General features: G+C 43.5%; 4 long non-coding RNA genes across 5 annotated transcripts in view; 2 read left to right on the forward strand and 2 right to left on the reverse strand.

Annotated features, from left to right (window-relative positions):
* Positions 1-13,225: 13,225 nt before the first annotated feature.
* LOC108353024 (uncharacterized) lies at positions 13,226-24,315 on the reverse strand. Its single transcript, XR_005493950.2, has 3 exons — positions 22,660-24,315; positions 17,442-22,482; positions 13,226-17,260 (listed from the first exon to the last, which is right to left on the reverse strand). It is a non-coding gene; the product is annotated as an uncharacterized LOC108353024 (long non-coding RNA).
* Positions 24,316-24,350: 35 nt separating this feature from the next.
* LOC108353025 (uncharacterized) lies at positions 24,351-36,813 on the forward strand. 2 transcript variants are annotated; one of them, XR_005493948.2, is made up of 4 exons: positions 24,351-25,471; positions 26,252-26,407; positions 27,642-27,793; positions 36,317-36,813. It is a non-coding gene; the product is annotated as an uncharacterized LOC108353025 (long non-coding RNA). The 2 variants fall into 2 exon arrangements; XR_005493949.2 differs by having other exon boundaries at positions 24,353-25,345.
* Positions 36,814-42,445: 5,632 nt separating this feature from the next.
* On the forward strand, positions 42,446-44,345 carry LOC134482114 (uncharacterized). Its single transcript, XR_010058135.1, has 2 exons — positions 42,446-42,716; positions 42,883-44,345. It is a non-coding gene; the product is annotated as an uncharacterized LOC134482114 (long non-coding RNA).
* Positions 44,346-70,281: 25,936 nt separating this feature from the next.
* The window catches only part of LOC103693543 (uncharacterized), a 2,618-nt gene continuing 810 nt past the window's right edge, over positions 70,282-72,089 (reverse strand). The window contains exon 2 of the long non-coding RNA XR_596116.4: positions 70,282-71,270. This is a non-coding gene — a long non-coding RNA (uncharacterized LOC103693543). The remainder of the gene's footprint in view (positions 71,271-72,089) is intronic.

Here is a 72,089-nt window from a genome sequence, read left to right on the forward strand (position 1 = left end):
TCCCTAAGGTAAGTCTATAGATCTATTATACCTCCACAGACATGCAGCCAGCTGGTCAGAAGGACCAACAGCTTGAGAATGCTTGAACATGCAGCTGGATTTTAACATGAGGGTGAGCATATGGAGGGCGGTGCTCTGGTGTGAAGTGTGGCCGAACCCCAGATAATTGGTGTGCAAACTTGTTAGGGGCCATTCAGAGGGTAGTACTGGAAACTGAGCCAATGGTTCCTGACACCAAGAACCACTTGTCTGTCAGACAGTCCATCAGGAGAGGGCCCTGTTCCCATCAGATTTCAGCAAAGCTCAGAGATGACTGACTCTAACAGTAACCGTGCAGGAAAGAGGGCTGTGGCTCTGCTCTAAGCACCTCACTATTGATTAGGGATTTGAGCAGTGTAAATAGCCTACAGATCTGTCTTCTTCCGTGTAATTAAATCATTATTAGATGAATATTCAGCGGACTCCCAGGAAGGGACGATATTTATCAGCCTCATCAGTTCACAATTACAACCAGAAATCCATATTTCTGGGCTCTCTGAGAAATTGTGGAAAATAAAAATAACAAGGAACCCAGGAGCCGGAAGCCCTACAGACAGCCCAGGAAGAGACTGATTAATAGGAGGTGCGAGGGGCCATTGAGGCATGGAAAGGAAAGGACTGGTATTTTAGGGGACATATGCTATCAAAAGGCTCAAAGATCAAATAGCATTTCCCCGAACAGGGCAAATAGTTCTTAGTTCTTTGTTTTTGTCTCTTAAATAACCTGCAGCCTGAGCCTGCGTCTCCCTCTGGAAACCAGAAGGCGCCCCAGCCCCTCCAGCCATGCAGCTGGCAGTACATTCAGTAAGGGATGCTCCATTCAGTTTTCTTCATCACTCAACAAGAGACACGCATACCTTTCCCAGGATCCACCTCCACACGCATGCCCTTAGCCCTATTCTATCCTTGCCCGACCTGCCCTCCGGTGCCAGGCCGGTCTTCCACTGCCTCTCTACTACTCAGAATACCACTTCCGGAATTCCTTGTGACGCCAGGCCTTTCCCAAAAGCATTCTGTGTTTGTGGCTCACCCTTTGCATGAGCCACCCCATGTGGCTCGGAGGATGTCCTATTCAGTCACCTCATTCATTTCTTAGCATTGAAATCCCACCCCGAACCGTTCCTACCTGAAGTCAACCTTGTTCAGCCTTACCCAAGTTAACTTTGAGTGCACTCACTTGTGCATAGGTTACACACGGTACATAGGCACCGTGCTACATGCCGCAGGCACATGGCAAAGGAAAAGGTGTGCTTGATGATGTGTCTCTGCGAATTTGATGGGAGAGCCATGATCATGAGGCATGTAAGCAATGTCTAGGCATGTAAGCAAGAAAGGCTGAATGTTATGAAGGTGAAAAAATGGAAGGCCAAGGGGGAGAGTGAAAGGCACAGTTTAAGCAGAATGGTTAGCCTAGAAATGTTTCCCCATTCTGGGAGTGGTGGTATAGAGTAGTCAGAGTTATTCTGACGAACATCCCTGTGCTTGAAAATGCCAACCAAGTTTAAAGGAGCTCCCATCCAAGAGAGAGAGGACTGTAAAAATCCTAACAGCCACAAAGTAGCACTCCTATTTCCACATATTGAAGAACTTAGGTTAGAAGTCAGGACGTAATCACAGAAATAGATGAAAGGGACCAAGGAAACATAGTCATTTTCCTTTCCACGTAAGTGACAGCTATTTTTAAAGCAGAGGTGTTGTTTAGAAGAAAAAAAAACTCTACTGATCTTGGAGTATCACAGTCTCTCCTAGCAAGGAGCTGCCATCAGTAATTTCAGTCTCAAACACATCCTGATAGGTATAGGGTCTCAAAACACATGAACTGAACTGGAAATCAAAGAGAAGCCCGACCTTGGGCTTCCTGGGATCTGTGGTATATTAGTCAGTAAGGGCTGTCATAACAAAATAATACAGGCTGGTGGCTTAAAGCAAATAAAAATTATTCTCTTCTAGTTCCAAAGGCTGAATGGCCATGATTCCTGTCCAGCAGGCTTGCTTTACCCTGAAGGTTTTCTTCTTAGATTACAAATACCTAGCTTCCCTTTGTGTCTTCATGTAGCCTTTTCTGTGTGAAGTATTCCTAAGGTTTCTTTTTTCTTATAAGGACACTAGCCCCATTGGATTAGGACCTCATTTTATGATGGCATTTAAGCTTAATTACCTCTAAAGTCTCATATATGTGAGGCATGGGCTCTGCGACCACACTGTATCACATCCCAAAGCAAATTTTTAAATTTAATTTTATTTTTATTCTCTTTTACTTATTCCCTTTACATCCCCCTCACTGCCCTCCTCCCAGTCACCCTCTCCCATTATCCTTCCCCATCCCCCCTTCCTTTCTCCTCTAGGTGGGTGGGGGCCCCCTGGGTATCCTCCCACTCTAGCACTTCAAGTCTCTGTGAGGCTAGGCACTTCTTCTCCCACTGAGGCTACCCAGCTAGAAGAACAAATCCCACACACAGGCAACCGTTTTATGGACGGCTCCCTCTCCAGTTGTTCGGAATCCATGTGAAGCCCAAGCTGCACATCTGCTACATATGAGAGGGGAGGCCCAGATCTAGCCTGTGTATGTTCTTTGGTTGATGGTTCAGACTCTGAGAGCCCTAAGGGTCCAGGTTAGTTGATTTCAGTTGGTCTTCCTGTGGCGTTCCTATCCCCTCAAAAGTAAAATCTTGACATCTCAGCTGCCTCACCCCCTTACTTCCATTCTCAGGCACGGTCTTCCATGTCTCTGTCAATATTCTCTTCACTTCTCACACATCTACCAAGAGCTCGATTCTATTCTCATTGATTTTCATGGTGAGTACTATGGAAGCTACCCAACTACTCTTTGTAGCTCTGACTCAGGAACCCTTGGTATGGTGCAACATAACCTTTTGCTCCCACATCTTTTGTGGTTAAAATTAAATTAATTTTCATTTTAAGTTGTACAAATGGACTCCCTAACCCACAAACATAATAAATAAGAGTTCTCCCATTTCCCTCCACACTTGTCACTTACATATTCTTGCTCAGGGAATGCGCTCCAATTTGAATAGTATGTGACATCCACATCCACATAGTTTTCATATACTTTTGGAATTTTTTTAAATGAATGACACACGCCATTTCCATTTTTTTTATTGTTTTGTTACCAATTATCCCAAACTCAAGGCTTAATGTAGCACAGGGTCTCAGTAGATCAGGGTCTCCCAGGCTGTTTAACTCGGTCCTCTGCTTAAAGTATCTCACGTTTCTAAACAAGATAATTTCTGACCTTCGTTTTTTTGTCTGGAGGATTAGTTATGGATGATGCACTTCTAAGCTCACTCAGGCTATAAAACAGAGATGATTTCTTTTCAGGTATGTACTAATTCTAGCTGTTGGTGGGAGCCCGCCCGCCTTCATTCCCTAGAGGATGCCCACACTTTCTAGAGGTCATTGGCAGTTCCTTTGCAACGAGCTTCTTCAACATGGTTCTATGCCATTAAACCAATGAGAAGAACCTGGCGTTTCATTCTTCTAAGGCACAGTCTTTTCTAGTGCTACATAATCAGAGTGGCACCCCACCATCTCCCACATTCTATTGGTTTAAAGCAAGTCACAGTCTCTCTGATACTCAGGGAAGGAGGTTATATGGAAAGGGAACATGAATAAGTAGGAATTTGTATGTCTACCATAGGCCACTGTCTGGTCCCCAGTGATTTACACACACACACACACACACACACACACACACACACACACACACACACACACACCTCTGTTCATACACATCCCAAAAGCTCTCAAGAGTTTCATTCCGATAGCATCAATTCAAAGTCAAATAAATTGTAGCCATGTAGCCATGTTCAAATGCAGCTCCCTAGAACAATCTGTTAAGAAGCAACTCTGGGGTTCAAGTTATCTCCATTCATTGTCAACAAATTGTGTTGAAGGTATAAGTAATATGTCCTCCCATACCCACATCATCCAATGTAGGAACAGATATAACTGGGGGAAGGCCTAGGATAACCACTATAGACATTTTGATATAAAGGGAGGAAACAAAAATAGGTCATATCACCTCCCAAATCCAGACAAATGTTAGACGTTCCTTGATTCGGGACCCACGTGAAGACCAAGCTGTACATCTGCTACATATGAGCCAGGGTAGGGGTGGGGGTGAGCTAAGTCCACCCCGTGTATATTCTTTAGTTAGTGGTTCAGTCTCTGAGAGGCCAAGGGTCCACGTTAGTTGATTCTGTTGTCTTCCTGAGGAGTTCCTATCCCCTTCAGGGCCCACAATCCTTCCCCCAACTCTTCCGTAAGAGTCCCAAAGGTCTATCCACCATTTGGCTATGGATCTCTGCATCTGTCTGAGTTAATCTCCGGGTGAAGCCTCTCAGAGGTCAGCCATGCTAGACTCCTGTCTGAAAGCATAACAAACGTATTATTAATAGTGTCAGGGATTGGTGCCTGCCCATGGGCTGAGTCTCAAGTTGGGCCAGTTATGGGTTGGCCATTCCCTCAGGCTCTGTTCCATCCCCTGTAGGCAGGATAAATTTATGGTCAAAAGTTTTGTGGGTGGGTTGGTGTGGCTATTGCTCCACTGAGGTTCCTACCTGGCTACAGGAAGTGGCCTCTACAAGTTCCATATCCCCAATGCTGGGTCACAGCTAAGGTCACTGAACAACTGGAGCAGGGTCCATCCCAAAAGCTGTTGCCTGTCTGTAGAACTGTGGGCCCTTCTAGCCTGGCTGCCTTGTCTGGCTTTAGTGGGAGAGGATTTGCCAAGGTGGGAGGGGCGGAGTACCCAAAGGGAGCTCCACCCTCTCAGAGGAGAAGGATTATAGAGGGGTTGCAAGAGGGGCAGTGAATGGAATGTAAAGTGATTTTTTTTTAATTTTTCAAATGAATAGTTGAGGTCTTTTCATCTCCACCCACTTGTCTCTTTGGTCCACTCCCTGAGTCATCCTTCCTCTATCATGACAGGTAGCTGATGCCTGCAGCTGAGCAGTGCCATCAGCCGAATCCTGCCAAGGGGTTGACAGCCTACTTTCACTGCCTCTCTCTCTCTCTCTCTCTCTCTCTCTCTCTCTCTCTCTCTCTCTCTCTCTCTCTCTCTCCCTCTTTCTCTCTCTCCTTCTACCTCTCTCTCATGCGAGTAGTTGATCCTGCTAAAATAATTTTCTCAAGAACGTTATGTATTCCATAGCTCTCAGTACATTTATATCATAAAAACCCAATAACAAGCTCAACCCCCAAAAGCCACATTCACGTGCCTTTTTCAGGTGACTTATATCTTTAGATCCTGATCAGATGGCTAAGGGACAATATTCTCAAGCATTCCCAAAGGCCCCACAGCCTTAGGGACTCTACAAGGCACACTCATCATCTTTAAAGAAATTCATTTGTACAATTGAATGCTCCCACATTTTAATCTTTCTGACACTTTAATTAAAAATTACACGGCCGTGCATTCAAATTTTATTCTGCATCAGTTTTAATTTTAGTATTTTTTTCCAATTAGAGAAATTGAAAGTTTTTCAGATTAATCTACTTCTGGCTCCTCTTCATTTAACAATTTTTACCTTAATTTTTCTCCATCAAATTTCCCTGTAGGCAACTAGAAGAAATCCATAACACCTTCATCACGTTACTGGGAAATGTCCTTTGAGCTCTATAACCAAATCCATCACTTACAAACTCTGCTTTTTATATAGCAGGAGGAGACAACTTCACAGAGTTTTGCAACTACCAACAAGGATCCCCCTTTCTTCTGGTTTTGAAATAACATTTCTACCTCCTTCTGAGCCTTCATAAGTTGTGATATTAAAATTAAATTTCTAATATCAACCCCTCAAGGTAATTTAGATATGCTCTTTCTGCCCCATTTAGACATCTGCCATGTAAGTTCCTCCCCCATAATCAGATGCCAAAGGATGTATCTATTCTGTGTTGCGGCATAACTATCTCCGGCTGTGGTTTTAGCATGACACTCACTTATGTTCTTCCAGGAAGACGTGCTCTGGATAGACTCCTATAGGACTGATGAAGTAAGAGCCACAATTAGATACCTGTACAAGCAAGGAGCTGTGTCTTAGTTAAGGTTTCCACTGCTGTGACAAGACACCATGACCAAAGCAAGCTGGGGAGGAAAGAATTGATTCAGCTTACACTTCCGCAGTTCATCGCTGAAGGAAGTCAGGACAGGAACTCACACAGGGCAGGAACCTGCAGACAGGAGCTGATGCAGAGGCCATGGAGATGTGCTGCTTATTAGTTTGCTCCTCCTACTTTCCTATAGAACTCAGGACCACCAGCACAAGGATGGCATCATCCACAATAGGCTGGGCCCTCCCCCATCAATCACTAAATCAGAAAATGCCCTATAGCTGTATCAAATGCAGGCATTTTCTTTATTTAGGTTCCCTCCTCTCAATGACTCTAGCTTGTGTCAAGTTGACATAAAATTAGCCAGGACGAGCAGTGAGCAGAATTTTTGTCTCCTCTTCATGTGTGTGTGTGTGTGTGTGTGTGTGTGTGTGTGTGTGTGTGTGTGTGTATAGGTATACATGTAGAGGCCAGATAAAGGTATCAGGTATCTCTATTGTTCTCTGCCTTATTCCCTTGAGGTAGAGTCTCTCTCTCTCTCTCTCTCTCTCTCTCTCTCTCTCTCTCTCTATCTCTATCTCTATCTCTATCTCTATCTCTATCTCTATCTCTATCTGGAGTCATTCTATTTGGCTAAGCTGACAGCCAGTGAGCCCAGACATCTTCCTGTCTCTGCCTCCCACACTGCTGGAGTAACAGATAGCCATAAGACCACACCACACTTATTACAAGTCTTCATTGTTGTCTTAACCACTAAGCCACCTTCCCAAACCCTTGTTTGCTTCTTCTCACAGAAGAAACTACAAAAATTAACAAAGATTGACAAAACCAGAAAAGTGGCACTGTTAGACACTTCCAATAGAAGCATCTGGGAGGCCCCTCACCTCTACATAAGACAGATGGAGCTGTGCTTAGTAGAGTTTTGCCAGACTGCCCTCACAGGTGCATCTGGCTTTATCTCAAAATGTCAAAGGCTCTTAGGAAGCGTGTTCATTAGCTCGAAGACTGGCCTGCCTTGGAAGAAGTCCAGGAACTTTTCTATCCTCTCTTCAGCTACTCCCAGTTGTTCCACACCCCTGACTCTACTTCCAGAAATTAAGTCAATAGGACTACCGGCCACATAGAGACAAAAAGGAGAAAAACGAAGAAGACATATATATGTATGTGTATATGTATGTTTATGTATATGAAAATAAATATAAACACATATATACATAATCATATATGTGTTATGAGCTCCTGTGCAGTGTCACCTAGTCACTGCAGGCAACTGGTTCAGAACATGTCATCTCAAATTATTTCACTCTAGCATTTTGATTTGTTTAAATTTAAAAAAAATGAAAAAAAAAATACAGGAAAAAAATCATTATGCCCCCTACAGCTTCATAAGATAAAAGTGTGAATTGCCCTCTTGTAAAGAAAATTTTCATTGGTAAATGTACATGCACCAAGGAGAGGGCTACTCAGAGGCAGCTCTTATAATCCAGATATATATATCATAATAAAAAACATTAAATTCACCATACATTTTCTCCCCCCACCTCCACATTTTGTCTTGATCTCTCTCACTAGTCCTAACACCAAACCCATCTTCTTCCTTGTAGCTCATGGTGACATGTGAGCCTCTGTCACCTTGTCCTTTCATTGAATCTTATATTTTTGTTGAACTCCCATGAATGAGGATGTAATTAAATTGGTTTTTAATTTGTCTTATGTCAATTTCATTCATAAGTCATTCAAAGAGCTTAGCAGGATAGAAAGAAGCAATTTTCTGTCTCTACACAGGTGGGAATTTCAGGCTTTCTGCACCTTGTCAGTTCAGAGTGTGAGAGAACCAGGTAGTGTGAACAGAACAAAGAATACTAAATCTGAAGTATGGGTGGCACCTGTTAATTCGTATATTTTGCAAAACAATACTTTCCCTTATTTTTTTGTTTTAATACTTTCTCTTGTTTTAAAGTATGGAACTAGGACTACATAGCTTCAAAAATTATTGAGTTTTATTTTAAACAAGACTAGATAGAATGTTAATTAGTACTGGAGGTTTAGAATATAAATCTCAAGGTGTTGGTTTGGGCATGAATGGTGAATCATTAATAAAGTTATGGCTGGTGTATTGATCAGGGTTCTCTAAGGGAAAGAACCAATGGGGTGTGTGTGTGTGTGTGTGTGTGTGTGTGTGTGTGTGTGTGTGTGTGTGTGTGTTCAAATATAAATATACAGACTCACAAAGTTGGCTTATGTTAAAATTATAACAATAGCTGAGAGACCAAGAACTCGGTGCTAGCATAGTCCTTGAGGCTTAGTGGCTCGGCAGTTAGAACAGTCCCACGGAAGCTGTGTCTTACTGGAGAGTCCGACAATCTAAGACTTACTCAGTTCACAAGCAGTCTCAGCAGTCATATCTGGTGCTCAACCTTAAATGTTCCTAGAGAGCCCCTTAGTCCACAGTGAAAGTCTGAAAATACTGCTTCTGTCACAGTGGAGGATACAGCAGCAACCACAACACAATAAATCAACTCTACCAACAGCAAGGGTGATGCCAATTGGGCAAAAGACAAATGATCTTCTTCCTGGCGTGCCCTTTTCATCTGAACTGCTACCAGGAAATGCCACCCCAGCAGGGTGGACCTTCCCACATTGATTAAAGCAATCAGGACAGCTTCAGTCAAGGCTCCCTGCTAAGGCAATTCTAATTTTTTGGCAAGTTGACATTAAAATCAACTGTAATAGCTGGTCATTCAGAGTTGGTGACCAATGATAGTATTCCAAGCAACCGAAAACCCAGTGGAAAACTGAGTTAGAAAATAAAGGCTTAACAAGTAATCAAGTAAATACAAAAGTGGTCACCTTCAAGGGAGGGCCACAAATCTGGATTTAAATTTTGAACCACTAGATAAAACTTCCTTTGGCCAAAATCAAATCAGTCTGAGCAATAATGTGCATAAAGTAGTACTGAGTAAAAATGCAAAGAATAAAACAAATCTATGACTGGTTATAAATAAATTATTTGATGGATAAATAAATAAATAAATAGAACAAATAAATAAAAGACATACAAAGAGAAAAATATAACACACACACACACCACAGAGAGAGAGAGAGAGAGAGAGAGAGAGAGAGAGAGAGAGAAGAGAGCATGAGATATGGACCATACTTTCAGGGTGAGAGAAAAATACAGAGAGACAAGGAAAGAGATTTTATTTATAACTAGTACTGTGTCATTAAATGCTAGTTATAAATAAATAGTTGGATAAATTGGGGGAGAATGAAAGATTCTCCCAGGAAGAATCATTGTAAGTAATTTATGCTCATATCCCAGTATACAAAGAGATATAACTTCCATCCCAAATCAGCCTCAACTAGTGACCTTCTAAAGAGCACTGTGAAGAAGAATGAAAACAATAGCTGTATATAGTGAAATCTGGACATTATCTCAATCCAGTGATGAAAGTTTGCATCTACAGATAAGTTATGTTCGCAGCTGTAACCTTAATCATGCTATATGATGAAAAGTAATACATGACCTGTAGGGGTGGTTCCAATGCTAAGGTCCTGTTCCCCAAGTGGTTCTTGATCCATCAATAAAGATGCTAGCAGCCAATGAGCTGGGTGAAATAAGCTGGACTTCCGGGTCCCCACAGGCAAGCTAGCAGACACAAGGGAGAGAAGGGGAATTCCACCATGCTTTGGAGGGAGAAAAGGTGACCAACCATGTGATATATAGGGCAGAGCATCCATAGACTGTTTTCCTGGGGGGTGTGGGTGGGCGTGCAGGGGATTAGAAATGTGCTACAATTGAGTCATAAGGCAAATTGAAAATTATATTAGTGAATGTAGTAGTGTGTGTGTGTGTGTGTGTGTGTGTGTGTGTGTGTGTGTGTGTGTGTGTGTTTCATATGCAGATCCAAGGGAACCAGGGTGGGGCTGGCTGGCAGTGCGATTCACCTGGAGATTAAAGCCAGTTAGTAAAATTTACATGCAACAGTGACCAGGTCATTCCCCCCCAAAACTCCTAACTCCAATCTAAACATAACGAGAACATCATACAAATCTCTGTTGAGGAAAGTCTCCAAGATAAGTGACCAGTATCTACTTAAAGCTGCTAAGATCATCAAAAACAACAGTCTTAGAAACTGTCATAGGCATGCAAAGCCTGAGGAGACCTGATGAATAAACTTATGCGGTGTCCTTGGTGAGGGGGAAGGGTGGGTCTAGAACAGTACAAGGACAAGAGTAAAGTCTAAGAATTCCAATAAAGCATTGACTTTGAGGTCTAACTGTATGACACTGAGTGTTGTGATAAGGGATCTCAGAGAGCCCGAACTGTTATAAATTAAAATTTTGAAACTCTTACAAACTGAAGGTTTCATAGAATCTAATTTTTGTAGAATTGTGGTTTTATGCCTAGATACATCATGATGTGTCTGTTGAATGCCTGAGCTGTGACGGTCCCTCCCACCAGAGCTGCTATAAGCACTCACTGGGCTTCAGAGACAGTATGAAGAAAGAAGAGAAAACATCTCATCAGTTCTTTGTGCATTGACTGCACATTGAAATTATGATATTGGGGGTGTGTTAGGTTAAATAAAATTTATCATTAAAGTATCAGTACAGCTATAGATATATCTTAGTGGTACCATGCTTGCCTAACATGAGCAAGCCCCTATTCAATACTCAGCATTATATTTTAAATTAATTATTTTAATGTATTTGCTGAAAAACAAAATAAAATTAGGCTTGGAGCTCACAGTGTGTTTCTATTGATATCAGCAATCTAAAAGAACGGGCATGAAAACCTTAACAATAGTTATTCCTAGCAGCAAAATTCAAAACAATCTTTAGCTTTCCTCTTCTCTAATTGTGTTTAATAAATGTGTGTCATGCACAGTAAAGAAGTAATAAAAAAGCTAGACATAATATCACATATCTGTGACACCAGACCCAAGAAGCTGAAGCAGGAAGATTGCAAATCTGAGGCCAGCCTGGTCTACATGGTGAAACCCTGCTTCCCCACCCCCCCCCAAAAAAAGAGAAGCTAAGGATGTAGTTCAGTTGATAGACTGCTTGCCTCTCATGCACAAACCCCTACTTCCATCTCTAGCACCACGTAAACCAAGTGAGATGGCCTGTTCCTATCATTCCATCATAGAAAATCAAAAGTTCACAACCAACCCCAGCCTCACACAGAATTTGAAGTCAGGCCATGTAGGAGAAATGGGGGAAGGGAAAGGATTATGTAGGAGAGAGACAGACAGACAGAGAGGAAGAGAGAGGCAGAGAGACAGATACAGAGAGTGAGATAAAAGTAAAAAGATCAAAAAATTCCATGAGATGCCACACTAAATGATGGATGCGCAGAGTAGAAATGTTAAGCCACAAAATCCTTAAATTGAGCAATTATTTGGTCGTTCACTTAAATATACATATATTAAGTGTGCATGTTACAGGCACCAGCACAATTACAAACCAATTGTCTTTAATTACATCGTTCCAAGGGCCCACAGTTCACTCAGGAAGGACTGATAGATAAGTAGGATACTAGAATACAATGAAGTCAAAGATAAAATGGCGATTCCTAAAGTGTCAACACGGCTCTCCTTCCTGCTTTAAATGTGGCTAATTTTCTTGCTCCATCCAACCTCAGTCTGCTTCTCTGTCCATACAATGCCTGCAACTAATATGTATATGTCCATAACTAACAATAGTTTTACCCATTATTTTCAAGACATATACCTCTAACTGCCTTTAGGTCAAATGACCCTTGAGTAAACTAGACATGCCTGGGGATGCCTAAAGCATAGTATCCCTTCACTTCCCCTAGCCAAGCTCCTTTTCCTCCATTAGAAACTGTTGTTGAACAAGTTCCTTTGTAGCTCAGTTAAAAATTACATTTTTAAAATGTTTCATTTTTCAAATTTCTTAAGACTTGGAAAGCCTACATGGCTACCAACCCAACTTGATCGGCTGGCGTACCTCTCATCAGCCATGACACTCTATACAGATGCCAAGCTACCAAACCCAGGAAACGTGAGCTAGCCCTCCTCTGGCTCCCCGCCTTGCTTGCATTCTCTCCTCTGGACCGTCAACCTCATCAACACCCTCTCCTTATGGCTCTTCCATCTTCTCTCTGCAATCTTCCTTAACTTCCGGGCAAAATTCAGAGGCTCCCTAAACCTTCCTCTTCCATAGCTTCTTTGAACTTTGTAGCCTTCCAAAATAGATATTGTCTTCTTACTCTCCAGAGCCTGTAGTCTCTAGAATACACCATTCCTTCATAGAAGATAATATGTCTTATTCAACCTTGGTATCCCTAAGACCATACAGAACGTGACAAAAATTCATTTGCTGCGTTCCTGTGTTTCTTCACCTTCGTCATCCTGCCACTACATTTAACCACCAGCTAATGTGATCCAATCTTTTGACATGACACAACATTGTAATCTATGAAGTTATTCTAAAGAACCGAACAATCAGATTTTTTTAAATCTCATAATGTTTTTAGTAAGTTGATGATTTTCTGTTGGGCTGCATTTGAAGCCACCCTTGGCTGCATGTTGCCCATGGAACACGGTTTGGACATAGCCATGAGATTCTTTGAATGCTCAAGCAATCTTCCTCTCAATGTCTTTGTCATTAATATCCTTGCCCCAGATGACTTTCTCCATCACACCATCTGGCTTAATGACACCTCACTAGAGAGGTCTTTCTGCCAAATCTAAACAGGGTAGCACCCCCCCAACTATGCATCTTGCCCTTATCTTGTCTTATTCTTTCATGGAAAACATCATTAGCAGATAAATTATCTATTTGCCTGTATATTTCTTGTCTGTCTACTCACCAGAATATTAGCATCATAAAGCACAAGACTAGGCCTGAATTATTCAAAAAATGAAGTTCTGAATAAATAAATGATGTTCTTTATCGCAAAACATGACACTGACTCTCCAATTTCTCTTTCTCTTTATCTGTGGTTTTTTATAACAAGCCATAAATCTGAGACACTAAAAAAGAAAATTAAGATATGAACTCCAATAATGTGAAAATATAACAAGACTGAGTTGACAATAATCTTATAATTGGGGGCCAGGAGACAGTTTAGTTAGCCACACAATGTGTTCGAAGTGTATTTTTATTTTCTAATTCATTTATTCAACAAATATTCTTATCATGCTTATCATACATTTCTTTCTAGTAATTCTTACATTTGTAGCATCATTTATAATTTACAAAGCTTTTTGTGACACTTCACCATATCCTCATAAATAATACTTTGAAGTAAGCAGGTCTTCTGAGGAATGAGTTACCAGATTAAGGACCATTGGGTTGTGAAAATTTAGAGCTAAGGATGTACTCTATCATTTTATTGTTGATACAACTATGTGCAGAATCCTATTATCAATATATTCATTTCCCTTCAGAGAGCTATAATACACACAATGTCCATCAGTACCAGTACATTAATTCTCACTTCTGGGACTCTCAGCCTACTCTTAGCTTCTATGTTAATATGAATTTTTCATGGTAGACTGCACACACTTTGAAAATAGACACAATACCTTTGTTGCCTTTTTTGCTTACATTAGAGCTCTGCACACACAATGGATTTTCCATACTTACTGGTGTAGAGATAATTATTAATGTAAGAATTAACCTATTCACAGCCCAAGAGTTCATCCACAGATGAATGAATAAAGAAAATATAGTATCTATATGCAGTGGAGCCTTTTTCCACCACAGAAAGATAAAATTATGTCACATGCTAAAAACTGAACACAACTGGAAATAACTGTGCTATGCAAAATGTTCAAGTGGAACTCAGATATGATAGTGTTGAGTGTATAATTCAGAAAAGAATTCTGCAGCCCAGCACCTATGGGTTCTCAGTGTAAGTTCTATGTTCTCCCTGAGCATAAGAGTAACCACAAGATGCTGGAAATTATCACAATGCAAGTGTTACGTTAGCCAATTAAAGACAGTGGTACCTTGCCACCCTGTGTCTAGTTATCCCCTTGGGTTAGCCAGGCCTGTTTTGCACCAAGCTGGACTGGAGGGAGGGAAGCTCAGCTTAGCTGGGCACAGGCAGGTGTAGAGCAAGGTGAGTGTGCAGGCAATGGGAAAGAAAGGGTTATTTATGCCCCTAGAGAGGTGCCTAGGGACTCTGGGGCAAGGTTTGTGAGCCTATGTATCATTGGCCAGAGCAGGGATGTTGGAAGATGCTTCATCTACATAGTCAGGAACTATAGTGGGGGCAGAGGGCTTATAAGGTCAAACAAGGAGTGAAACCTAATAATTGTCAGGGTAATAAATTCCTGCTAGGGTTGATGGTGGGGGAGCTGGCTTTATGGCACCAGATTGGGAGAGGGGAGGCAGCCATCTCCTGCCTCCTCACGTTTGAAGCATCCAGGGTTGAAGCTTCCTCAACCATTTCTCGGTAACCCTGGGCCATTACGGTCCCACAGTGCCTTTGAATTTAATAACTGTTAGAGAATAACTATAAGGAAAGTATGCAATATATTCAGAGAAGGAAAATAGGGTGGGTAAGAATAAGGATTAAGGGGTTGGGGATTTAGCTCAGTGGTAGAGCACTTGCCTAGCAAGTACAAGGCCCTGGGTTCGGTCCCCAGCTCCGAAAAAAAGAAAAAAAAAGAATAAGGATTAAATATTACATTGATGTGGAAAATACACAAAACAATCACAGAGAGTGAGTCTGGGATATAATTAGGAGCCACATGTTGTTAAACCTGTGACTGGAAGGTTATAAGTTAGACGTGCCAAGAAGGAATAAAGAAGAGAGACAGAGAAGACACAGGAGTAAGAAAGGAGAATATGAGATGTGAGCGAAGAATGTAGTAAGAATATCTTACAGTAAACTGAGTGGATAAACACAAGAGAATAAGTCCTAAACCTAATTATGGGAATTAAATATGTGTTTTCAGTAAAACAATATGGAAAACGTGTAACGTACATCTCACAAAATTTAACTATTGTGATAGTAAGACAAATAACTATGTATTGTGAGTAGTACTAGCAATTTGGTGATGTTTCCCTACTGAAGTTTTACATCATTTCAGTCAGTAAACTCAAGTCGCTCCTGCCATGTGGCCAATGCTCCGCTTTTTCATGTCAGGATAATTTCTTGGTTACTTAGGTTCTAATTGATTGATCGGTTGATTTTAGGTTTCTATGATTCCAGGCTGGTTTTGCACTTGCTAAGAAACTAAGGCTTTCCTCATGTCCCAAGTGCTGGAATTACCAGCCTGTGCTACCATGCCCCATTTTCCTGCTCTTTTTGGCTATCACTATCCTCAGTAACTGCAGGGGTCTTGCCAGATGCTTGAGTGTGTCTATAAAGATGACAGGAACATTCCACACATGTTTCCCTGTGATTCACACTTCCGGTCCATGTTGATGGTGTGTGTTAACCTTCTTAGATTTCCTCCCAGTCTCAGAGTGTCTATCATGCTCTTGCTTCAGGCAAATAGGTTGGTTACCATTTCTCTGTTCTCTTCCTGTCCATTAGTTCTCTCCTGTGTGTGTAAGGTCTGATTCTGTAACGACTCTATTATTTCTTGATTCCACATCACTCATAATAGTCTTCTTTCCCTAGATGATTGAAATAATTAATAAGTCTGGAGGTAGTTCCACTAATTCCAGAGGTAAAATCAAAGACAGAAGTTTGGTGCTGATCTCAATGGTGAGCAGGACACCAGTAGTTGCTGATAGGAAGTAGTCCCTATAAGAGGCAAAGTGTTATAGTACCAGGTAACCACTGCCACAGAACAATGGTGGGAAGAAGAGAGAGTATTGTTACATTCTTGAATGACTTCAAAGTGCCATGCAGAATCGGGAGAAACAATAATGAATTCAGGGCATCACCTTCTCAACTCAAAATGGAGGTAAGAATTTGAAAAGTCTTTCATCTCCTCTAAATGAAACCCCCTTTGTCCTGTTAACCCCAGGGACTGATATTTCTAATAAACAAACCAAAAAAGTAATCCTGTTGGTAGCTGGCTCACAATCCCAATTTAACTTCAAATCCCTCAGGACATGCTTCTCTGTGCTCAGCTTCCCAAGACATGGTCTAAAGGATCATGGCTACTGCTCAAGATGATAGGAGACCTTAAAATAATCTGTAGGAATCTATTTTTAAAGGACATCTAGATAGGAGTGTTTAGGATGTCGAAGAGTTCTCATGAAGTTTCAATGGATTGCCCGTAAGGCAGGAAATGTGCTTTAGGGTGAGAGGAGTCCCTGCAGGTAGCTGGAGGGAGGGATTCATGAACCTTAACTACACTAGAAGCCTAAGGCTGCTGATAGTCTCTGGAATGTGGAAACCTCTGTCAGGGAAAACTAGGGCAATGAGTGGAGTCAGTGCAAGAGAGAATCTGTGGGCTGCAGTACAGGTGAGATTGTCCAACCCTGATAAAGCTTGACACCAAGTGACCCAGTCACTGCACATAATGTGGGCTCTAATGTCATTTCTGGGAGTCCCACTCTCACCTCCCCAGTCCTCCATTTTGAGACAGGAGAGTTTACTTTGTGCCATTACGGTTTGAAAGTATGTAACTTTTGTGTCTTAGAAGGGCTCACGGATAAGAGTATACTTGGGTCTCACAGGAGACTTCAGACTTAGACTCAGACTTTGGAGACAAGTTAAATAAAGTTTTCATTATGACATGACCAAAAGTTCTTAGCAGTCAGAGGCAAAATGTTCCTGTCCGAATTTGAAATATCCCTCTAGGCTCATGTGTTAAAGCTTCAGTTCCCTGACACTGGTGGTTGTAGGCTTACATATTTCAAAACCTACCTTAATTGTGGTTCTTTAATGCTTCAACCTCCCTTTTAGCCCACCACCCACAGAGGTAGGGGGAAAGAAAGGTTAATAGGAAACAGGGTTTGTGAACCTGTTTAAAAATAGTTCTTTGGGTCCATTCCAATCTTCATTGTCAGCAGTCCAGTGCGCTAGCAAAACACCAAGCATGAATTGGCAGTGGCAGTCCAGTTGACTCAGCAAACACCAAGCATGAATCAGTAGTAGGGGCTCAATACAGAAGAAACCACAAGGCTCCGCCAATCAGCCCACCAAGTCCATTGAAGTGGTAAGAAGCAGCCAGAATACCACAAGTTCTTTGGTGCATTTTTCTCTCTACAAAGTCATGACAAGCAAAGAAAGCAAGGCAAATCAATGCAAGAATGTCACCAGTGAATGCCAGCACCAGTGAAGACCAACAATGACCAGCAAAGAGTTGTAGGATGAACCCATGCAAAAGCATCATCCACTGTCTGTTGGGTTGGTTCTACTTCTACTTTTTCCAAACATTACGCACCTCTCAAGTGTCTGTTCCAACAAAACATTGCAGGCCCTTTCACCAGAAAAATACCACATGTCTGTTCTCAGCAAAATATCTTCTCACATGTCTGCTTCAGCAAAACATCCTCTCATAAGACAGTTTCTGGAAAAACATCACATGACACACCTGAGTCTCCTCCAAAACCAGTAATTCCCACTTCAGGTGGTGTCTGGGGAGATGGTAGCAATTTAGGAAGTAGGCCTAACTAGAAAAGGTAGACACTGGGTGGGTCCTGAGCAATGCTTAATTCCTGATCCCCTCCCTTCTTTCTGACTACCACAAGGTGAGTAAGTCTTACTGCATTTTGCTACTGCCTCAGTACCTGCCATGCCTCTAAGCCTCAAGACAGAGAAAATGAGGTTGGGCTTAACTCTCAAAATGGAGAGCTAAAATAAGTCTTTCCCCTCTGACATTTCCCATGACAGATACCCCATCACAACAATGAAAGTGTGACCAACATAAAAGGAAATAATAAGACAACCTACCAGATGGAATAAACTGTTTTTTCAAGCCATGCATCTGCTAAAGGATCAATGTCCAAAAGACTCCATAGAAAGAAAACGAATCATTGGATTTAAATGGCTAAGGAATATGAATAGTTATTTCTCAAAATAAGACATATTAATAGCAATAAGTGTGAGGGAAAGTACCAATATCACTAATCAATCACCCTGGAAGTACAAATTAAAACCAGAATCAGGGGCTGAAGAGATGGCTCAGTGGTTGAACGTTGACTGCCCCTACAGAGGATCCCAGCACCCACTTGGTGGCCCACAACTCTGTTGTCAGGATATCCAACTCCCTCTCCTGGCCTCTTCAGACAATGTCCACTCAGATAGTCGTGGAGCAAAACACTCATATATCTAAAATAAAATCAATAAGCTTTTTTTAAAAAAAATTACAATCGGCATATCAAACTGTCAGAGTGACTTTTATCTGAAAGAAGAAAGGCAAGCGTGGTGACGAGGCATAAGAGGCAGGCATTTGCACACTGCTGAGGGATGCTCATTAGTACAGCCATTGGGAAGGACTGTGTGGAGAGTCTTCAGCAAAACAACTAAAAATAGAATTATCCTGTGATCCAGAAATACCAGCTCTAGATGTTTACCCAAAGGACTTGGAAGCGGCGTGTTGAGGGTCTGCAGTGTGTCTGTTGCAGCCCCAGGGACTGTAGCCAAGTGATATGAGCCTGAACACCCACAGTCAGTCAACAGATAGTGAAATGAGGGATCCCGCACAAATGGGATACTCTCCAGTTCTTGAAATGAAATAGGTTTTGACGTTTACAGTAACATGGATGAAACTGGAGAAACAGCCAGGCACAGAAGGACAAACAGGGTCCTTCCTCGTGTGCCATCTAAAACAGGCAGACAGAGGAAGCAGAGCGTGGTGTGTGGGTATCAGAGGCTGGGATACAGGGAGAATAAAGATATGGTCATACGGGGTTGGGGATTTAGCTCAGCGGTAGAGCGCTTGCATAACAAGCGCAAGGCCCTGGGTTCGGTCCCCAGCTCCGAAAAAAAGAAAAAAAAAAAAGATATGGTCATCCTCGAGTGCCAAGCCTCAGCCAGACAGGAGAGACATTAGAGTGAGATAAATATGGTAAATAATGTGTACATTTGCTATCCTTACTACAAAAAGGATAAGCCCTTTGAGATGATAAATACGCTAATTACCTTGATTTAGATGTTGCATCGTGTTAATCATGAATCATCGTATCGCTTTGTAGCCTATAAATATATACAGCTGTAATTTGTCAGTTTATAATTAAAAATAACGTTCAAAAATTACACTTTGAACAGTTTCAAATCACCGGGGGAAAATATTTTGCTGCAGCATAAATGGGAAAGAGTGATCGTAAAATTGAATGTACAATATGAAGTTTCCAAACAATGTAAGAAAGTGCACTTAAAACCAAAGCCTACAAGGAAATCTACCAACTGCGTGGTTGTTTTCTCTGGACAGGGGGATCTTGGATCGTTTCCTTCGTGCATCTATGCAAGGTGCTTTGAGCAATGCTTCCTTTCCCCTCCCCCCAAAGTAGCTTTCTTCAATTTAGGGACATTATGCAGATGTTCTTTTAAAATGAGAAAGCAAAACGTCTAAAAATGTATCTTTCAAACAGTAGGTTATGATATTACGACATTATGACATTCGTACTGGCTCTGAAAGTGGTCTGTCATGAATATATGCCTCTGAACTGAATTTCTGTAAAGTATGCAGCCGTATGCTCTGATCCTGGACCAAGGAGTTCCTAACGTTTGTTAACTACTATAGAAAACAGAACTGGCCCCTTTTCTCAAGTTAACTCTTCAAACTTCCAGTGAAGCTCTCTGCTATTTTGGCTCAGAAACACAAGCTAAGTGGTTAATCTGCTTAGTGCACGACTCTTACTCAAAAGTAAAATAATGCTTATGTCCAAATCCTTCCAGAGCGTCAAGGAGAGAGGGTAGCAGGGTAGGCAGGGACCACAGCAAAGGGACAAAAGGCAACAAGCTGCGGGCCCTTCACCTCCCCTAGAAGCACATAGTCAGCATTATTGTCATAAGACACCAGAATGGGCCACTAGAAGCCCCTGTGACCAGACCTGAGTTAAAGCTAGTGGAGTAAGAAATGGCTACACAAATGACAAATAAAAATTGAGCAAGAACCATTAGTGAGCCAAAGCTTCGTCACACCAAATGTCCTCTGCAAGGCCCCACAATCAGCTCAAGTGTCAGGCAATCTGTTACAGCAAAATCACATTTTGTCCTGACTTTTAAAAATCACTAATCTGAAGTTCACACAGCCAAGCAATTCAGCACTGGGTCCCCTGTGGCCTTGAAAAACACTTCTGAAGCCTGCGATGCTATCGGTTTGCTTGAGTTGCTTCACAGAAACGTGAAGGCCATTTGCTCTAACACTAAGTCTGAACCCACAGATGTCAGTCAGGTGATGAAGCAGGAAGTCCTGGCCTCTCTGTCTTCATATCGTGCCTGGCTCTTTGGCTGCCTCCGACCTCTGAGCTGGATACCACTCTGTACTCCAGATAGATGGATATGTGTTTCCTCCATTCTGATTTCAGGCTTCCTGCACAACCGGAGCACATGAAGCCCCTCACTTTATAACACCGCTGAAGCAAAACCTTCGAGGCGGGTTGTTTATATGTGGCGATGACATCAACAACAGGAGAGATTCAACGGTTCCCAGTTTAAGTCACTAGTCAGTCCCCTTAGCCTGTAAACCTAAAGGCCACCATACTTCTACAAAGCACACACTCCCAAAAAGCCTACTTCTTCCATTGTTAAGACGAGCTGCCCAGTCTCTTATCATGAGAGAAGTGGAAGGAACCCAGCCTGTCTTGTTCTTAATCTATGACTCAATGTCATGTCAGCTATCCCAAATCCAGAAGATTATTCTTGGCCATGATTCCCTGAAAAAAAACAAACAACAACAAAAAAAAAAAAAACAAATAAACTCATTAATTCTCACAAATTCAAATAAACAGGTCATCTCTGCTAGGTTGTGAGGATTGAGGTGAGGTGAGTTCAAAGAAAAGCCTAGCGGGTGGCAGGAAGCAATTCATCCTGGGTGCCTGCCCTGCCCTTTAAAAGTGACCAGTGCAGCCAAGGAGTTACTTTGTCAACAGTTCTGAGATGTAAAGGGAATAGTTACAGGTGTTTTTATGGCAAAATAGAAAGCCGTGAGTAAATACCATGTCCACCCACTCAAGCGCAGGAGAACTACAAAGAGGTGATGAAGACGCCCTTTGAGGGATGAAATCATTGTAGGCTCTGTGAAACCTCACTGGTCTGGCCATTGTGCTTTCCCACCAAGATGGAGGGTTAGAAAAGGACTCAACTGAACAGGTTCAGACCTGTGCTCTAATCATGGCCCTTCAGAACCAATTGTAGAACTGGATACTTTCCACGTTCTGTTTCCCACCTACAAGCTGATGAGTTACATAAAAGACTATAAGGCTTCCAGTTTCAACATCCCTTGGGGTTTCGAGGACTTCCATCCTGGCTGGCACCGGGGAGCACTTGGGGACTGGTTTCAGAGAACCAGAGGCTCTGTGTCAGTGAGGATATAGCTCCCCAGCACAGAGGTTTAGACACTGTGCAAGCACTTTGGCTCTTTAAAGTAATTAATTCGTCCCTGGGCTGTCTCTTATAACTTTAATATTTACACTATGACAAAGTGAAAGTGCTCATTAGTGTTTAAGTCAAAGTAAAACCATCCTCTCCCCTCATTCCAATGAGCTTATTTTATATTAGTGAGAAAGAGCTGGAGACGTAGAGGCCCGTGGAGTATTCCAGACAAAGCGGGTACCAGAAGGAAATACATTTGAAAGGCATTAGTGTGGGGTCTAGTAAAAAATCTGTTCTTCACCTGACCTCTGCTGATGGGGGCCAGAGCTACATGGCTTCTGAGCTGCCTTCTCCCTAATTTAACCAGGGTTGTCCATCAACTCTATTGTTCAATCGGTTTTAATCCCTCCTGCAGTTTCAGGACTATTGGTCCCACAAAGGAGCACTTCCCCTCCCAAGTTCACATCACCTTCTACTTCACCGTGACTAGAATGTGCCATGGCTACAGCTGGAATCCACCCAGAGGCATCTGTCCTTTCGGTGGCCTGGTGTGAACTCTTGTCCAGAATCAGCTGGAGTTCTCAAAGCGGTGGGAGTACAGTTGGCAACAGGCCCTACCTACTGTGAGTGCCGAGCCTCACTGAAGAGCTCCGCGTACCCGGGTCTCTTTGTGTCTTCTAGTATTACTGGGGGAAAGTCTGGTCATGGATTCATTTTGTAAGAGCCTCTTGCTCCAGAAATAATTCCTCCTCCAAGGAGTGATTCTGTCTGTATTTCTGAGCTTTGGTGGCATTTGCGGCAGCAGCAGCAGTGGCAGCAGCAGCCTTGGCAAGGCCTGCAGCAGAAGCTGACATCCATACACTGACAGGATCCTGGTTGCTGCTCCACAGTTTCACCAAAAGAGCAGAAGGGCATCACTGCTGTTCCAGTCGGGAGCGTCTCTAACACTGAAAATAAAGCATAATTTGCTCTGAAAAAATTCCATATTTCATCACTGTAGGACAGAATTAGCCTTGCCCTTAGAGTTACCATATATGTGGCAAAATTACACACTCACACTCACACACACACACACACACACACACACACACACACACACACACTACCCAGAAAGAATTACATACCCATCACCCTGCCATGAGATCTGAGAGCTATTCATTAGTCATCCTTTGGAGTTCAGCCACTGAAAGCACAAGTTAAAATGCAAATTTGTCCCTTGGAGAATTGGCACATCAAACTTTGTGAACTGTTAATGCTCCAGAACGGCTGGAGTATCATCCTGAGAAGTTGAGTTGAAATTGACATGTCAACAAAGGAGGGCCGGCTTTCTATGCTGCGTGTCTCATTTATGAAGGAGAGCACATGAATCAGTAGTCCAAAAATACAAATATATTCCAACGCATTTGAGCTCACATGACTGATCTTAATGTGTTATTAATAGAAACGAGTGTGAGGGTTAGAATTTAACCTTTGAGATTAATGGTAAGAACGGAGGCTTTGTCCACTGGTGCAAGGGCAGACACAGAACTTTTGATGTTTCACAGGGGGTCGGATTAAGCAGCAGGAGCATGCTGGGGAAGGCAAAGACCCAGTTTTCACTTTGTCTCCACTACTTGCTAGGTGAATGGCCTTGTTCTAGCCACCTAATTTGAGGCTCAGATTCCTCATCTACAAAATTGAAATGTAGAGCCAGGCATGGTGGCACATACCTTTAATTCCAGGGCTTGGGAAGCAGAGGCAGGTAGATCTCTGTGAGTTCAAGGCCACCCAGGTCTACATAGTGAGTTCCTGGACAGCCAGGGGTATATTGTGAGACCCTGTCTTGAAAACAACAAAATTGAAATGTAGTAAGAAGACCAAATATAAAAGTCTTGTTCGACAGTCCCTATAAAGACTGTCCTTTCCCACTGCATCTATACCCAGAGAGGAGTAGGCTGCCAGAGCCAGTCAGAGACCCGCAGTGGCCTGCAACTACTCCTATTGTGGTCTTTGAATTCAAACCTTGGCCATTTCCTTGGTAGGAAAGTACAACCTTCATGTGCACCTAGAAGCCCGAGTACCTGACTGCCTTTGCAGTAAAACACATCTACTGACACAGACTAGGAGCTTCAGGGGACACAGTTTCTTTCCAGTCCATGCACCAGTGGTGGTGATCAATAGAGAGCCACACGCAAGTGGAGACCAATGAAATGCATGGACATTGTGACTGTGGAACGACAAATATTGAAAGACATTTCTAGACGATAGCGCCTCTTTCGCTGAGTCACCAACTCCTGGAGTCCACAAAAACAAAGTCGTGTTTTAAACACAAAGGAAGTTAGGCAGAGTAGTCAGATGATTCAATTCTGCTCATCGCCCAGTGTGACTCCGAAGGCGTCCAGAGCCTGGGAGGAAGCTTCTCTGTGACTCCCCCTCCCGTTAGGCAAGCTGGTGGAGCGCCTGAAGCAGGTTCCCAGAGACTGCTAGGGGACACACATGGCCTAAGAATACTAGGAAAACGAGGTGGGACTGGGCCCCTTGCTCCTAGGCACTTGGGGCCAGTGTCCGTTTAATGCCATGGTTCAGCCTTCCGACTTTATAACAAGGAGATTGATGAACACCCCACCCCACCCCCAGAAAGGTCTAGAATCTTGCCAGGAACCAAAGATTATAACACAGCATTGGAGCCAAAAATTGCTTATGCGAGAACTTGATGCGAATCAGATGACCGCTTCTCTTTTGGTGGAACTTGGGATGTCTTCGAGATCCTGCCTATGAGCCGAACAAGGGCAACAGCAACAGACACCCCAACGGGCCCATGAAACTAAGCTCACTTCCGTTTTACGACATTTCCGGACAGAGACTCAAGCCTTTCACTCCACCATGGGTCCTAGATCAGGACCTGTCTATGCCAGGAAAGAGGAAAATACCATTGTGGCCCAGTCGGCCTGCAGGTCACGAGACAAAACAGACAACCAGCTGTGCCCCGGGTTCCAGGAACTACAGAAAATCACAGACCTTGGAATACGAAGACCACCAGCAACAGGACTGGCAAAGGACTAGGCTTCGGGTTGTGTTTTACCCCGGCCTCTGGTTATGTGACTAGCTAAGAGGGAAACTAGGCACCAAGGCAAAGGTGAGGTGACCGGGCAAGTCTAAAGTTGTACTGAGTAGAGGCAAAGACTGCACAAGAATGAAAGAAAAAGACCAAGTAATGAGGGGCATGAGCTAATGTCCAACCCTGACTGAACAAATTATTTTCCCACACATGTATTCCGAAGACTGAAGAAACAGTATTACATACACTCTTTTGAGCGCTTTCTGACCAACATTTTTCTATTAAAGGTTATGCTTCTCGGGAGCCAGTATCAAAGCTTCTTGTGGCTTGTCAGTAAATTTAAGAGGCCAAATCTGTGTAAATTTAAATTACATAAAACCTCTCCCTCAATTGCCTGGTCTCAGAATAGCCCCTTTCACTGGGCATTATCATCAGGGAATATAAACGCCTTTATCATAGGAGCCCAGGCTTTTGAAATCTTGGCATAATCGAATTTCCTCCTCCCAAGGCATATCAAACAACATTGCAGAATGGAGTCTAATTTGCTTTTTAACCAAAAGGTTCTTTCCTCTGCTTATTTGAAGACTATTTCTATATAACAAATGCAGTGTTCTCTATGACCACCCCCCTGCCAGATGGCAGTGCCTGGAAGCCTACACGGTCACCCTAAGGGCAAAGATTGACGGAATTGTGAGGGAAAAAAACAGCAGGACACTCTGTGCATCGGGGAGACAGTGGGGACCGCATGAGCAGACACCTGAAAGCATCAAAAGGTGGGCATATACTTAACTAACGAAGTCCTGAACATGGGGGCAAGCGTCGCCCGCCCGTGAATTGGCCTTCTCTGTCTGTCAGCTGGTGTGAAAACCTGGGAATCTTTTGTTGACAGTGTCTGTAAGGTCAGTACTGGGACAGTATGGATTCTTGAATGAATGATGAATGAACATGTCAATCAGTGAATGAATATCCAGCAGAGGAGGAATCTGTTGTAGATCAATGCATTTGGGCTTTGGAATACCCCGGCCCCGCCCCCGGCCCCGCCCCCGTGTTGCTCTCTCTCTTCCCTGGGGAAGATAGCTGACAGCTAGAGAACAGGCTGGAGGATATTAGGACTTTAAGAGCCCATACATTTTAGAGAACATTTTACCATCTTGATTCCCTGGGCAGTTTGACTTGTCTACGCCTGTGACCCACAGTCTTTAGCGAGACCCAATTTTCTGTGTAGATGTTTTTTCCCCATTTGGAGAATGACTGCCACCTTGACTGTCATCCTTCTTTCTCTCCCCCTGCTCCAACAATAATATCCTTAAGGATTCAGACTGTGTCATGCGCCACTCTTCGTGTTTAGTTTGCTGAATATTGAAATGTCGGGTACAGATGAAAGAATGAATCAATTAATGAAATTAATGAGCACGTGTCAAGGCTTAAGGAAAAAGACATTAACTGCTTGGTTTAAGAACCAAAAATAAAGCAACATCATTCTCTGTGCCTAAGTCCCCAGGCCGGGCAGCTCCCATCCTTTTCTGCTATGAGCACACAGTGGTGCACAAGCACCTGCACGCCAAGCATAAACCTGCAGCTGCTGTGTGCCCTGCCTGCCTGCCACTTGCCATGCTCACGAGTTGCAATAAGTTCCACTCTTCACGTTGCATTATGCCTTCCTTGGGGGTGTTTTCTAGCTACCCTGAACCCCAAGCAGATGATTCAAGGCTGAGAATACATTCTGATGCCGACACAGACAATGGAACAGACAGACAAGGTCAGACGCAGGAAATGTGGTACTTGGAGCACCGTTAGCCCGGACTAGCATGAGCCTCTGGGGATTCTCTATGGAAGTAAGTGGATGGACTGCAGAAAAGACACATGGGTTCCCTTTCTGTTCTAAGCCTTTTTCTTCCCAACCTTTGAGGGGTTTTGAATATATAAGGAATTTAGCACGGGGTGTAGGGGATTCAGTGTCTTGGCCAAAGAATTTGCCTTGAGGCTCACAAGATCTTCCTAGTATATATGCTAAATTTTTATGATTTACATTTAGAAGCAGCTCGGTGAGGGGGCTCTTGGGCTCTGGTCTCCGGGCTCCAGGCTCCAGGCTCAGGTGGGCATCAGTTGATAACAAGAGATCTGAGGAGATCATGATAATCATTTTGTTCTACTTCATTGTTCTTAATGGGACTGTCTTAGAGCTAAGGCTGCATCTGATTCCGATCATGCACTGAAGAAGAGTCAGGGGCCCACTAGATGGCAGCAGATGGTAAGAAATGTGAACTGAGGCCGCCTCCTGGAGAGCTAGGCTTGCAGCCCTCCATTTTGCTTTGCATCTTTAATGAGATATGTGAGGAAAATGAGTCCCTTACATGCCAGTTACAGATGCCACAGCATATGGAGAGATACCGCATAGCAATCTTTCTCTGTTTATTAAACAGGAGGCAGCTAACGAGTCACTCGCTGCACCCTGCTGCCATTGTCCTTTAAGTTGCTGGATACTGTTGTTGACAAGGTAATAACAAGAGAAAGAGGGTTAAGCAGAATGACAGAGAGGTGTGGACTTCGAGATTACAAGGCGTCGTCAAGTTGAGGTACAGAGCAAATCACTAGCGAAGGGCGAGAGACCCTGGGTAGCTTTCTGCTACCACATGCCTCCCCTGGGGCGTCCGCTGCTCTCTCCTCTCCTTGGCAGACCTTGGGGGTTCATTTATCTAGAGCCTCTATTACCACTAGACAAGCTTGGTGGTCTGACCTTTCACCACAAACCCCAAATGGGAAAGGGAGCTCTGGGCATTTTAAAGAGCAAACTGCACTTGCTGTTGTAGCAGACTGAAAAGACATCGCATGACCGGAATGCGTTAGGATGCATCCACCTATGGGGGCCTGCTTTCTAAGCTGCCCAAAACAAAAGTAGGGGTCCACTCTTGCTGGCTGCAGACATAACACACCACGGTGTGTGGTGTGTCCCAGGTCTGAAGCTAATTTTGCTGTTTCATTTCTGTATTTCTGTAATTCTTTTTTCTTTCTTTCTTTTTTCCCCATTTACCGAGTACAACAATTTGCTATTGATTTCTTCTAACCCAGGTCTTCGGACGCCCTGGGTGGTTTCTGAGAACAGGTTACAAATCCAGACACCCCTCTTCTGCCTGTTAAGAAACTGGACTGTCCTCCATTAACCACAAGGCCCGCGGTTACCAGGACTTCTCAGAGTCATTCATTAAAATCTTCATATTGAGGTAAATAATTCGGTCACTTTGCAGACAGAAAAACGCAGGCATGGAACTGAGACACAGCTTCGTCTCTCCTGGTCAGCATCCCTTTCCTCTGTTTACCCCTCCATGGACACCAAGGTTCCCTGCCACTGTTTGCCAGTCCCCTTAGAACAGCTCCATATGCCAGAAACTCTGCCCATCTGTGTGACCTTAAACAGCCTGTATCCTGTCCATACCTCGTTTGTGATATTGTAGCTTGAGGTCCTGGAATTAGATGATGACTAAGCCCTCTTCCAGCTCTGCCATCTTTTAGCTTTACTTTCCCAAGCTTCTGTCAGCCCTCAAAGGATGGCACACGGGACACTGTTTCCAACCATGGGCCCACTCAGCAGGGCCCAGCGACATTTGTCTTCCTGTAGAGAAGAATTGTGGCAGCGTTGGACTCTTGTTGACATTCTTTGTCCTCTGAAGGAAACAAACCGGGAGGCTTCAGAAGTCATTGATACCGACAACAGGGCCTGGGGTGGTCACACCCCTGAGGAAGGAACCTGCAGAGCTGTCCCTGTGGGTGCTGGGAATGCCTAGTCCAAGACCAAGTCCAGGATGTTTTAATAACTATTTCTCAAATTTAAAAAAAAAAAAAGATCTTTTATATTGAGCATAGAGGTGTGGGGGGCAAATCACGTCTCCCAGGAGGGCTCTACTCTCGCCCATAATAGGGGATTGGTTTAGCTCAGCTGCTCCTACAAAGGGTTGAATACAGCAAGCAGCAGTGCAGGCAGCTCCCTGCAGCTCTATGTGAAAATGACTCACAGCGGTTATGAACATCAACCCTCCTTTGATGTGTTCCCAGACGTGAGGAACAGCCAGAAAGAGGAGGTAGGCTCTGGATGCCTGCTCTGTGGGATGGTGCACAGAGGCCTGAGCACATCTGGCACGATCCAGAAACTCCTGGAGAAATTCAGGCTGGGTAATTACCTACGACTTCCTAGGATAACACAGCTCTGTTTCATCATTATTCTCTCTGTGTCTGTCTGTCTGTCTGTCTGTCTGTCTGTCTCTCTCTCTCTCTCTCACACACACACACACAGAGACAGAGACTGAGAGACAGAGATAGAGAGACAGAGACAGAGACAGACAGAGACACAGAGAGAATTAGATTCTTCCAGAAACTGCAACCTGTTTCTATACCTTCACCTTTCCTGAGGGGATAACAATTCACATCCATGAATAAAAGTTGTTTTACTGATCACAAAATGAATGCGCCTCCTTACCCAGCATCTGTAACAATTGCTGTAAAGCCATAGACCCTGCCCCAGTCAGCCAAGCGGAAGGAGTTTCCTCTGTAATGGCCATCTCTACCAGCTCTTAGCCTTTCAAGTGGCTGCACAGTACCTTGTTCTCCTAATGGGCTCTCAATGGTGATTGACGACAATACCTCCCAGTCCTTCCCCATTGGCAGCTCATGAGACTGGGTCAATCACACTTATCTATAATGGAAGACAGAGCTGTGGCCACAGCAGCCCGGCATGTAGCAAATGGGTAGGTGATCCTCTCCCACTTCGTGTCTGTTTCTGGGGAGAACGAATGCAGGCAAGGGTTTCTCCATCTTAGGCCAGGTTCAATAGCATATCGTCTCTGGAAACTTGGGCAGTCTTTACAGTTATGGAAGCAAATAATACTACTATGTTCCAGGAGATGGTCCCAGCCACGCAATGTTGGCAGCACGAAGTAGATTCAGTGGGTATTTCTGAGAGGGACAAAGAAAGGGAGGAGGGGGAAGGGAAAGAAAAAGAGAGAGAACGAAATTTGAAGGAAAAGTGGCAGAAAGATGTCAGGGCAGCTAATATGTAAATTTGATCTAACGCGTTACGTGCGTGTATGAATATCGGGTGAAATGCATTTTTCAAAGAGCAATTGTCAAGGGGCATTTGGGGAGATAATTGATTTGATCCTGTGCTTTCTTATTTTCCTTTTCTGAAGTGATGTTTACATTGCAGCTAAGTGGGGCTTTGAGTGAAAACTTCTCAGGAATCCACCGAGATCTATGTGCCCTCTACATGGGAACAAAGCAAGCAGCTCCTTTTCAGGGAGTACTAGCCATGTGCCAGACACAATGCTCAGGGACTCACACACACCTTCCTCCCCGATGTTGCTTGCTTTCTGGGTCAATGTGTGGGAACTGGAGAAGATGCTGTGTCTCCACTACACAGCGAAACAAAGGCTCAGAAAGGCTGGAACTCCCCTGAGATTCAACAGCTCCAGTGTCAAAGAAGAACTTGGATTCCAGATTGTTAGATTCCAAAGTGTTGGCTCTAACCACTGTGCCATGAGCTACATCCTCATTATCAAGGGTTCATTACATGTAAGGCATGGAGGTTTAATAAGGCTTAGCAGAAAAGATTTCACAAAGCTCCTTAACTACACACTAGAACACAGACAGCTGTCTATGTATACCATTGTGGCTGTGGTTGGAGTCTTGTTGGCTTGGTATAACTTAGGGCATCTTCCCCTAAGACAACGAAAATGCCCTTGTTTTATCCATGCCCACTGTTCTTCTACCTCAACTGTCCTGCCCTGCACTCACTGCCTCTATTGCTAAGCTTTCTACAGAGGGACATCAGGGACTTGAACTTGAGCCGCATGAGTAATTCAACCTTTAATGAATGCACTGTTAGAGTTACTCGGCTCCTGAACCAGCCACCCTGCTGTTTCATTTTTAAATTTAGCAGATTCCTCTTGCCTGTTCCTCTGCCTTTTCAGGGGCACTGTGCAAGAGAGCTGAGGGGGTAGGGACTGAGACGATTTCCAGCTTGGAGGTCCAGAGAACCAAATAATAGGTTAACTGAAGGAATAAGGCAGCAGAAAACCCAGGGTATGAGTGTAAGTCCACTGCTTTCATGATTTCATGACCTCAGAAGGCAAGCAATGAGGTATCTAGCGGACACGGTGTGTTGAGGTGAAGCAGAAGTCAAGAAGCAAACATTGCACTGGTTGCAGATCTTGCCAAGAGCAGAACAGCTGCCAAGACAACTTCAGCCTTAGCTCACAGGTCCAAGATCTCAAAGGAAGAATAGCCTTCTGTAGGGAGCATCTCCTAGTGACATTGACCCATTTATAGTCCCTTCCCCCAACCCTCAAGAGGAGGGGTGGCTTGTTCCCATTAAGAGAATTTTCCCTTCAAAGTCAGGTTAATGTATCTTAAACCATTTAAGCCCCGAGGAAACACAAGCTACTTTGTGATGAACTAGACTCCTTTGCAAACCTAACAATATCCCTTATCTACAGGAGTCCGCATCCTACTTTATTTTAGCAGATTTGTGCTGGTCGCAGCCAGAGAGTATTAAGGTAGCAATTGTCGGTCAAAATCTCCCTAGGACCCTGAGAGACCGGGAGACCAGATGATCAGCTCTAAGTAGACACCCACCGCACCCCTGCCCTATCAGCACAGCACTGTCTAAACTCTGAGGCAACCTGGCCATTTTGCCAACCAGTTACTATTTCTTCCGGCAAAATCTAGATTAGAAAATAAATTGGCTTTGTTTCTGATTCTTTCTAAGCATAGATCCTAAAGTACCCGGCCATAAGTGAACAATAATCTTCAATTTCATCTCTCACAGGCGGCTTCCAATCCATCTTCCCAGCCAGCATCTGAGGAAGCTGCTTCTGAGTCCCCTTCAGTAATCCACACACATCCACCAGTTCACTCCGGCAATTCTTCATTCCCTATATCTCTGCTTTTAAACACTAGGGGGCAATGCTGGATCGGTCAAAACACCAGATGCTCCTCTGCGTTTTAGCCTTTATTATTTTGGGATACAAGCCTCTTGTTGGAAGGCAAAAACAGGACCCACCCTCAGAGCACAACCTCAAACAGACAGCATGGTCAGACTTTTTGTAATGCCTTTCTCATGGCTGGGATCATAGAAATAAAAGGCAGTGCAGGGCAAACAGATCCAGCCCTGGAGGTGACCTTCCCTGGGAGAAACAGACTGGGAGAGAGACCTCATCTAATCACGTCCGTGACCAGGAGCAATCTGTATCTTTGCTGCCATGTTTGTCTCCACCCATGCAGATGTAAGCCCTTCGGAGTGACATATTTAAATTCCGAGGAGCAGTGCAATATTTATCAGCAAATACTTGTTGGATGGAGGGGCGGACACAAATGTAGAAACCGGAATTTACCAGTTCCAGATTTGTTACCCTTTTCCAGCTGTCTGAACACCTAATGCTCAGTTGCTGAGTGTGCACTTTTGGAGATGACAGAGGATGCTCGGACTGTCAAGCTAAACCAGTGGCTGCTGTTGTGCAAACGTCATTTCAAGCAGAAAGTCGAGGTTCAGATAACACTGCCCCCAAAGTGCATGGGCCTCACTAGACTGGGAGTTAACACAAACAGACAGGGTTCAGTTAATAGCCAAATGTATAAAACCCTGTAGCCCCCTTATGTAGAAAACATAGCACCCATCACGTTTCTAAGTAATTAGTGGGAATTCCATGGCTTTCGGTGGGTCCCCACCATACTCAGTGTGCTCTTCTGGGCTTTTCTTCAGATGTCTGAGCTCTCAGGAGACGCCTCTCCAAGCTGCACTTGCTTCTACTTTCATTACAATGGATGCCCTGAACTCTGGGATCTACTCAGTCAGAGCACTGCTGAATTCTCAAGGAGAGAAAGTCATACCATTTGTAACTGGGATATGTTATAAAAGAAGTCCCCGTCTTCCTTGGCTCCCTTTGACTGTTTTCTGAAGACTGCAGACACTGTTAGGTCTCTGTGGTCTGAGTAAAAACTCTGAATGAGATTTAGAGCACTCTTCTTTTCTCAACATGAGACTCTCCCAGTCATCTGGCCAACTTCTCATGGTGGCAGCCAGTTGAATGCCTCCAAGTAAAAATGTTATGGGCACTGTGACAACCTCACATGCCTAGAACAGAAGAGGTCAATGTCTTCCCAGTATAAGACTAACTCTTCCTATCCTGAAATGATTGACAGGAGGAAGGAAATGTTTCTTCTGGGGAAATTTTGCACTTTCCCCTCTACTGGTCTCAGGTGTGGCCTAACCTTCAGAGCTCTGAGACGGCAAACATGGGGTTCATCTGTGTTATTAGATCTAATACCACCAGGGAGCACAAACACCCCAACTAAATTCACAAATGAAAACATGTCTCTCATTCTAACTAAAAGTCACCTTCTTAGGTTGCCTCAATGAAGCACCGTGTTGGTATGCCTACCCCAATGCTAAGATCACTTCTTGGTCTCCAAACAAGCAGGGAACACTTTCTAAGTTTAAATAAAGTCATTCTCAACAAAAGAAGAGTGCTCTAAATCTCATTGAGGGTCTTTACGCCAACCCCAGAGACCCAACAGTGCAGTCTTCATGGAACAGTTCTGTTAAAGGGAGTCAGGAAAGGGTGGGGAGTTCTTTCCTAATGTATGCCAGCTATACAAATTTCTGACTTAACCCTTCCCTTAGAGTCTACACTGAGGGCTTCAGAGTACAGGCCCCTAACTATAATCTTGAAAAACTATAAAAGTTGTTCTTTGATGTCTTCCCTGGAAACAAACTGAACAAAAAATTCTAAAATAGTCTTTTTCTATCCATGGAAGTCAAGGTGATCATATATTAAGCATGTCCTACACTATGACTTTGCCAGGATGCCTTGGTGTGGTTAAAGGAAAGGCCTTTAGGGTAACTTCTCTGTTCTCTACCTTTAAAAAAATGTATAGAAATTTACATATGAGAGAAGAGTGACAACTAACAGATGAGACTTAAAAGACAAGGGATGTCCCCAGGGTATCTTGGGGTCTGGATTTCCAAGTCTAAATCCCTGGTGGATTGTTTGCTTGAAGCCTTGATACCAAGGTTGAGCACAGGTAGTATACAAGCCATGTTTGGAAACTGGGTAGAAATGAGACTCACATTAGCCAGAGTGGCTGGGGTGAGGGTTGTGAACTAGCTGATAAATGTCTTCGGAACCTGACTAAGGATTCTGTTCCATGGAAAAATGGGTATAAGTCAGAAGCACATAGAGGAAATGTACCTGGAAAGTGTTTAGTAAGATTACTGTCAACATGGAGATATGTCAGGGACAGACGAAGGAAGATTAGCCAGATGGGTAATGTAAAACCTGAGGTGGGCATTCAGGTTCAAGTTCAAGAAAGAGCCTATAAGTGGGTGGGAGATACATGAGGGGTAAAGAGAAAGGAAAGGCAGTCTCTTCCTTACATCATACTTGTGAGCTGGAGGAGTCTCTTAAGTCCTATGCCCTAAGGTTTTCTCATTCAAAATTCATTCCCATTTATTTTTAGCACATCAGATTTGAGGTGCTGTTTCTTCTAAGACCATTTTTGTATTTCCGTAATCCAAAGGATTAATTTCCAAAGACAGAATTCTAGGCACCAATAGAGAAGATTTGGGAACCCAGAGTCTTCTTGGAAGCCCAAGTCATTACATTGTTGATTAATTATTATTTATGAAGTCCATCGCATAAATATTCAACCAACTACAACTAGTGTTCTTAACTAATTCATAATGTTTGAATAGTAAATCCACGTGGAGATCCTTTCCTTCTAAAAATTCTCTTTTCTCCTCTCTTCTGGCATTGGAATAAGGGAATTCAGATCCAGAGAGAATATGCCATCATGCCTTCTGTTCCCTTTCAGTCTTGACATCATCTTCATTTCATTCTATGAGGGCATCTCCCTCCCCAACTCCAGCACCAGTGACTACCTTCTCGAGGAATACTGAATGGTCCTGCCCAGGACCACCACACAACACACACACATGTATCTTCCCAACCAGCTCCACTGTGCCAAACACCAACAAGACCATTTAGCCAAGCCTTTAGACCAGTGGTCCTCAACCTTCCTAATGCCTCAACCCTCTAAAACAGTTCCTCATGCTGTGGTGAGCTGCCCCCACCATCATCAAATTATCTCATTGCTACTTCATAACTATAATTTCGCTACTGTTGTGAATTGCAATGTAAATATATGGTATGAGACACCCCCCCCCAACCAAAGGGGCAACAACCAACAGATTGAGAACCACTGCTCGAGAGGAACCCTGGCCCTCAGTGTGATCCTACCCACTCTGGTGCAATCACATCACAGCTTCACTGCCCACAACTCTCTCCGGTGCTACTCTAAAATCCCCCTGGTGTGGGAGTCTCCTTGCCATCTATTCATTGTCTTGCAGTCTTCTTTAAGTTGTTCATGAAAATTTTTTTCCAAAAGGACAGGTGGCCTGGGAAGAGAAAAGGAGAGATGAGGTAAAGGGGTAGCAGAGGCAGGAGAAGAGAAAAGCAATAACAAAAAAGTCCCTGACCTCAACTTCCAAAGTAAGATCTGCCCTAAAGATAGCCTAGTGTTTATCCTAAATTTAAATGTCCTAGCTCTGCAGTCTTTCATTGTGTACACAATGAAAAAGAAGTCATCACAAAACAACTCTGCTGTCCTCACTGTGGGAACGGCAGGGAAGCTGAGTCGCTCCCAGAATAGAATGACTATGCTTAGTCAGGAACTACAGAACTTTAACGGACAGGGTGATCTCTTGATGGGAGAATAGCTACAAAGGAAGGTGGGAAGACAGTCCTCTGGTGCTGGGTGGAACATGAGCTGTCAGGGAAAGTTCCAGACTTGTCTCCTCCACAGTGAGCTCATGACCAGCGGTATGGGCTGAGACAATGCCCTACCTGGATAGACACAGACTCAAGGAACACCCTTACCCACCCCTGCCCAATCTTGTATGCATTCACTGTTACACTGTGCCTTTTCCCCATGCCTCAAGTGAAATGCCGGCAGCAGATTATAAACTCCATGATGGTTAGAAATGCTAGGTGGCTTGGCTTCCACTGTATCCAAAGCATCCAGGAAAAAAGCTTATATTCAGATGTCTCTCGAGAAATGTTTGCTGAATAGATGGCTGATTGATTGGCTCATTACAAATGAGCAAGCCGCTTCCTCCCGATGTGGCTTCTAAAGAGCAACTTTCAGAACCAGAAATTTCCAGTAGGGCAACTGAAGCTGGATACATTTAGAAAAAAAAATGGCTGTTGCTACCTCCATTCACCCTTTTGTGCACCTTAGATTCCTGAAATCTAGAAACATGGACCCAAGGGATCGTGACCCACCAAGTGTCTTTCAAAAGAGATTATCTCCCTAGTTGTTTCCTTTCAGAGAATAAGCCTCGAGGGACTGATAAGCAAATGTACCATATGCTGAGAATACAAGCCTGGTGTAGTGAAAGGGGACCCAGGCCCTCTCTAAAGGAGCCTGTTGGATTGCTGCCTCTGAAAAGCCTGAGTGTGCTTTTCAATAGCACAGGCCCCAACCACCCCCAAGGACCTCTTTCTTTTATTGCTACTGCAATAAAGCAGCCACATGGCAGTTGTAGATAAGGTGGCCCAAGTGTATTGTGCATGCAAAGTAGGCTATGTGACACAGCTCGGAGAACTGCAAAGCCTCTCCCGTATTGGCTTCCTCCTGGTGGAAGGGTGTGTGTTTCCCAAAACTTCTCATTTTCTATTTCCTTTTCTTTACACCAGACGTCTCCTGCAGGACCAAACTCACAGAAGCATCCAACATGGCTGCCGTGACTAGGATGGAGGCCTCTCCGGAGACAGAATAAACACATTGATGGGAGTCACAGCTCCGTGTTCTTGTGTCTGCAAAGAGCTAATCAAAGGCCCGCCCCTTTCTACGATACCTCCTCGGCACAGAGCATGGCCATTTGTTTGTGGACAGAACGTTGTTCTCCAATGCCCTACCTATAAATATGTAAAGGCAAGAGACAAGACCATTACTTTAGGGCACTGCTGTGCACTGCTGTTGGACATCATTATGAAGGAAAGACTATAAGCCCCAAGCAGATAAAATGCACAAAAGCCAGAGAGTCTACCAACAAGACACAAGCATTTAGTGTTATCCTGAATTAGCCTCGTTTATTTATCGTCGTTCATTTGAAACCATGAAGCCCTTATGCCTTGTAAATCAATACGCTAAATGCTGTGGAAATACAAATTAAAAATGAGTACTTGTCAAATACGGACTACACTCAGCAGGTACCAGCGCCTCACTTTTATCCTTTTAAACCATGAGAGGTGAAAATTAAATCCTACTGAATTACATCAATTTTCCACCTGAAAATAAAAGCACGGTCCCCGATTCCCTGAAGGACAAATGAATTACACACATTCGAAATCAAGGCCAGCAATTAACATCTTAATCATGGGTCCTTGATAGCCTACCCACGATTCTAAAAGTCTGGAAAACTGTAAATATTTATATACATAGATGCAGTAGTTAGATTAAAGATGTATGATAAACGGATGAGTGTGTCACTGGATGGATGCATGGATGCATGGATGGTAGCACAGTAAAGTGGCTGAGTTCAAGTTCAGATTGAAAGCTAGATTTCTAGGTCTCCTCTTATTACCTCACTAGCCACATGACCTTGGGCACGTTACTTTGTGCTTTCCTTTTCTCAGCAAAGCTTTCATGGGAGAATTATTCCTAAAATTAAGTGAACTGTCCAGTGCCAACATATTTAGCATAAGGTTTGGTACACAGGAAACACATTATCAAGTACCTATGGTTGTGACGAGTGGGGATAATTACTACATTTTCCTGTAGTTGATTGGATTGAGCTTTTAGCAAGTCGTTTACAAAAATTAAGCCATTAAGCCTCTCTCTGGCCCTGGGAATATGGATCAGTCAATAATTTACTTTTCCGGCACATGTAAGGACCTGAGTTCATATCTCCCAAAAACATATAAGAAAGTAGAACACAGTAGTACACAGTTGTAGTCCTAGCACCAGAAGGTCAAGAGCAGGAGGATCACTCTGAACCTTCCTGGCCAGCTGAATTGCTGTTCCAAGTTCAGCCAAAGATTCTGTTTCAATAAAATAAGGTAGAAAGCAAGAGAGGAAGACATCCAACATCAACCTCTGCTCTCCATGGGTACCCACATGCACACATACACTTGCATACACACACATGCATGTACTACAAACACATACAAACAGAGAGAATCAAGTCGGTCTCTTGGAAACTTAAGCATTCTTCTGTATTGGCATCCCAACTAGTAAGAACTAAAGATCAATGGGAGTTTAGAGAAACACAATTGAAAAGACCTTCAAATTCCTTTTCAGAGGATGTTGCAAAGGATGCTGATAAATTATTAATAAGGACCTACTACATAGGAAAAAGCAAATAGGAAGGTAATTTTTGTTTGACCCTCATAAAACGAGCAAGCATGGACTTTGTGAGATATTAAAATACAATGCCTCCACTCATTAAGTGGGTAGGATAATGGAATAACTTAGAAACATACATCCAGAAATAAAATTAAGGCTGTTTGTGACTATATATATATATATATATATATATATATATATATATATATATGTGTGTGTGTGTATATATATATATATATGTGAATTAGTTCTATCAAAGTACCAGCATACTAGATGACCTGAAAAGATTCTGCTTCCAAAAAGGTAACAAAAGAAGTCTAGGTATGCCTGACCTTACAGCATCCTGAACATAAAAGACAGAAAGAGAGAGAGACAGATAGAGAGAAAAAGAAACACAGAAAGAGACACAGAGAATGTCAAGCTCAGCTCAAGGCTCCAGGCTGCCAAAAGACACTTGCACATCAGCCTAGCCTATTTCAGAAACCACCATGGCGATTCCTCGGTGTCAACTGCTGAGCTGGGAGCTGAGAGTGGGTAAAAACTGTCTTCTCTAGAATAAAGAGTGCAAAGTGAAATATAAAAAAATCCCATGCTAACAATGGCTATTACTGGCCAGCGGCCTCAGTCTCCAGCCCTGCTGACAGGCCGAGACCGAATTCTTTTCTTTTTTGCCACACACACTCATCACTTCCAAATTCCCATGGCTGGCTGGGGTGCACCCGTGCACACCACACTCCGCCAGGATGACATCCAATATCAACCTCTAGTCTCCATTTGTATCCACATGCACACACACGCACAACCCACGTGCACAGAAACAAGTGCATCCACACACACACACGAACATACTACATACACGCATCTCTTCTAAGGACGAGTATTTTCCAGGGCTTCATCCTCTGCCATGTTGGTGGCTTTCTCATATGGGTTTATCAGCACTGATGCTGTGCCCTCTGAAACCAGCTCTTCCAAGGTACAAGACAGCAAGATAAAAATGTGTTTTTATGGGTTGGGGATTTAGCTCAGTGGTAGAGCGCTTGCCTAGCAAGCGCAAGGCCCTGGGTTCGGTCCCCAGCTCCGAAAAAAAAAAAAAAAAAGGAGATGAGAAATTGGAAATAATTCTTTGTCGAATTTGGCGTTGGGGTCCGATTTCAAAGGCTTAGCTTTGCTGGACCAACTCCATAAGTTTTTAGCTATTTCTCCTGGGCTCACTTTCCTTCAAAACACTTAAAGTCAGGGAGGACACGTCATCAGAATTGCTGAATGAAAGATGGGGTACACGCTCTTAGGAGCGCTGATGCATTGTCTACCTCTAAGGAACTCCACTGACGCACACAAGAGGGAACGGTGACTCTGGGTCCGGTCTCCGATCTTCTTTCCACTGTCCAATGTTGAGTGTGTAGGATGGCAATCGGCTTTCTTCTTTTCCATGACAAGCTACCACAACCGTAAAGGAAAGTTTGAATGGAGAAGGACAATGCCATGGCGAGCCAATGTTGGCTGGCAAGAGCTGCACGGGGCCATGTTTCCGGGAATTGCTTTGTTGGAACAAAGTGAAAGTCATGTTGGAGCTGATAGAATCTTCCAGTTGGCTCTAACCATGTTATCTTCTACGGTAAGCCTTCCAACCTGCATCCCTGACCTAGGAAGGACAAACACTGGAGAAAAATGACGAGGAACATCAAAGTAATTAGGTGTTTGAGTATCCACAAGTCTCAGCATATGGGGTTGGAATAATTAATTTTTCATTCAAAACTGTGAACTGAATGTCTACTCTGGTCAAGGGAAGGAACACAGACCCCCATGGACTGTGGGGGTACACACATCGGTGGAGCCCACAGTGCAGCAGAGGAACCGGTCCAGACTCGTATGGGAACAAGAAGCTGAATCTTGGCAGTGACTTCGGGGAGTTGGGCCAGAGCGAAGCACAGACTGAATTGTGACATTTGGATCCCAGGCTGAGCTGCTGCTGGTGGGAACCAAGACAACATCCTGGCAGGATCAAACCTTGAGCTGCAACTAAATATGAAAATGTTTATTTAGTTGCATCCCAAGGTCCCAAGTCAGGGGCGGCGGCAGCAAGCAGTTACAACTCGAAGGAGTCTCAGCTCACCTCTGTGCTGTTTTCATTGGCAGCTGCTTCAGTCGTTGCCACACAGCTGGGTAAGTGAATTGCAGATGGACTATTGGCAGCCGAAATCTTTATAGACACAAATGAGACCGTGATTTTCCTTGACACCCATAGAAATGCCTCGCGCATTTCTCTAAATCTCTCATGTTTGCTTTAAAACAACCAGCGAAGCACAGACACTGCAGGGAAACAAATCATAGAAATAAATCCCAGCCGCCTGCACATTCCAAGCCCACAGCAGACGTAGGGAAGAATCGCTTTTTTACGGAAGGCCGTCTTGGGATGCTCGGCAGCTGAGGTCCTATGTCTGTCTGGAGGAACATAAATGCCATTCCTTTCTTCTGTCACCTCTGTTTCTGCTCTTTGATCCAGCAAGCCAATGACAGCAGAGAAACTAGGGACAGATTAGAAGCAGGGTGACAGCTGATAAAGGCCATCCCCAAACAGAAATCCATCACAGCCCATGTGGCTGTTACGAAACCTTTATGTGAGAAGTCTGAGGGTAGTGTGTAAAAGGATAAACCAAAGAGAGAGCTTTTCTTCATAACATTTACCCCATTTCCTCACCTGAAGAGTCTAGGAAGGTGGGGAGAATGGGTACGTTCTGAAGCAAAAGGCACAGTAAGGCCTAAAGTTCTGGTTACTAGAGAGCATCTACCCGGCTATCTTACATGGATACACCAGTGTCCCTAGAGACCCAGAGCAGAAGAGACCATCTAAAAGGGAGCTAGCAGGATGTGTGTACAAGGAGTAGGATCTGATTTCATTTGAACTCCTTTTGCCTCTTGAAAACCCTGCTCATCCCATATAAACTGAAATGACTGCAGTTCTCTGCTCTTAGGGCCTTTGCCTAAAGGTACAGAAGATAGCAACACATGTCTGACGTGGCTCCATTCAGAGCGTTCTCTTACAGGCCCAGAGTCCTACAGGCGAACTCATATACTCAAGCAGAAACGTCCCTTCCTCAGAGGACTCTTCTGTGTTGGACTTAACATTGCAAGTTCTGTGTCTTCCCTGGTGACTATGACTCAAACAAGGAGCTATGACCAGGTCATTAACCCACCGTGACAAGAGAGAAGAGTCAACGACGAAATCAACATCTCTGTTGAGCCTACAAATATCCACCAAATGAAGGAGTCCCTGCTTACCTATGTCCTTTCATTTCCATCTCTCCGCATCCCTACAGAGTAGCTAAAAAATCTGTTTACAAATGAGGAAACCAAAGCTTCAGGATGTAAATTGCCTGGTGTTGATGAGTTCCAAAGTAAGACTCAAGCCACAGATGGTGAGACCTGCAAAATCAGTTTCTTTTATAAAATGGTGGTCGTGGCCCCACCTAAGAAGTGAGCCTCGTGCTATTACAAGCAGCTTCTGTTTAGATAGATGTGGCCTTATTGCCAAAGACACCCACAAAGGTGAGCAGAAAACGTAGATACCCCAGATTTTAACCTGTTTGCCGATAAATCTTTCTTTAATCTCGGCCTTCGCTAGAGCAAGCAAGCAGCCATCTGGGCTCCTTAGGAGTCAGATACTGCAAACAAAAATCCTCCTTCGCCAGTAAATATCTGCCAAGCTGCTAATATTGACATAATCTATGTTTGGTGACAGCACTGCAAATGCAAATAAGTTTCTGTTTTAAATAATCTTAAAGCCCCATGCAGGAAATCAATCCTCAGACAACTAGAACAAAGTTGGTTCGTGTCATGGCCTGACATTTCAGGGAACCCAGGGGATGCCTCTCTCCTGGAAGCTTGGAAAGGGAGAAGAAAGTTATTGTCATTCCAGGAAGAAGGAACACCAGAAGCAGATCAAGACTATATAACACACCTTGGAATTTGCAAGTACTTTCCTGCAGGTACCAAGCACAGGCAGGGAAGGGCTTTAGCCTGGAGGAGGCAGCAAGCCAGGTATAAAGGACTACACAGAGGTTATCTGGAGGTGGAAGTGCTAGCTGGCACCCAGACCGGATCACTTCATTTCATAACTTCTCTCTCCTCTGGAAGAGCTTTCTAGATCCAAAAGCTGTCATGTCCTACTCGGGTCTCAGAATTAATTCAGGATTCCCTGCTTTGAGCTCTTCCTTGGTGCTCTTAGAACAGTGGGGCCACCTCTTTTGTAGGACCTAATTCTCCTATAACTATTTGTCTTTTTTTCTCCAGTTCCCTGAAAACAAAAGAACCCTAAGATTTTTTAATCCAAAAGCGCTCGCTCTCTCTTTCTCTCTCTCTCTCTCTCTCTCTCTCTCTCTCTCTCTCTCTCTCTCTCTCTCTCCCTCTCCCTCTCCCTCTCCCTCTCCCTCTCCCTCTCCCTCTCCCTCTCCCTCTCCCTCTCTTTTTTAACCTTTATATCTCCCAAATGCTATCTGGCCTGCAATAGGAGGATAGTCTGGGTTTATGGAGTTAACATCCTACCAGCCCACAACCTCACTAGCTTGCCACATGTCTCTCTGAGGAAGTGACTAATGTCAAACCACCTTTACAGCAGATAAGGATTCTCACAGAGAAAGAGGTGAGTCTCAGCAGGGCAGCCCAGGAAAGCACCAGCCTACTGCAAACTCACCCTCAGTGAAGCCATGCTTTGGAGATGTCCAGTCCTCTGCATGTTTCTCTTCAGTATGGGTAAGACCAGGCTCCTGGGCCTTTTACTCATTGGGAAGTGCATCTCTAGAACAATTCTCTGGGGACTTAATATGGTGAGCTGATGCTCAGCATGTCCCTGAACTCCATCCCCTTGGGGTGGAGGAATTTGTTTGCAACCTCTCTGACTTTAGCTTCTTCCCTTCAGGGACATCTTTGGATGTAATTTTGGAACCAGTTGCCAAAACTTTTACTGTCATAGCTGGGAATCCTGCCACCTTCTACTGCACTGTAACAGGAGGGGACTTGAAGAATTATCAAATGAGCTGGTACAAGAAGAGTGAAAATAATGCTTTGTTTTTAGTATACAAGCTAAATAACAATTCTACTGATGATCCAATGGGCAACTTCAAAGGGAAAATTAACATTTCAAAAAGTCAGTTTATACTTGACATTCAAAAGGCAACAATGAAAGATGCTGGGGTCTACTACTGTGGGTCAGATATCCACGGTGCTACAGTACTGCTTCTGATCCCTTCAAGAAAGGCTAGGGTCAAAGGAAGGTGGCAGACCCAATGAGAGACCATCTCAGGCTGAGCTTCACAGAACATCTGAGATGAGACCTCCTGATTACCTTAACAGTCACCTCCGATAAGAAAGGCTAGAACTGAGTTGGGGCAAGACCCACCCTTTGAAGTTTCTATATCAGTTGAGGAGAGAAGACAAGGTTGTGTGGAGAGACCAACAACACCTCAACCTTCTCAACCCATGGGGCCCTCATATTAAAACAATGAACAGATGAGCAGAACGTCTTCCATCGTGAGGGTTGTAACTCACTGCAATCTTTATGGTGGAAGCTTCTTGTGCAGAAGCTAGACAAAATGAAGATGGTTTTCTATTAGCATTTTAATCAAAGTTTCCAAGCTATTAGCAATGGTTTTAACTCTTACTCTGAAGACTGGGGAGAGACGTTGTCTGAAATGTTTTCATGACTGAGTCAGGTTAAAGGCTTCATATCTTAGCTAGAAAGGAGTCCTGAGGCCCCGCGGGCATAGGCAGAAAAGGGTAATACACAGGTTTCCTTCACACTGGTTATGAGAAGGATCTTGTAAACAAGTAATAGACCTGGTAATATGGGCTGGGTTGACCATGAATCAAGTGAATAAGATACTTGGATTAGCACCTAAGAAGGACTGAGTCCACAGAGCGTAAGGTCTGAAAGAACCCAGGAAACAGACTGGAGGGAAGATGCACCTTTAAAGATGCCACTATTCGGGAATGTATTCTAGCAGCCAGCGTTTCTTCTGCTCAGATAGCTCTTTGGATTCTTCTCCTCACACAAAGCTGACTTTAGCATATGTAGCAGAAATGTAGTAGAAACTAAAAGTCAGATCCTGAGGTGGCTTCCAGTCAACTCTCCTTCTACTGTCACCTTTACCACACACTATTTAAAGCCACTGATGTCATTCCTGGTATTAAGATAAGTCATGAGAATAAAAAAAGGGGGCAGGGATTTTTATCAATGCGCTTACAGTTTTTCTTTAGAAAGCCTATTTTCAGCAATTATAATTAAAGATTACGAAGTGGGAAGGGGGAAATAATTAAAGATTGCCAGAGTACAAAAATGCAAGGAATAAATATGAATAAATAATGATATGTGTGATAATGTCACTTCAAAGTCCATTATTTAGTACACCAATTTAAAATTGGAAATACAAAAATTCTTAAATATAGAGCACACGCTATACAGCAATGATTATTATTGACTTTATTATATGCAGGGCCCTAAGATTACATGAAATGCCCAATGTCTGTGAAAATTTTTTCATAGAATTTTCTAGGCTTGAAAAGAGTCAAAATTTGATTAAATGAAAAAGGGTTTTTCCCAGTAGGCATACAATTATCAATTATTATAAATTACCTCAAAATTGAAAGGCTTGACAACAACAAAAAGTTGTTTTGCTGTACCACACTCTGGGTGGGTTGGAAATAAGGGTGGCTTAGCTGGTTCCAGAATTCTCATCAGGGTGAAGCTGGGGTATTAGCCAAGACAGTAGGCATCCCAGGGCTTGATCAGGAAAAGATCTACTTTAAGCTCACCCACATGGGTACTGATATCCTATCTTAGTTACTTTTCTATTGCTGTGATAAGACACCAAGACCAAGACAACTTATAAAAAGAAGCATTTAATTTGGCTCATGATTTCAGAGGATTAGACTCCATAATGGTGGATCAAAAGAAAATCTGAGAGCTCACATCTTGATCCACAACCACAGGTAAGGTGGGGGGGGAGAAAGGAGGGAAGGGAGAAAGAGAGAGAGTGTGCATGTGTACATGCACTAGGAATCGCACAAGTCTTTTGAAAGCTTGAATTCTCTGGTAACATACTGAGGTCATATGTTACCTCATATGGGGACCAAATATTCAAATCTAAGAGCCCACAGGGGCCATTCACATCCAAAACATCACACAACAATCTTCAGCAAGTGTATCTCCATAGAGCTCTTCTCAACATGGCTAGGACTCTGAGGAAGAGTTGTATGAGGCAGAAGCCACAGCCCTTTTGCAAGCTATCTTGGAAATGGCATCTCACCATCATGTTAGTGGCAAGGAGTCAGTGAGTGAGGTACTGATGAGGAAGGATTACATGTGAGCATGAGTACCAGCAGCCCACCTTAGGAGCTGCCTACTGCACCGGATTGGCATAGAAAGTATGGAAAGAGAAGTAAGTCTAAAAGTTGGTTATAACCAACTTGTTTAAAGATCTCTTTGACTATGAAGCTAAAGGGATTTTATTTTTCTCTTACAGGACAACAGATTATTGCACATATAAAATACCTGAAGATACTGTTTCAAATATATGTTCTTCAGCTTAATGTAAAGATTCTATCTGCCTATGGGCAGGCACAGAATTAATTAGTTGGTTAATTAATAAATTATGTTTTTGAGACAAGTTACCTATATGTAGCCTTGTCTGGCCTTGAACTCATAGGGATGCTCCTTTCTTAGCTTCTCAAGTGCTGGAATTAGATATATAGATATAGATATAGATATAGATATAGATATAGATATAGATATAGATATAGATATAGATATAGATATAGATATAGATATAGATATAGATATAGATATAGATATAGATATAGATATAGATAGATACATAGATACATAGATACATAGATACATAGATACATAGATACATAGATACATAGATATAGATAGATTGATATGTAGTTATATAAATATATATATATTACTATGCTTGATGACTGAAGACTTGTTTTAAGACCTTATTTTGTGAGTAGACAAGGAGGAGCTGGGGGTTTGTTTGTTTGGGAAAGTGCCTGGAATTGAACCCAGGGTTTTGCTTCTTGTCTCTTGCCCTGACATCAGAGAATCCACTATTAGATGTCCCTTTATCTCTACGGCAATGGTTCTCACTCATTTCCATCTTAACATATGAATTTTCTGGGGACTTCTTTGAAAACATCAGTGTCTGAGATACATTTCCAGAGATTTAGATTTAACTCACATTGGATTTCTGGCTTCCCAAATAAGTCAATAACCCCTTGGTCCCTGACCTCTTCCTACCCTATAGAGTTGAAGACCACTGGTCTAAGCAAACCATTCGAGGTGTAGTCCAGACGGATAACATAAGTATCATTAGTTGTTTCTCCAAATGAGTCCTACATCTCACCCTATGTCTACTAAATCAGAATCAGAATCTGTATTTGAACAATGTCCTTGGGCAAGTTATATTTGCACTAAGGTTTAAGAAGCACTGGCCTAGGAGATTCGTTGTCCTAGTCTACTTTGTATGACTGTAACAAAATACCACAGACTGGACAATTTATGTAGAAAATAAATTTATTTACCATAGTTGTAGAGGCTGAGAAGCTCAAAAGCAAGGGGCTCACATCTAACAAGGGTCTTCATGCTGTTCCAGCCCATGGCAGCAGGCAGAAGGGTCAGGAGCAAGAGGGAAGCATGCTACACTAACTGTTTTGTCAGAAACCCACTCCTGTGAAAGCAAATAGCATTCATTATTTCCCGAAGGCAATACCCAAGTGCCTCTTAAAGGGCCCACCTCTTATTGTTGTTGCATTGAGGATCATGTTACTAAAGCAGCATGAACTTGGGGAAATAAATACATGTCAGTCATTCTTTTAGGGTTTCTATTACTGTGAAGAGACACCATGACCACAGCAAACTCTTACAAGGGAACACATTTAATTGGGGCTGGCTTTACCATTCAGAGGTTGAGTCCACTGTCACTGTCATCATGGTGGGAAGGAAGCATGATGGGATGCAGACAGACATGATGCTGGAGAGGAAGCTGAAACTTCTACGTCCAGATCATCAGAGAGCATGATAAGCATGAGACACACTATATCTGACTTGAGCTTCTGAGACTGCAAATCCCAACTCTAGTGACAGACTTCCTCCAACAAGGTCACACCTCCCAATGGTGCCAGTCCTTATAAACCGATGGTTCTATTTTCATTCAAACAACCATTATTACTGAAACATTCCACTGAGGTAGAAAAATATAAATAGGTTTTTTTTCCCATTGCCACGGAAGAGTCTTATTTGTAAAAATTTCCTGAAGTGATTCTGACGAACAGACAGGTGTGAGCCTTACTTGTAAACAGTTGCCCGTCCCCAAATCAGAAAACAGATGATTTACTATTAGATTTATTATTTTTTATTATTATTTAGATGATTTATTATTAGATAATAACTAATCTTACTGAGGTAATATACATGCTCACTGGAAGAGTATATGATGTAAGTTTTGTGTATGCCCGTTTCTCACTCATTCACAAACAAAAGGAGACATGAATAAATATTTATTGAGTCCATGCTTTGTACCACACCTTCACAAATTACCCAATGAAATCCAGGCTCAAGATCAAGACAGAAAAACAAACAAACAAAACATGAACCTTTAGTGCACTCTTACGTCTCATTTGAAACAAGAAGTAGTAGGAAATAAGAGAACAGAGTTCATTTATTCCCCTTACAGGATGGATGCAGATGTGCTTAGGTGGGAAGTATCATGATATAAGATGGGCATGGAGTAGGCAAGCAAGGCATAGCCTGGAGCCAAGGCAGAGACATCCTAGGAAACAAGCAACCACTATGTCCCCAGAGACTGAGAGAATCCATACACAAGAGAAAGAGAGAATGGGGGCAAGGGAAAGAAAGGAAGGATGAGGGGGGATTTAAAAGACAGAAAAGAATTCAAGGTGAAGACCTGGAGGAGTTCTAAGCTTACTAGGGGTAACTGGGAAGCCTTTTGAAAGACACCCAAAGCCTCATACTTGGGTGGGCAGGCCTGCTGAAGGTCTCACCTAATGTGCACATGAGCCAAATTCTGCAAAAATTCTGAAGCCAAGTGAACGACATGGAAATTGGCTATGATTTCCATATTTTCCATGCATTTCCCAACCCTTCCAATAAAGGCGACTGACATCAAACTAGTCTATATAATTGTTGCGTCCGTCCATTCTGCTGTCGGTGATTTTTATCCATGATGACGAGGGTTTGGTTGAACAGTGTTCAGAACGGTGAAAGGAAATCTCACTTTCTATAAAAAAAAAAAAAGAAGAAGAAGAAAAGAAAAGTCTGCATCAATTCCTAGTCACAGAGAGATCAATCAGTTCCTAGGAACTGGAATAGATAAGCCGCTTCCTCCAGACTCCCAAGCAGGGTCCTCTGCAGCTATGCTGTGTCCTTGGGAATAAGACTCAAGGGCAGACAGAAAGTGTCCTAAACCCAGACACCGTCCATTAACTGACTACAGAGCCAGGCGGGTCACCCAACACACCAGAGCCACCGTTATGAGTGAAGAGCAACAGCAAAAAGGGAAACAGGAACCATGTGTTGGTGTCTTCCTCTTCCTCAGAGGGGACTGAGGCTCCCAGCAGCCAGGAAAGAAGGAAAAAATGCTCCTACCGTACAACACGCGCCTTTTCCAAGGGCGTTGCCACCCTGAAGCAAGCACTGGTCGTGGCCTTTTTAAATGCCAAGGAGGTAGACATCTACAGCACAAATAACGAAATCAACTTGAACGAATTCAAGCTGTGACCTTCATTTGGAACAATTAAGTTTTTAAATGGGAAATTAAAATCATTGAATTTGAAAGCCTGAAGGAATCTAAAAGGTCACACAGGACATCTTCCATTCATATGCATGGTCATCAAATATTGATTGAGTAAAGATAACCCAGCGTCCATTCAAATATTTTCAATAACAATTTTATTCTAAAAATAAAAATAAAATTGCTCCGGGAAGTCAGAAAAAGGGAGGGATTTTTTTAATCTAGTTTTTAGTTACTTTGTTTATTTTCTTGAGATAATGTAATTACATCATTTCCCCCTTCCCTTTCCTCCCTCCAAACCCTCCCTCCCGTACGCTTCTTGTTCTCCTTCAAATTTTTGGCCTCTTTTTTCACTCATTGTTGTTACTTCTGTCTATGTATGCACATAGACATATATCCCTAAATACAACCTACTCGGCCTGCATAAAGTTATTCGTGTCTATGTTTTCAGGGTTGACAGTCTGGTATTGGATAACCAGTTGGTGTACTCCTCCCTGGAGAAGACTATTTCTCAGCTTCTCGGAATGCCTGGGTTACCTGTAGTTCTTTGTGTAGGGTCGAGGCCCTGTGGACTTCTTCCCATTCCCTTTGGCACATCTGTGAGCATCATCCTTGCTCAGTTCATGTTTAGACAGCCTATGGCTTTTTGACTAAACGATCCAGCCTCTAACACCAGAGTGACCTCTTCAATACAACTAAGATCATGTCCTGCCTGTCCTTAGAAACCCTCCCACAAGATCTGATGACTCGCAGGAAGAGCTGAAGCTCTTAAAGCCCTTAAGACCATCTGCAGTCTGACCCTTTCACTTCACTGTGCAGCTAGACTCACTCCATTCTTTCTCGTTGTCTGGGCTTCCGTCAATGCATCTTCTTGCCACTGTTAGCACATCCAGGCTGGTAAGGTCCCATCCCAGGGCTTTCCCACATACTGTTTCCTGAGGTTTTTCTCCCTCCTTGTTGTCTGACTCTGACTTCTCAGAGGCATCTTGAGAAGGTACTTCGTTAATTACATTCTGCCTATTTTCTCTAGTTTGTAAGCTCTGAGAGAATAATTTGATTTCCCTTTTTATTGGACCTGAAAATTACATAAATGTATCTGAGTGAAAAATGAGCATCTTTTGGAATTTGGCCCTCTTTTGCAGTCTCGAGGATGCAGTAAGGCCCTGCTTTGCTCGACTTTTATTCACTGAGTGATCTCAGAGATCCTGAGAGGGGATCAAAAGGACAAGAGCAGGGCCAATGGTCCTCCACAGGTCTAAGGTGTCCTTACAGGGATGCTGACTGGTGAGTAAATCCTTCCCAGAAAGTCTAGACGCTTTGATGAAATCATAGGAGCCGAATATGATTGGCTTTTCTTTTCAGTGACCCTCCCCCAACTGAAATAAACATGAACCTTTTGGTTATTTTTTTTTCCACTTGACTATTTTCAGAACCTCTATTAGTAAAATGGACAAGGCTGTAATTATAGAGAGGCATCGCTTCATCCCTCAAATATTTACTGAGCAAGCACAGTGCTCCTGATGCCACATCACACACTGAGCTGCAAAACAGCCAGAGCTGGGTCCCTGTCCTCGGGGTGAGAAGTGAAAATACAGCCTTAGTAACAGAGCAAGGAGCAACGGCTGGGAGAGCCTGGGTGGGGGAGCACCTGCCTAGACCCTCAGGCGAGAAGACGCATCTGACCCGCTGACCGACTGAAGCGTGGAAGTCGAGGGAGGGCGGACCCTGCCCAGTGAGGAGACAGGGTCAGATTGCACAGGGTCTTGGAGGCTTCTAGGGTTTTAGCTCTTCCCAGGGGTAATGAACGGTTACATAGAACGAGCTGATTTCACTCGGAGCCAGCCTCTCCGAGGTTACACATGTTTATAATGGGGGGGGGGGGTGCTACTTTCCTCCAGAAAGGTGTTCTTAACGGTTCCTTAAGACGGTTCAGGAAGGAAGATGACCATCCACAATAGTGACGCGTGTCACAGAAGCGTTCTTTGCTGTTAAGTAACTAAATATAACTAGTTTCTTTTTGTGGGAGCGGGGCAGCTCGTTGAGATTTCGTGGGGACTCTGGAACCGCAGGATGCAGCTAGTCCCCTGTCTAGAAAAGCTTAGAGGGTTTTCGTTTTGTTATTTTGCTTTATTTTCTTTTGTTTTTGAGATAGGGTCTCACGGGCGCAGTCCCAGCTGGTTGGAAACCACTACTGCTGGTACCTATTTAAGCCAGGGTTGGCATCACAGAACTTTTTTAATTTTCTCTAGTGACCCAACAACTAATGTCTCATGAGACTTCAGTAGCGAGTGCTAAATTCTCAAAGCATTGTGGGAAAATCAACCGACAAATTACTAGTGTTTATTCATGTCTGTGCATCTAGACTGAAGAACATTTAATGATGTTGAAAAGAGTTACACATGAGGGCAACAGCTCTATACAGGCCTCTAAATGAAGTATTCATTCTTTTTGAGATTCTACTCCATACAGGAACCGGCAAATGCTATTGGATATGTTATAAATACTCGAAACGGGTTTTTCTTTCTCTGTTTTTTTTTCTAACAGTTGTATTTTGCATTCTGTCTTGTGCAAATGTCTTGTGACACTAGGTATATAAGGAGAGCCAAACAGACACAACTCCGCCCTCATAGCTTTGTTTAAAATAAACCAGTCCCCAGACAAATACATGGGTAGTTATCATATCACACCACTTCACAGCTGTCGCCCCTGTTCCTCCTTCCCGGCTTCCCATGTGTAGCTTCTGAGACATCAGTCACCCTTGGCAGATCTCCCCGCCATAGGCCCCTCCTTGTCAATTCCCTTCAATGGCTTTTACTCCAGTATGGTTCTTCTAGAGTGCCTAGGGCTCCTACTGGACTCCTCTGATTCTTCCTGAGTGAGCTCATTCACTCTTGCAGCATTAAATTTCACAGATGTGTTCATGGCTCATGAACTTATATTTCCAATGTAAAACTCTCTTCCAACAACAGCACCACACAGGTACCTGCCTGCCTCGGATTACTTCAGGTGCTTTCTCTCATGCCATGACTGTTTAACTATTACCTTCACCTTCCCTCCCCCTCCCCAATTTATAAGCCCCGCTGGGCAGGCTGCCACGGTCTATCTTCGGTTTTCACTGTGCGTTACTGGTAAGCCCATAATATATGAGGATTGCGTTCACCGTCTAAACTGGATTTCTGCTTTAGGGAGCGCTTGCACCGGCACCGTGCATGAGGATGATTTAGTTAAAGAAACAACCCCCCATCCCTGTGTTTTTCTAAATGAACAATCTCAGATGAGAGAACACATTGGCACGGTGTGAGTGGTTGAGTTTAAAATGCTAAGCTAAGCTCGGACCATCCCTTGTAGGTACGGAAAGTGCCGAAAGTGCCGAAAGTGCTGCGAAGCTTTTATAAGCCACCTACGTTCCTGCGCCCCAGCTGGCGAGCTGACGAGCTGAGGTGTCACAGCAAACATGACTCATTTCTTACAGCAGTCAACTCAGATCTACCCTCTACTCCAAAGTGAAAAGGCAAAAGGAAACAACAGTAGGCTTTCCTGTTTCTGAAGAGCAGCGATTCAGTTCAACCACACCATGCTGCTCAGACCCGGGGCCACTGAAACAGCCAAAGAGAAAAACTCCGCGGGCCAGGAGCAGTGTCTCCCAAAGCTGTAATAACAACACATGGCGACCTCACTTCCTCGAGTTCTGATCCCATGTCCTCTTGTACTAACTAATCAGTTACTTCTCCTACACCCCAAGAGCCCAAGTGGTACTGCACTGTCTAGAGACAAACTGAGAAGGCCTTTGCACTTGATCTTTCTGTATGAATCAAGGCCCCTGATTTCTCACTGGGAAAGCCCTGGTTCCTGTGTCCCTTCAAACAGCTACCACATACTATGTGCAAAGGCTAATTCTTTTCCCTTTGCTTACCATAAAGAAAGTTTGTCACACGTCCCCATGTATTTGAACCTCAGGACTTAATCTCTATCAGTGTACAGGACATTTGCATCTCTATTGCAAAAATATATATTTCTCAGCTGAAATGACATTTTGAATTTTACTTTCTGTATCTGCCCGTAGATAAGTTTATGCTATAATATTTATTTATTTATTCTTATATAGTTTATATAATTATATAAGTATAATTTATTTATACTTATATAAATAAATATTTATAGGGAGTCCTCTGGGCTAACAGTGGTGTTATGGTGGGCCTTTCATATGCTGCCCAAAAGATGTCTACAGCTATAGTATAGGTCAACTCAGACATAGCACATTCATGAATCAAGGCAACAGTTAACACTGGTAAACTAAAACCCTGATTCCAAGTTCACCCTCTGGGTCGCTAATCTGGAAATCGAGCTGGCAAGTTTTAAGTATTCTGAAAGAAACTGTTCTCATTTGAGTCTTACGAAAGTCCTGTGTCTCAGGGCTCTTCTGGTCTGTCTCCTTGGCATGTGTCATCCCCTGTACAGACCCCGTTCCCACTGAGACCTTGCTACTGCCGATGAGTAGACTGTGTGCTTTGTCATGGACTGTGACTCCCCTCACGATGTTGCCAGATGCCAGGGTTGTTCCTCATGTAAAGGTAGCCATGAGGTATTTCCTGTGCCTTCTGGTAACTTCCCAAGTACAGCCACTACTCAGTCAAGCACATGCACCGACTCTCAGACTCCCTTGCAATCAAAGCCCCACCGAAAGGACAGTTTGTATTCCCATTCAATAATCTTTTCATTCACTCTTACTGAGCATTCATTACACAGCTCAGTGTTAAGAGCCCTTTAACTTGTCATATACATGATGTATGTAGCAGCACATGCATTCAAAACTAGGCGCTGGCACAGCGGTACAGTGGTAATTATAAAACAACCACTCTTAGAGATGACATCTGTGATGGTGTCGAATGTTACCAAAAATGTACAATTCTGTCATTGTCTCTGCACTTGTCTCTACCTACGGCCAACCTTCCCTGCCAATGCCACAGACTCTGCCAGAGCGCCTGGGGCACACAGGTCATGGCAATGGGACAGCAGCAGATGCAGAGAGAGTGAGGCTCTCGGGACATGACAAGGACACTGTGGGTTGTGATGATCTAAGCTGCTGCAGTACAAGTTGCCACTTGAATACCAAACGTCCCACTTACTTGGTTTTGAGACCCTTCATCCAGCCCCAAGGCTACGCACAAAGGTGCCATTTGATTGTACTGCACATCTGCCTCCATGAAAGTCCCCACGGGGCTTTCATGGTTTTCTCCCGTTGTTTCCTCAGTTAACTCTAGCTCTATTTTGCCATTCTCTCCGTCTCATTTCTTTTTCCTTCCTATCTGTAATAAAACTAATTGAAAAATACTAGGTATATTTAGCTCCGACAGAGCCTAAGAGCTGGACGTGCTGTGAGACCATGAGTGACACAAATGTTTGTCGGTGGCTTTGGGAACCACTGGCATGAAGGGTCAGAACACCTGTTCCCAGGAAATAGGGACAAGTCCTTCCCACATCTGTCTTCCCAGTCTGACATCTTAAGCCATACCCAGAAGGCAGTCAACGCCCCATCCCACCCCACCCCATTTCTCTCCCATCTGTGACAAGTGGTAGAAAGTCTTGCTCCCAAAGAGGCTCCCACAGGCTCCCATAGCTTTCTCTTTTTCCTTTGAAAAATAAACAGTTATTTTATTTCCACGTAGAAAATGAAGTGGAAATTGTCCCTGGGGTTCTGAGAGAGCATGGCGGCATCACCAGCCTGTGCTGGACAGGATAACTAGAGGTGAAGGGTACAAGGTCTACACAGCAAGAGCTCAATGCCACAGCTACATAATTCTATCTACAAAATGTGAGCTTCCTGCAAGTGCTAAAGCAGCCATGTTCTTCTGTTAACCAAGTCTCACCATCAACGGCGGGGGTGGGGGGGGGTGGGGGGTGGGGGGGGAGTGTTCATTGCTATGATGGTTGGTGTTGATGGTCAATTTGACAGAATCTAGAATGGTCTATGAGTAGGGCTTCTGGGTGTGTCTGTGGAGGACCTATCTTGATTGCATTCATTAAAATGGGAAGACCCATCCACCTTGGGCAGCACCATTCCCTGCGCAGGAGGTTCTAGACTGTATAAAATGGAGAAAGAGAACTGAGCAGTACCACACATACACTCATCGTTCTCTGCTTCCTGCCCATGAATGGGAATGTGACCAGCTGTTTCAATCACCCGCTGCCTTCTCAACCTTGAGCCCTGAGCTATTCCTCATATTCGGAGAATACTTCAAAGAGAAAGGACCCATTCAGATTCTTTAAAAAATAATTAGCCACAGGCTTCTAATCTTGAGTTTTTCCAGCTTTCACCTCTCTTTTAGGATATTATTAGACAGAAATACAAAATAACATGTTTTGTTTGTTTTTAATAACTAATCTTCAATCAATAAAAATTTATTTTTCACCTACCAACAGCATGAACACTTTTATTGTTGTTCCGCTGGGTTCTGTCTGAAGTTCACTCGGTTCCTTAGGCTTCTAGCAAACAGAGAAAACAAAGAGGATTTCCAGAGTCCGAGAGAACTTCTCATTCCAGGCTGGGCCATTCCTCATTCCAGCCTCAGCCACTAAAGAGCACTGGCTGGTCAAGACCCAAGTTCAATTTCCAGCACCTACCACTCACAGCCATCTGTAACTCCAGTCCAAAGGAATCCAATGACCTCTTTGGGCTTCCATGGGCACTGCATACACATAGTGTGCAGACATACCTATAGGCAAAGCACCCACACACATAAAATGAAGATAAACATTTTTAAATGAATTTCTCATTCTATTCAAAGGGCATAAAATTCACATCCTATGACATAAAATCTTCCCTGTGAAATAAATCCTAGGATACTTCTAAACGGTACTAGTTACCTCCATATATTAGTCAGGGTTCTCTAGAGTCACAGAACTTAAAGAATGAAGGGTCAGAGCATATATATATATATATATATATATATATATATATATATATATATATATATATGCATAACATACATATTATATGTATATATATGAAATATACTCAAATGATTTACAATCTAGTAGTTCCTCAGCCCCACAGGCTTGGTGTCTCAGCTGGTCTTTGTTCTGTAATCCGGAAGAAACAGGCTCCAATGCCAGTGAAGGAATGGATGTGCTAGCAAGGCAAAGGCAAGCAGGCAAAGAACAAAACCTTCTTTATTGTGTTGTCCTTATACAGGCTTCCAGCGGAAGGTGTGGCCCAAGTTAAAGGGGTGACTTCCCACCTCCAGATCTGGATCACAGCTGTGCCCTCCATTTCTGGATCGTAGTTCATTCCAGAGTCAAGTTGACAGCCAAGAATGGCCATCACACTCCAAGAGCCAAATATGTCACTCTTCATGGCAAATTTTCTTGGATAACTACAATGGACGGCTACAAGCCTGAAAGGGAACAAGGCAGAAAAGGGAAGGGAAGGGAAGGACAAAGAGGCGAGGGATACAATGATGGAGGATGTGGGACACAAAGTTAAAAGTCGACTACTGCTCTGGCTGTGTCTGCTGAACTGTGCGCTGGGTTTCATCTCTCATAGCTTTGTGTTACCCACTGGCAAGCATCAGTTAAAGGCCAAATGGGCTTCCCCAGCTGAACTCTAACTCTCAGAAAATAACTTGGTAGGACAAAATTAAGATGTGGAAGGCCAGGGTGGGATTAGGAGAAAGAACTAAGAACATGGACTTAGCCTAGTAAGGGCGGGATAAACCCAGTTACTTGGGAAATACCAAGCAACTGTGACTATCGAGCACTGTTGTGGAAGCTCAGGAAGACAGATTGGTGCTGACCTAGACACTCAACCCATGTCTTTTGTTTATAAGAGGTCAGCAGTGAGCCACCATCAAGCAGATGCCTTACGGGGAATCCATATTGTTCTGGAGAGAGGACAAAGAACAGAATCTGACAGCCTGTGATCCCCACAGTGACCTTCCTGGCCACAGGGGACACTTTTGCCTTATCCCCTAGGCGCGACGGTGTAATACACATTTAAGGTCCATGGTTCAGCCTTGGCTCACATTACACTAGAATTATCTGGAATGAATTTTTTTATTTACATTGTTTTTAGAATTTCTGTGTGACTACAGTATTTATATCATTTCTACCCTCCCCCCTCTACCTCTAAGCCTCCCTGTGTCTTTCTCGTTTCTTCTCAAATCCATGAACTCTTCTTTAATTTTTATTGTTACATATGCATGTATATATGTTTACACACATGTACACATACACACACACACACAAACCCTCCATTTTATGCTAGGCATCCATCTTGGTACCCACTAGGCATTTGTTTCTGACTCCAGTCCCTGGAGGTAAATTCCCAGTGACTCAGTGATCCCCACCCAGAAATATGCAATGGTGACCACCTACTTCTCAAGATATGACTAACGGCCTTTTAGGGTCTGTAACCTGCTTATGCAGACCTTGTAGTTGTCCTGACTACCTAATCTTGGCAGAGCACAGCAGCCTTGGCTTGCTTGTGCAGATCCTAGAGGTTGTCTGTGGCTTTCCACCTTCAAAAATTCTTCCCTTACCCTCTTCTCACAGCAGTTCAAGTTTGGCTTGGAGATTGTTGTCTTGCTAGCAGATATCAATAAATCCTTTAATTACAGTTGGATTGAGTCTATGGTTTTCCCCCAGGGGTCAGAAACTCCATAACTGAGTACATTTAGTGTGTATTTAGTGTCATTCATATGCATGTGTACATGTGTTCAGGATTAAACACTTGGGACTGAATAACCTATCAGAGAGCTTGTCCCTGGAGGAAGCTGATTTCCCCTCCGTCAGCAACCACTGCCTGGCTGTATCTCTTCCTCTAGGAATGGGACCTTGGGAAACTTTCCCCATGCACATTGGAGTGTCAACTGGTCTCATTTAGGCAACCATACTGTTTATCACTTATGTTTCATTAGCGCAACTTGGGAAGGCTTTTTTTAATACATATTTTTATTTTTAAAGAGAGTGAATACAACATGTATGTGCAGTTTCCACCGAGGCCAGAAGAAGGAGTCAGATTCCCCAGAGCTGGAGATTAACATGATTGTGAGAGACCCCAGGTGGGTGCTGAGAACTGAACTCAGGTCCTTTGGAAGGACCTGACCTAACCACAGAACCATCTCTTCTGTCCCTAGAATTTTTTTTTTAATCTTGATTTCTAGAACCTGTCCCAGATTGACTAAGGAGATTCTAGAAACGTAGCTCCAGGCTTTAGTAACTCTTAAAATTCCCAGGCATCCCAGTGTGGGCTCAAAGCATGGGCGATGTGTGCTAACTGCCTCATCCACTTCTCTCTGCTTCCCTACTGTGGGCTATCCTGCCCCAGTCCCTTCCCGTCTGGTTTGTTCTGCTTTGTCCTTTAAAGGATCACTCTACAGCACTCTGCTAAGTCTTCTGTTTCAGTTTTGATTTTCCTCCTTTATGCTCCATGCCTGTTCTGCTGATTCGTCTTTCCATTATGTTTGTTTGGTTTTGTATTTTCTTCCTTTGGTCCATAACATTTATAGGGCACTCGAGGTGGACAGAATACTGTGGTAAGCACTTGGCTGCTGCTAAAAAAAAAAACAAAAAAACAAATCTAATCTAATAATGCCCTCTGTTAAATTCCTTGCTACAGCTATGGATTAGCGTCTGGTGAACAATTGGCATGCTGGCAAAAATCTCTGTCTCTTCCAAGGAGACAGCTGCCTTGGTATATAAATAATAAATCCAAAATAAACAGATAAGTGTCAATAAAGAAATAAAAGAAGCTCACGCAAATAGAAGCCAAAGCAGCATTAATGGCAGTCAGAAACTAATTACCAACATCTCCTCTAACAAATTCTGCCTTGCTCTGTCTATGAAGGAGATGCTACAGTTTGCACCAGAAAGAAAAAAGGCCCAGATCATACAACCAGTGAGGTTGCTTCTGAGCACAGAATACCTGCTGATTAAGGCTGTTTTCTGCTCGTTTATGTCACTTTTATGATGGCTATTCTTGGTTGTCAACTTGACTACGTCTAAAATTAAATAAGATCCAAATATGGAGGGCACATCTGTAGGGGATTTTTGTCTAATTTAAAGGAGGAAGATTGACTTCTCTTCTGGGTCTTGAAGGTAGGAAGACATGCTTTTAATCTACATCTTTTGAGCTGGGGAAAGAGTCACCTTTAATCTGGATCCTGAGTTTGGAAGACATATTTTAAATCCAGATCATTAGAGCTTGGAAAACCCACCTCTTATCCAGGACATACATTCTTCTGGAAGCCATGTAAGGAAGGACACTGATAACTTGACATTGTTTTGAGTCACCTAGGAGACACATATTTAGGTTCTCTGAAGGCATTTCCAGAGAGGTTTAACTGAAAAAGGAAAATTCACTCTGAGTATGGGTAGTACCATCTTATGGGTTAAGATCTCACACTAAAAAGCCACTTGAACACCTTCCAAAGCCACTCTCTCTTCTCTGCCCCCCAAACACCCAGATATGAGCAAGTCCCTACTGCCCCGCCTTCCCAAGTATGATGAGCTGTTCCCTTAAACCCCAAGCCCATAAAAATCCTTCTTCCTTGAAGATGCTTCTTGTCAGGTATTTTGTTTGGTTTAGTTTGGCTTTTGGTCAAATCAATAAGACAATCAACCTATACAGAGATCAGTACCATAATGTAGAAACATCATTCACTGCTGTTTATCCTGTCCTGTAGTTCACAGGCCTTTGAAACTCATTTCCAGGAAGAATATGAAAGACTTTGGAGATGCAGGCCAAAAGCACTCCAGAGTTCTGTCAATAGAGCTGAATGGGAGAGTCTGGTTATATCCAAAAGACTGGATAGGTACACGCAGTAGAACTTGGACTCTTGGGGTTTCTGAAGGAAAAGAGGCCCTGCTGGGAACTAGAAGCCATCTGTATTACACTCTGGAAAGACATGTAAAGATTAGCAAGAAACTATTTCCTACCAACTTCACAGGGATTATGACCTTACTAACACCCTGGTTTCAGATATTTAAGCTCCAGAAAGGAGACAAAATTTTCTGTTGTTTTAAACCATCTAACTATAGAAAGTTCCACAGCAGGCGTGGTGGTTTGAAAGAGAATGGCCCCCATAGATCCACAGGGAGTGGCACTATGGGGAGGTGTGGCCTTATTAGAATAGGTATGTCACGGGGGCGGGGGGGGGGCAGCTTTGAAGTATGGCACTGTCTCTTCCTGTTGTCTAGAGATAAAGATGTAGAACTCTCATCGATTCCTCTAGCACCATCTCTGCCTACACACTACTGCCAGGGGCTAGCCCCGACATTGGTCTTCTTTCTCGTGTTGGTTCTTCTTGAGGCAGTGAAGGGAGAAGAGCATCAGTGGAGGGTAAGACTTTGTCTTATGAGATATTTAGGGTTGCTGTATAATAATAAGTTTACTTATCTAAGTCTAAGTTACTATGTTACTGTAGCTGATTTACTTATCTATGTCTAAGTCACTATGCTCTGCTACTGTAGGTAACCCACCTTCTGTGTTCCTCTGAGGCCAGAAACTGCAGTCTCTGGCATTTAGCCCCTCATTCTAAAACAGCAGGAGATAAAGTAAAGGATTACTTGCTGGAGCCTCTTCCCTTTTGTCCCTATGCCTCTTGCTTGTCAGGCTAGGGGGAAGTTTGGAGCAATAAACTTCTATTGAATGAGAAGTGAATAGCACTTGCAGAAGGAAAAGCTTCTACATAGCCAAATATGCATAAACATATATAATTTCACACACGGATTCATAAATGCGCATTTATACATTCCCACTAAGAGTCAGTTGGGTCCGGCTTACATGCATTATCACAATTACATTCTTACACACACACACACACACACACACACACACACACACACACGTATACATTCTCATGATCACATACTTACACAGACATCCATATTTACATATGCATATGGAGCAAAAGGCCAAGCATCGGTGCAGAAAGAACTCACTCATTCTGGATGAAAGATGAGCTCCAATCTTTATTACATAGAGAAAAAAATAGCTTCTACCCTTTTAATGCTAAGTGAATTAAGTTTTTAAGAGAAAAGGCTTGTTCCTTTTAATAAAATAAGCCTGCCTTGCTATTAAGAAATGACCTGTTCTGTCCCATGGTAAAGAAAAACCTGCCTGCTCCTTCTGCTCTCTCCAGCTACTTCTTTTTTCCTCTTTTTCTCTGCATTCTGCACATTGCTCTCTTATGTTACCTATAGTCTTTAAGTTATTCCTCTCTGCATTTCTTCTCAGCCCAGATCTTTTTAGCTCAGTTCTCCTTAGCTCAGTTCTCCTTAGCTCAGTTCTCCTTAGCTCAAACCTGACTTTTCAGCTCAGTCTCCCTCCAGCTCAGTCCGTCTGTCTCTGTACTTCCAGTTCAGTCCTTCTCTCTCAGTCCTTCTGCGTCTCTTCCCTTTGTCCTCAGCACTTAAACATCTTTCAGAATACATGATCACGTGTTACAATATTCATCACAAGTTAATATGAAAGATCAAAGCATAAATTGAAATAGAAGTTTACAACCGAGAGTGTTTACATGAATATCCATCAGGAGTAATTATCTGGCTAACCATTCATCACCATTGTCAGCCCTACAGGTTCACTGAAGGTCTAAAACTATAGCTGTTAGTGAAGTTTTGTATAGATAAACCCAGACAATATTTTATCCTTTGTCCTTGCACCTGTAATAAATCATTTGTTCTCTTTTTATGACTCTTGATAATTGTTTTACAACCTCTTGGAATGTGTTCTGAGTAGAAGAAGAAGGTCTGGTTACTATCTAAGAGCCATTAACTGGTGACACCTGGGAGGCTGGCAGAGTTCTCACTGCAGTTTTGACTATTAGAAAGAGACTTAATAGCAGTCCCACTATAAAAGAGCTTAATAATCATTGACATAATTTGAGGAATTCTTATAGGATCATCATTAAGACTTAAGAAGTCATCTATTTGTCTGTATAGCATCACTACAAGACAGTACACCTTCATAGATCTGCAGAGATCTGCTCCAAAGGGGTGTGCTATTACTCAATGGTTGTTTTATGTGTTTAATAATAACAGAAAACGTCTTTTAAAGGCAGGAATCTTTCCTAAAATGAATCCCTTACAGCCTTGCTTAATAAAGGCAAACCAGTCACAGATTATATAATAATCGGAGGCTGGCCATCTCAGGATGATCACCCGCTAGTTATTAGCTTGTCCTGTTACGGCTCCTGACACACTACTATGTCCCACCATGACAATAATGGACTAAACCTCTGCCCTGTAAGCCATCCCCAGTTAAATATTTTTCTTTATAAGAGTTGCTGTGGTCATGGTGTCTCTTCACAGCAATAGAACAGGGACTAGATAAATGGGGATATAAGAAATCAAGCAAAGGAGGCTAGAGAGATGGTTCAGTGGTCAAAAGCACTGGCTGCTCTTCCAGATGACTTGGGTTTAATCCCCAGCACCCACATGGCCGCTCACAAGCACCTGTCACTCCAATTCCAGGAGATCCAGTGCCAACTCTGGCCTCCATGGACACTAGAGATATATGTGCTACACAGATGTACATGCAGGCAAAACACTCATACAAACAAAAAATAACTATTTAAAGAGAAAGAAACAAAAAAAAGCAAATATGGTGAAATAACCCTGGGCTGGCAACACCCTGGGTGTGAAATGCAGCCAGAAGGAGTCATCACCACAACCAGCACCTATAAGAGGGTCATAATGACCAGTGGAGGAAGGCGGCCTCTGCCAACACCAGCCCTACAGAAAAGAATCTGGACTTCACCATCCTTTCCTCCTGCCTCCTACCAGAAGGGATACCATGAAGCAAAGGAAGCAGACAGATGTCACTCAGTAAGGTCAGACTTCTGCTAAGAAGAGTGGATGACAGCACCATAGTCACTTGCCTTCCCTCCTCCTCACCTAGCTCTCATGATCTTTCTGTGTCTGCTGAATAGTCACCACTGCTTCGATGAAGGACTTAACTATGCAAATATTTGAGTAACGATGGGTCCTGATATTCAAACATAAGTACCATGAGACAAGAGACGATGCCGATCATTCATTAGTGAATCCTCAGGGTGTGATACATAGTAGAACGCCTAGTCTCATAGACCAGGAACTAGGCAACCCGATGTGAAAAGATCAAGGGTTCAATCCAGAAAGTTGCCTTTGGCAGCTTCTCAAGAACTATAGACAGTGAGCACCACTGTGCCCTTCGTGTGATGTTGAGGGCGTAATCTGTAATAGCAAATAAGGTGTCTACCTGTGTATCCTCACAGTCCTGCAGAACTCCTGAAGAGAGTAGCATGGGGGACAAGTAAAGGGCAACATAGTCGACTGAAATGAGTAACTACCCAAGGGCAAGCAAATGTTGACATAAATGTAAATTTCCTCTGGACAGGCTAGCCCCCGTTATTGGTATTCTGTCTAAGCTCCACCACCACAGCTACCTGGGAACAGCCAGGTATGCTCCGCCCCATGGTTGCCTGGCAACAGCCAGCTGTGCCTGACACTATAAAAGGGGCTGCTTGCCCTCTCTAACCTACTCTCTTCCCTACTGACTTACCCCCTCTTGCTCTTTGTTCTCCTCTGTTCCAGCCCCCACCCCCCACCCACATGCCCGTGGCTTTCAACTCTTCTACTCTTCTCTCATTAAACCTCTCCACGTGGAACCATGGTGCCTTGGTGTTTTCTGTTCGGGCACAGGCCCAAGATTTAAAACCCTAACACCTGTGACGCTCAAAAAGTGGTGAGAACTTACAAAGTTGTTTTCACCACTGTGGCGGGAATGTAGGTCCTGGATCCACCCGAGACATTGTGACATTCTTGCTTTTTTTTGGGGGGGGGTTGTTGTTTGTTTGTTTGTTGGTACAGAATTTGATTCCAAGTTTCCCTGCACTTTATTTCCTATTGTGAATTGATCTGTTAGGTGTCAGAGATTATGGTTTCCAACTTCTGAAGGATAAGCCAAACATTCCCTGTCTTTTAAAATCAGTACAAATTTAGTTCTGTCATAAGCTAGAATATAGTGGTTGTGCCTATTTCTTTTTGAGATTGTATTTTAATTACAACATTTCTCCCTTCCTTTTCCTCCCTCCTAATCTTCACATCCTCCCCATTTTCCTTCAAACTCATAGCCTGTTTCCATTCCTTATTTTTGCATTGACAAATGTATTTGTATACGCATAAATGTTACCTGTATGTACATTTTCAGGGCTGACTGTTTGGCACTGCCCAGCCAAATGGTATATCTAACATTTTTACAATGTTTTGCCTAACTCAGCATAGGTGACTCTTCAGGAGGAGGAGGAGGAATAGGAGGAGGAGGGACAGGAAGAAGGGAGGAGGAGGAGCATGGATAAACTCAATAAAGATCAGGAAATGGCTCAAATTGGAAGATGATGTTTTACTGACTTTTCGTTTTAGACAAAGGTGAATCATCCTTGTCCGGCTTTGCCCAGAGGGAATTTGCAGCAAACACAACAATCATTGCAACATCCCCAGTCCACGCGCACATATCGATCTCTTCCTTTGATGTTTCTTTTGATTACATCGGAAATGCCGATGAATCCTCTCCTTTATATTAGCTGTTAACATCACAGCAGTCTCTCTGACATGTACTTCTAATTAAAAACAGCCTAACCGCACCAAATTCTACTCCCAGGGAAGGAAACAGAAACCTTGCTACAACTCATCAGTCATACAAGCCACCTCGAGAGCACCTCTCAAGTGGCCTTAGTAGATCACAGTGCAAACCTTGAGGTTGGTTTTATCATCTCAGTAACAGAGGCAGGCATGCGAGCCTCCCATGCATGGAAGTAGGGTCCTCTGGGGCAGAGCATGGTGGTGCACACCTGTAATCCTGACCTTAGGAAGCTGAGACCAGAGAGATAAAACTTCAGGGTCAACTTGGGTTACACAATGCTTGCCCGACAAAGGAAAAATGCCCCAGTGGAAAAGGGGATGAGACAGCTGGAAACAGGAGCCAACTTTCCCAAATGCAAGTGTGTCACAGAAAAAGCAGGGAGAGCGTAGTCAGAAAGCTATGGAAGCCCTATGCAGAGAAGAATCTCCTTCCTCGTCCATCTCGGCTTCTTCTGCAGATCTATTAGATCCGGAACTTTAAAACCAGGTGAGGCTGTGCCACCAAGAGGCATCCAGTGTCTTCACTCAGTCAGCTCAGCCTCAGTCCTCACTGAGCCCCTCTATACCTTGTCTTTCAAGAGTCACAGGAGATACTGTGTTGATATCTCATGACTAAGTAGTGGCAGTCAGGCACCCTGGGGAGCCCTCAGATACCCATAGAAGGGAAAGCTGTCGTTAACTAGCACAATAAGACTAGATTAATACAGATTTTCATACAGAGAAAACACCTGTGGCTCTGGTTCCAAGGACGAATTCTAAAGTAAAACTGTTGACCCCCTCTGACTCAACGTTATTGAGGCATGAGAAGGATCTTACTGCCACCCACTTCAGGGTTACTTCTGAGCAGCTGAAAAACCACTGAGATCTATGTAAACACTAGTCCCATAAAATCGAGCCTTCCTTGAATATATGGTTTACTTGGGGATCAGTCCTTCTTAACTGGTCTGTACATTCCTGTTTGCTCAGATAGGCACCCCAGCTCCATGGATTTCAGTCCAGTGTGCGACCGAGAGAGGAATAAATTGTGGCATTTACTCTAACAATGTTCTTGGAACTTCATAAAACATTTAACTACTCACCCAAAATTCTAAGGCTATTAAAAGGCACTTCCTGAAGTACAACTGTGGCTGGCATACAGTTTCTCCTCATCATTTACCCCCTGATTCTGAGTGTACTAAGAGAGAGAGAGAATGGGAAAATAAGGCCTCTCTGTTCTTTCAGCTCCCAACAGTTAATATGCACTGTCACCTTGTCTAACAACGACGGTCTAGCATCCTACATGTCTTGATGACCCCTGACTTTTGCCTTTTGCTCTCCCTTCTGTCCCTATCTCCTTACTTCTCTCCTGTGTTTGTGACAACCCCACGAGGTCATTAGCAGCTCCACTTTTCACGTGAGGGTACTGAGCCTCATAGAGACTGGACACCTTACCTCAGAAGCAGGCCCAGAAACTAGATCTGGCTTGCAGAATGGTTGTTCTTGACCTGAGATATGGGCTGTGGGATAAACAGAAGAAACACCTCACCTGCCTGAAGAATGGCTAAGATCAAGTTTGGAGTCCTCTCATCTTTGCTGATGCAAAGGTTGCCTTGGATTCCTTGGCCAGTCTCCGGAGGGATAAGAGATGAGTATCTAAGTCTTGCTACTGCTCCATCTTCCTTCCCTACTTTAAAACACCATTTGCAATTTAAGCACACAAGATATTCTTCCAGGATGCCTTACTCTCACCAAGTACCATTCCACCTCATCTGTCCTGCTCCCTCCTCCACCCCCCAGGCCAAAGTGTGAGTGATGATCCCATAGACCCCTTTCTACTGATGCCTGTCGAAGGTAATATCTTACTGGACTCTGTTGGATTCATTGGGTTGTTTTGTTTTGCTTTGTGTTTTCTGTTTTGTTTGTTTGTTTTTGTCTCCTCAGGGGCCTGGGATAGTGATAGTGAATGAGGGTTTAGGATAGAACTCATGAGGATTGGGTAAAATTCCGTGGTTCTGTCAAGTCCACAGAACTGCTATCTTTACCTCTCATATATATCCATGCATTGAGGCAAAGTGTCCAGGTTGTCTTTTTTTATTTTCATCCACTTATCACTTAGACAGAGGCAGTAAATGGCCTTACAGCCTGAGAGCAGTAGCCCTCACGTTCAGAGATGAGCTAATGTGCTCAAAAGTACTATAGTGGGAAAAACTGTGCAAAGAAGAGAAACAAATTTCTGACCAGTCCTCCCTTGCTGGTCATAAACATACCCCAGCGTCTTAGGCATTGTGTGCTGGCTGATGCAGTGAGCAAACTCCAGGATGCTACTGACTGCAACAAGATTTTCCAAAGAGCTGACAGCCCAGCATTCTCCAACATCAGCGGCACAGATCTGAGAAGCCAACCCTAGTCCTCCCATGCTCCTTAGACACCAGCTAATGGCCATGGAAATGGGAAGATGGCAGGGCTCCAACTCTTGTCATGGATGCATTCCAGGGCCCAAACCCTGTGTCTTGGGCTGTCGGAGAAAAGTTGAATGTTTCTATTTTATTTCATGAAGAAAGTCTGCACTTTCTCTCCAAATAGGTCTGCAAGAGCCTACTATTGCATGTTTAAAAATGTATAGTAACTTATTTTCCTAAATGAAAGACCATTCCATCCCTAGTACTGAAAGGAGTGTTGGTGTGAGTCCTGACAGCCCTGCATCCGAACTCCTACACCATACCTTCCTATCACTGACACACGATGTGGATGCTCCTCAAGAATGCGGCATGTATTAGGGGGGGGTCTTTAAAATGTTTAAAGTGATATACACATGCATTTAGAAGCGGTAACAGCTTAATAGCATGCAACAAATACGGAAAGGTCATGTCATAGAGGCATGACCTAGAGATGCTCACTGGCTCCTGCAGCAGCCACCGGTCAATGAGGACAGTGTGCTTGCCCATCATGCCACACTCAATTGGGAAAATACTTGGTGACGGGTCAAAGGAAAGTTAAGCCAAATGCAGCAGCCATATGAATTAAAATAAGGTCAGATTCTCAAGTGCTGTGTTGACTAGTAAATCCAGCAGTCCTATGCTTCCTCTTTACCTGTATGCATATGATACAACAGGGAGGTTTAAATTATCCTTCCCTCAGCTTAAGGGCAGGTCCTCATGAGTATTTATAACTCTCAGAAACAGAAATGTCAGAATAAATATATCACGAGGACAACAAATCATTAAGAGGGAAAAATCGATTTCAACTATAGACTTTTGGAGATTAAAATTGCTTCCATAGAATGTAACAACATTCATCTGTTCATTCAATAACAATCTGTTAAGTGCCTACTGTGTGCTGAGTATGTCTTTAAAGGTGTGGGGAATATGGCTCTTAGAAGCTCAGGAAGTTTATATTTTTCATGGAAATAAATGGTAAGTTGAATTTAAAAGTAAATGTTACAGGGTGATAATGTCCATACAGAAGAATGAAGTGAGATAGCAAGAAGGAGAAAGAAAGAAAGAAAGAAAGAAAGAAAGAAAGAAAGAAAGAAAGAAAGAAAAAAGAAAGAAAGAAAGAAAGAAAGAAAGGCAAAGAAAGAAAATAAAGACAGACAGAGAGAGAGAGAGGAGAGGGGAGGAAAAGGGAGACTCACAGAAGATGTTCCAACAGGCTGGTAAGATTGACGTTTTCTACCACTTCTCAAAAAGGCTATAACATAAGGTGACACCTTAGCAGAGGCTCCCACATAGACAGCCTGACTTTTGTCTGTTTTCTGAACACCTCTGTCAAAAACCTTCATACAGTTTTAAGCTACGACAGCGCTTTTCTTTAAGTCCTGGGAACAAGCGAAGGTGCTCTCTTCCTTTTCTTGCTAAGCATTCTTCCATAGTCACTGTCATTTCCTTAAGACTGATTGGTGAAATCTGATTAACTGGCGCAAACTGTCAGGGGACAAGTGTGAGGGGCAGCATGGAAGAGGTCCAGACGAGGTCAAAAGTTAGGACACGAGAAGGAAGAATTAAACTGCTAACAAGCAGGAAGAACATGGGGTGTGTGCCAAGAGCCCTCTCTCTGCCTTGCCTCCCTTCCTCCTGGCATGACCGTGTTCTGTGGTCTGAGAAGCTCACCCTGTCCACCACAGAAGGAAAGGAAGCAGAGAATATGACATACTTCCGTCCCTAGTCTCAAGCTGACTCTAGTCTCCCTGGGACACAGTCTCCTCCTTTTCTGCATTTGCAGGTCAACGTCCTCCCCAAACTGCTTCAATAAACAGAGAGGCTGAAATCAAACATGCTGACCCCAGGAAGGTTCTTAGATTTTCCTCCTCTCAAGGAAGCCAGGCACAGAGGAACCAGGGGAACGGGCAACTCTGAGAGAGCCACGATGCCTTTACGCTCCCAGCCTAAGGTGCCAGAGCTTCTGAAACCACAGGCCCAGAGAAAACCCCAGAATTTGTTCCCATTTCTGCCTGTCATCTGTCAAGGCATGATTCACAGGCAAGTCAGCATCCACAGGAGAAGTCAAGGACACACAGCCTGGGCATGTGGTCACAGCACTGTCATATCAAAGGTGTCCCCCCTGCTGTAGAAAGATTTCAGCTATACTTAAGTCACATCTGGGGTTTAACCTTGAGTAGTTGGTAAAGGGTTAACTGCCCGAGTCTTCTAAAAAAAAGGTAAATGAGGCTTCTTGCAGCACATTATAGGTAAAGACACAATACAGCCAGAGTGTCACTGAAATCAAAGAGGTAGCCTGGGGTCAAGGCCCTTGTGGGCAGGAAGAGTCAACCAAAAGCCTTCAAGTGCAGCATCCTCTGCTCTCGCCACACAGAGCGTTAGGAGTAAAGGAAGCTTAATCACCACTTAGCCCAGCCCACCTCACTAAGCTTGTAGAAAGTAGAAAACGAAGACTTCGGTGACCATCCTGTGCTCACATATCAGCGAATAGCCAAAATGACCAACCTCTGGCTCAGAGTTTCCTCCACCAAATCCTGCCACCTGAGAGCCACGAGGAAGCACTCTGTCACCATCCCCGACCCATGCTTCCAACCCACACCCCTGCTAAGGAGCCCCTTGCTAGTCATCTGGAAAACCATTCTCCATACAGCCAGACTGAACCCCTCAACTAGTTCCTTCAAGACCAGAAGAGTAAGAAGCTTCTTCCACTCTGCAAAGCCCTCAATGAAGTCAGAGTGCTTGTCTAAAGCTCGGTCTGTGGTTTCTGACTCTTTCTAAAGAACCTCAAAACCCTGATCCCCACCCAATTCCTCCGCACTACCTAGTATCACACTGAGCACAAAGGGGTGAAAGAAGAAAGGCTGGGCTCCTCTCTCTCATCTCAACCTGGGTAACCCCTGCCCCTCACCGCAGGGCCTCCTCTCACTCCCTCTGCTGAGGAATAAACGGATCAATGACCAGAGCCTGCCAGGCAGCCTTTCCCTCACTTTCATTTAGAGACAAAGAATCTCCCATTTCTGTCTTTTTTCAAAATAAAAGCAAGTTTCTTGTCTTAGTTAGGGTTTCTATCGCTGCCATGAAACATGACCCAAAAGCAAGTTGGGGAGGGGAGGGTTTATTTGGCTTAGACTTCCACAGCACAGTTCATTATCGAAGGAGGTCAGGACAGGAACTCAAGCAGGGCAGGAACCTGGAGGCAGGAGCTGGTACAAAGGCCATTGAGGGGTGTGGCTTAATGGCTTGCTCACCCGCTTTCTTATAGAACCCAGGACCACCAGCCAAGGATAGCACCACTACAATGGTCTGGGTCCTCCCCCATCAATCACTAATTAAGAAAATGCTAGCAGCTGAATCTTAGAGAGGCTTTTTTTCTTGATTGAGGTTCCCTCATTTCAGACGGCTCTATCCACAAGCACACTACCGAGCACATTGCTAGGGTAACAATGCAGTAAAGGAAAAGCCAGGTTGTTAAAAGTGTTTTTAATAAGAATAATAGTTTGTTTTCCTCAGCACTGGTCAGCCTTCCCTAGGTACACAGTCCCGGCCAATTTCTGAGTTATCTCAAGTGAGAGACAAAGAATTAGACAGGATTTAACCACTGCGCAGGAAGCGTTGTTACAGGCTAGGAAAGAAACCACCCAGGACTTGACTTATTCCAGACCTGCTTCTGTCCCAGGAGAACTTGAGCCTGTCACTTCTCCTCTCACACTCATTTGTAAGATGAGGAAGCTGGACCTGATACCGCCAAGGTCTCTTCCAGTTCTCACCTTCTAGGATCAGTCAGCCTCGTTTCCTATTAGTTGAAAAAAGGAAAACCTTTTCTTTTTTTTTTTTGACTTTCAGCAGGATGAAGCTAAAAATAAAAAAGCCCTGTGAAGTGGAAATTCATTAGTCACTCCAGCGTTGCCAGTAATGAGGTTAATAACGCTGGCCTGCAGTCTCAGAGAACTTCTGCATGAAGTCATTGTGTGCTCCGTTTGATTAGTCCTCCCAGCAACCGGCCGCTGTTATTACCTCTATTTTACAGATGAAACCCAAGCATCGGAAGGTTTGGGGAATGCCCAAGGCCACAGCACTGAAAGCAGCTGAGCCAGGAAGCAAGCACCAGTATCCTTCCTCCACATTGCTGTGCCACACAAAAGGTCTTTTCTTTGTATGAATCAAAATATGGCTCCTTTAATATGGAGTCAGTACTTTCTCAGAGACCTCTTGGACTTAGCAAACTCTATCAAAGAAACATGTGCTCGGTAGGCAGAAATGCCTCCCGTTTAGCCCCAGTGACACTGGCAACCTCCTGAGTGTCAGTGGCACGTTCATATCTTCCGCCTCCAGCACTTAGTATTTGCCTGAACTGACTGCTTTGTGGTGTTTCTCTGTAGCGATGCAGCAGTCGCCATCTTGAGATGGTATGATGTGAGGTTGTCCAGATGTTCAGTAGATCTCTCGGGGTGTAGCTGTAAGAAATAGGGAAAGCTTTTATGGGTTTAGCTTTGGATTCTTCTGTATAAACTAGTGTTACCAAGCTCTAGAAAGTCTACATGAATACATTTGCAAACATAGTCCTTTGGGAAGTATGGTAGTCCTTTGGGAAGATTGAAAACAGGGCCCATTGGATCTTATATTTTAATGTTTGGCCCCTAGTTGGTAAAACTGTTTGGGAAGGATTAGGAGTTGTGGCCATGTTAGAAGAGATGTGTCACTAGTGGTAGGCTTTGAGGTTTTTAAAAGGACACCTACCATTCTCTCTCTCTCTCTCTCTCTCTCTCTCTCTCTCTCTCTCTCTCTGTGTGTGTGTGTGTGTGTGTGTGTGTGTGTGTGTGTGTGTGTGTGTGTGTGTTTCTGGAACAGTGAACCCCAAATACTTTCTTTTGTAAGTTGCCTTGGTCATGGTGTTTTTTCACAACATTGAAATAGTAGCAAAGAGAGTATTAACCACTGAACATCTTGCGTGAAAGGATGAAATTATATTTGTTATATCACCAGGGAGAATGCTGACAATGTATTTACAAACCAAGGAACTGGGCAGGAAGACTCAACTGTGTAATGTAGGCCTGTGTCTTGGGAATCCAGAGAAACTATACGAATTGAGGTTTCCCCAGTAGGCAGAGCAAAATAAAATCTGCAAGTAAGTACATTCAGGGACACCTCCCTTCCATGAGATTGTCTCTTCTCAGTCTATCGCCATCGTGGTTATGAAAGAACAATATAAACCCCATTTGTCCCCATTTAAGGACCCCCCATTTGTCTCCATTTTGAGAACCAGGCTTGAGTTT

This window comes from Rattus norvegicus, chromosome 15 (genome assembly GCF_036323735.1).
Source record: "Rattus norvegicus strain BN/NHsdMcwi chromosome 15, GRCr8, whole genome shotgun sequence".
Taxonomy (NCBI): Eukaryota; Metazoa; Chordata; class Mammalia; order Rodentia; family Muridae; genus Rattus; species Rattus norvegicus.